We start from the raw sequence: 72089 nt of genomic DNA, 5'->3' as shown, positions 1-72089 counted from the left end.
TTCAGCTATTCTAGCCTCATTCTACGTTCCAGTCTCGTTCCAATATGAAAATAGTGCGTTATGTAAAATTCATAAGGTGTCCAATCTGGCTTCACCTTCGAGGTACGAGAACGCAACCCCTAATTTGTGTTGGGTGTTCTGTGCATTATTGGGTGTCTTGTGCAATTAATAAGGGAGGTCTTTTTGAGATTGCATTTTCGTCGTCGACACACATTTACCTCGCTTTGAGGCGCTTGCTTACGTTTTGCCTCACTTTGACGCGCTAGCTCACGTGGTGATTCTTGTGTCCTCGGCGTTCATCTTTCAAAGGTTTGCTGAGGTCTGATATTCTGTCTTCGTAAAGCGTTCATCTTTTTAAAAAGTTTGCTGAATCTTCGTAAAGCGTACATCGATCTGTGTTTGCTGAATCGTCCAAAGCGTTCATCTTTCAGAAGTTTGCTGTTAAATTTTACTTTGGATTAAGCCTTCGTATTTTTCAGCATGGTTCGTCACTGTCTTTGCAAAATGTCTGCGACTCCCGGTGCATGCATCAAACCGAGTTTAGTTCGGCGGCCGTTGTGCCACGAAGTAAATCTACCGAGATGTGAAGCTCGGCGGCGCCATTTGATCATGACTTGTGATATTTTCGGCACCGGACAAACGAACGAACACTTTAACTCTATGTTATTTATTAGGAAAAACTTATAAAACAGCCCACAGTAGCGCCACTCTCGAGTCACTGAAATCAACACGCTCGACCAAATTACTGGAAAAGTTAGTAGTTATAGAAATGGTCTTTCTGAGCCAGCTTAATAGGACAAATAGTATTAACAAAATTCCTGAGTATGCGCAACAATATAAAAAAGAGTGGTTGTACATACATGGAATAAATAAGAGTATAGAATCATTTATTAAAAGAAAACATGATTATTTTCCTGAAGGAAAAAAATTTAGTAGTTTATCCGCAAATCAAATAAAGAAATATTTTGATAGTTTTTTAAGAGGTCAAAAAAATGGGAGATTACAACAAGATATGTCATTTACATTTAAAAGAAACAGATGTTAATTTTATATATAGATTAGAAGAAGATTTAGAAATTTACTCAGATGTGTTTTACGCGTATTATGAAGATAATATTCCAGTTTTTGATTTTGATCCGAATGATAAAATTAAGTATGATGAATTTTGTGAAAGTTTTGAAAAGTTTAAGTCACAGTTAAAACCTGATTATCCTACTTATTTTGAAATGTACAATAGGTTTATTAATAGTGATGATAGTGATTATTATTTATATGATAGTGATACAGATAGTGATTAGTCTTCTAACAATGTTGTTACAAGACTTTTAATATAATCATCTAATAAAATATGGAACCGAGATCAAGAGAAACTACTCCTACTCAAGAGGATTTGGATTTTATAGTTGATGATGGTTATAAACATGACGAGGATCCAGATTATGTTCCAGATGATAAAAAATATCTAGTTAGTGGAAATGATTTCAAAAAGTTAACTCGGAGTGCTAAAAAACTAGGTGCTGAATCGCTTGATTATTCAACACGAAAAAATAACAAATATATGGCAACACTTCAAAGCGGAAAGAAAGTTCATTTTGGATCGCCAAAATATCCAGATTATCTTATTCATAAAGACAAAGAAAAAAGAGATAAATATCTAGCTAGAGCGACAAAGATTAAAAATAAACAAGGTGAGTTAACTTATAACAATCCGGAATCAGCCAACTATTGGTCAACACGACTTCTCTGGCCAAAAAAGTGATTTAAAGATTATATAAAAATAAAATTGAAAATAAATTAAGGCTTAAGGATTAAATTATTATAATAAAAAATGCAGTTATCAGCTTACGAAAATCTTACTCCAGAGAATATTATTTTTAATGATCCTAAAGAGTACAAAGTAAAAGATAGCAAAATCAAATACAAACGTATTCCAATTGAAGTTAGTTATTCAAATAACAAAAAAGGCCCACTCGTAATAGAAACTCCAGTTCTTTTCTCTTTTGGAGTAAGTGAGAAGAAAAACCAAGAAACAAATAAGTTAGTAGGCTACTCTATGCCAGTATGTCTTTGGGCTAAAGATAGTGAGCCGTCTACTAAAGAGCGTGCATTTTTTGATGTTATTAATAATATAACAACTGCCTCTCAGCAATATTTAGAGAATGAATACGGTGTAGATTTAGCATCAACTTTATCTTCACCATTTTATTTCAAACAAGAAGAATATACAGATAAGAAAGGAAAGAAGAAAACAAGAATAGATAATTCATCAGCACCAGTTCTTTACGCAAAACTTATTTACTCGGAAAAATCTAAGAAAATTATTGCACTATTTAAAACAAAAGGAAAGAAGGATTTAAATCCTTTCAAATATATTAATCAGTACTGCAATGTTAAAATGGCACTAATAATCGAAGGAATCTTTATTAGTAAGACTGTAACATCTTTACAAATAAAAGTACATGAGTGCTATGTCAAACCATTAAAACCTAGGGAGTCTTTACTAACAATTGAAGAGGAAGAGAGTGAGGGTGAAGAGATAACTGATCAAGTAGTTGAAGACTTACTTTCATCTGATAAAGAAGAAAATGAGTAAATAATAGGATTTTATTTTTTAATACAATATTTGTATTAAAAATCAACCAAATCTTTAGAACTCACCCACGAGTTAAATTTATCAGGATATCCACTCCATTTTACTAGTGCAATTTTCTTTTTATTATCCCTTCTGATAACTTTTTCTATTCTAAATGTCTGTTGTTTTGCTTTCTGTAATTCTTGTTCATAAAAAGAACCCTTGATCTCTTCTCCCATCAAATCAACAATGTTATACGTAACAGGTTTTGTTGTAATAACTTTATCAATTACAAATATCTCCTCTGTCCAGTTTGGTGTGTAACCTTTATCAAATACTTTTCTCTTATATTTCGAAATTCTAACTTTATCTCCAATAGAAAACTTTGGTTTACCAGGTTTCAAGTAGATTAAATCACTGTATAAATTAGTCCAAACTTTATTTTCATTTTTCTTTTTACTAGCTTCAACAGGAGACATTTTAATGCTAGAGTGTCTCGCATTATTGTAGTCATTAACCAGTTTATTTATCTTATCCCAATAAACACTGTTGTTATTCATAGTAAACATCTTCCACATTCTGTTTTTTATTGTTTTATTCCATCGCTCAACAACACTAGATTTTTCTTCATTTTCAGTGTGATACAGTTTAATTCCCTCTCTTTTCAGAAAATCTTTGAAATGTTTACTTATAAACTCAGAACCTTTATCTGTCCATAACATCTGTGGTTTACGTTTACTTTTAAATATATCATCAAATGCTTTACTAACAGTTTCGGTTTTTTTATCTTTCAATCCCCTAATCCATCCATACTTGCTAAACACATCAATAACCATCATCAAATATTTAATTCCTTTATTCCACTTACTAAACTTTTGCATTTCAACCAAATCAGCAGCCCAGATATCATCAATTCCGTTTGAGACTACTGATCTCTTTTGAAAGTTTCTTGTGATTGGTTTGTGAAGTTCATCGGCTAATTGTTGAGACCAATCACTACTCAACGCCGCTTTACGTTTTTTGATCCCATTCCAAGTTTTTGTTTAGTATTAATTATTGTTCTAGCTAAAGTATGTCCCCATTGTCTTTCTTTCCAAGGAATTGCATCTAACGATTTAACCATCTTTCTGTCAGCTTTATTTTTACACTTTCGGTCATTACCACAAACACTATAATCAACATCATGTTGCATGGCCACGGCATCAGTTGGTCCAGTTGGTTGATCGTAAATTTCTAATATTTCACCAGTTTCCGGATTGTATCTTACTTGGTTTTCGAGATCATTATAAGGACCTGTATATTTATGCCCTGGTAAGGTCCATCCACCTTTTGGTTTTGGTAATTTACCAATCTGCTTGTGAATATCTATTCCTCTTCCATCCAACTCTGGTCTATCAGTTTTATATTTATTTTTTGGTCTCACTTTTGTTGATAACTGGTCCATGGCTGTTCCAACAGAATCTTGAATAAATGGAGTGAGTTTACTGATTCCATAATTTACAGCTTTCTTCTGAAGATTTTTATTTCTCATTAATTCGCTTGCTCCATATCGTCCCATTTCAACTGCTTTTTTACCCATCCAAGGTAAACCGTAATGAACAAATCCATCAACTGCAGTACCAACAACAGTATCAAAGACGCCCGCCCCTTCAGACGGGCTTATTAGTTTTTTGACTTTCGTTTTCTCTTTTTTCCACTTCCACTTTGAGAAGCTGTTCCAGTTTTTACGTATCTAACTTTTTTAATTCCACAAACCGCACAATGACAGAAAAATTGAGTTCTACCTCTTTTATCTGTTTGGTAACCACTTGGCTCTACGCAAGGAGTTACTCTTTTATCTTTAATACAATAAGATTCTTTCATTTAGTATAATGATTATATAAACATGTCTAATAGATCTAATTTTTTGAAAAGTGAACTTCAAAAGATATATGATAACATAAAAATGAGTTATGAATATGCTGATTTTGCTAGATTGGAAAACGACATTAAATTTATAAAAGTATTTGAGTTGCTTATGGAAATAAGTGAAAAATCAAATACACTCAACAAAGTTGTAAAAGGAAATTATCTAATTATATAAAATTTAATAGATTAAATAAAAATATTTTATTTAATCTTAAAAAAATTAAGAGAAATAAGCTTTTATAAAATCACTGTTGTCATCATCAAAATGAGGGTTATGTATTACATCTAGAATACTATTACCCCGCTGTCTCTCAAACAGATAGTATAAACACCAATAACCACATAGAACAGTATTGCGATTTTGTATTTCATCTGTTGAGTAAACTATGCGCTTTTTAGCTGTATTAAAATACTCCAGTACTTCATTTGGCATTATTAGTCCAAATGGATCAAAGTACTCAACTACATTGTCTATATTTCTATAACAAACCCAGTGTGTTCCAGGACCTGTTATATCATCTAGATTGATTATTCCACATTCTTTTTTTATCTTATAAGGTAGTCCATCGCGACTAAATATTCCTCTGAAATGTTTAATACCAAGTCTTTTTATCCATTCCATGAGGTCAAAGTTGGATAGAGGTTTAATTACAAAATTGTTCCGAGAATTGGAATTGAGTTGAATGGGCTGTTTTTTCCTAGTAGTAGTCCTTTCCCTTTGGACTTTTTTTTTTAACTCCCATTCCAATTGGGTTTTCCCATGTACCGATAAAGGGTGGTGGGTAATAAGGATAACCTTCACCATGTGTTGGTGGTGGAGGAGGATGTGGAACGGATACATTTGCTGTATTAGATGATCCTCGTCTATCAACCTGCAGTCCAGATTCAAACATCTTAGATACCAAACTAATTGCCATTGGAATACCAATAGAAGCAAGAGTACCTAAAAATCCTCCTTCTATCTGTTTACGAGTTGGTTTAATAACCACTTGTCCTCCTGTTTGATAAGCTTTGTTAATTTGATTTATTTGTGATTTGGTAAATTCTCTTACAAGAGGTGGTAACATTGGGAAAAATTGTGGGGGAATTGTGACTCCTTTTCCAAATATTTTATTTAGACCAATTTCTCCAAGTGCAGTAGCAGCACCAGTAGCCAATGCAGGAACAGCTTTCGAAATTCCTTTTATTGCCTATGGTAGTACTCGCGCTCCAAGAGAAGCAAGTGAAGAAAATAAGTTTCCTCCATGTTTTACAGAACGTCTAATCTGTGTTTTACTTATTTTTATATCTGATCCTGTTCCATTTGAAATAGATTTTTTTATTTTAGAAATTTGTCTTTGAGTAAGCATTAACTCATCAGAACCTCTAAGATGAGAATGTTTTAACCGAAGAGTTAGTGGTGATTTATTTAATATTGCAGAAGCCAGTTTTGACTTTTGTCCATCTGTAAGTGTTACTCCGTATTCAAAATAAGTAGTCATTTTATTTTAATATTTAGATTATATTAAATATGTTCATTATATTTTTTTAAAGTATTTTTAATAATTGTATCTTGTTTGTTTTTCAAATACTTTAATTTTTTTGCTTTCTTAGCATTTTCTGTTTTTAAAATCTCAAGTTGGTCTTTATATCGTTGCTTTATCAAAGAATGATTTAAACTAGTAACATAAGGCAAAGTTTTTTTAAACTGAGTTTTACTGAATTTTAAATCAACTTTTCTATTAAGTTTTTTTGCAACTTCTACTTTTTTGATTTGGATATTTGTAAGAAAAACTTTAAAAGGTTCTTTATTAGATGTAAAGTCTAAAGTTATAATATTGTTTTTTCCAAATTCTTTTATTTGTGATGGAGTTAAGTTTATAACATATTCAAAGTATTTATTTTCTTTTAAAAAAGGATATTTTTCTAAAGTTACTGGTGGATATATATCAAAAGGATTTACCATTTTTATTTTATTTTTAGATTATTTAAGCACGTAGCAATAGTTTTCCTCCTTGCTGTTCGATTTCTGCTTATCGTTCGTGAAGTATTAAAGCGTAGATATTATAATCAGCGTTTGGATTAGCAGATAGTTCGTAATGAAAAGATAATTTTGTAACTCCATCTTTTATATCCAATTTTTGTTTTGTTAAGTCAAAGTAAACAAACGGGAACAAAGAACCAAAATTTGTTCTATTAAGTAGTGTTCCACCTTGAAAGTCATTATTTGCGTAAACATAACCCATTACTTCTCTGAAAACTCTTGCTGGATCTGTAGCTGGTTTAAAGTGAATATCAGGGTACTCATTTCCATTTCCAACTTCGAGATAACAGCGAGATATATTAGCATTGTTTGGTAGATTAAAAGTATTGTATAAAAATGGATTTGCTGTTTGTGATTCAATATTGGCTGTATTAATTCCAAAAACAAATACATGGCGAGGTTTTGAGATTGCATTTGTAATTCTAAAATGACCTGTTTGCTGTTGAGAGTTATTTGATCGCTCTACTACTTCATTAAGATACACCCATTTGTATGGTTTGAGATAATTTTCCATGTATAGTTTTTGTCCTTCTGAGTTAAATGTTAATCTTGGAACAAATAGTTGAAATCTTGTTAGTACAACTCTACAAGCATTACCTTCAGTTCGCCAGATAAGATTGTTATCCGATTCTAGTTCTACATTAAGCTCAATTTTTGTATTTGGAAGAAGTTTGTCCTCTAGAGATTCAAAGAAAGAATATCTGTTGAGGGGAATTTCACAACTAACTGTTACTGAGTTTCCTATTATAGTTCTTCTTATTGAAAAACCTTTGTTATAATTAGCTTCTCTACCTTTTACAACATTAGCTCCTCCAGTAACACCTGTGTTATTGATTGTAAATTCAGTAGAATGAGCATTTCTTGATGTATCAAGATAATAAAACTCATTTGTGGCAACCCTCTCAACATAAGAGGGATTATACTCAAGCAAATTCTTAATATTTACTACATGATTAGCATAGTTGCAACTGTAAACATCTCGCCCATTTGCTAGGATAGATAATTTTTCAATTAAACTATTTGAACCATTTACTATTCCCGATTGTGCGTTATTATTATTAAAATCATTTCCATCTAAAAGTTGAACTTTGAAATCTACTGAAAATCGCGCGTTATACCAATCAAAAGGAGTAGCTTCTCCTGTGTTATCAGCAACAAATCTATGACCTGTTTTAATTTGATGAGCATTATTTCCAGGCGTGGCTAAAGCCTGTTCAAGGTCAAAAACAACATCTTCATATCTTTCTAAATATTTTGGATTTCTAAAAGACTTCATTTTATTTTAATAATTATATAATTTTCTCTTACGTGTTGAACCTCCACTAAGAATGGCATTCACTCTTTGATTTATCTCTTCTTGAGTGTTTGGAATTGTTTCAACATTTTTATTTAAAGTAACTTTTTTTGTACTAGTATGTTTTTTGGGTGTTACCCCCTCTTTTGATAACAATTGCACTATCTTATCACCAGCCTTTTTACCTACACGTTCACCAGTTTTTGTTGCAGCTGCTGTCATCGCTTTTTTGGCACCTCTTTTAGCAGCTTTTTTCATTGTCTCTCCAAATATTTTTTTACCAACCGATTTAAACACATCCATCATTCCTTCTCCATAAATATGTTGTCTTGTATATCTACCCAATTCAAGTCTCATTTTAAACTCTGATTGTCTCATCATTTTATTTTAATAGTTATATTACATCGAGTGAAGTATCAAAGTCATAAACCAATCTATACCATTAAAATTTACTGGTCTTCCAAGTGAGTCTGTCACATATATTCTCATTTCATCAATGTGAAATGTTGATACAGGACAATACAAAGGTCTTTTAGGTTCAAACGTAAATGGATAAGACCTTGTAAGATTATCAGTTGGTACCACAGCAATAGTATTTGTATTTATTCCATTTACAATGCTATCAGTTATTGCGCTTGTGTTGATATTTAACACATCAATCGAATTTGTGATATTTGGTAGTTTTGTTCCATACTCTGTTTTTGTAATAAGTTTCTTTTCAAATCCAATTAGGTCTCCAAATTCTGTTCCTCTCAGATCAAGTTGATAATCACCATCAAGTGATATGAGAACTCGATATGTGGAAAGAATAAAAGTTAGATTGATTGAATAAACTTTTTTCCACTTGAATCTGTTGAGTGATGATTTTTTTGATTCATATATTGATGAATGTAATCATTAATATCTGAGTAGGAATACATTCCATCTGTAAAAGTAATTGTTTGCCAGGTGGATCCATCGTGAGTATATTTGATTTTGTTATTATCATAATCACTTCTAATATTGTACCAAGAGTAAGTCATGGACAGCCGATCAAGAGCAAGTTCATGTTTCTTATCAGGGTCAAGTTTCAGAGATGGATTAAACTTGATAGTAAAATCACCAGGTCTGCTTGTTCCTCTTTTTTCTCTATTAATTGAGGATATGTGAATAGCTCGTTCTTCCATTTTTATATAATTGGTATATAACTTTTTAGTAAATCATTTAGTTGTTTTTTTGATATTACTTTCATTTGGTTGAGAAGATGTGCGATTTGAGAAAACTCATTTATCACTCCATTATTCCCAGCTAGAATTGATCCACCAAGTAATTCAAGTCTTTCTAGAAGTTGATGTGGGTTGTTAAAGTAAATCATTCCAGAGCCAGATTTTTCTTTGTAATACTTAAGTTTACTTAAATTTGATGCAAATATGCTTAATGTGTTATATTTTTTTATAAAATTTATTGTGTTTTCACGTGGATTTTTATTTATTGATTTAGCTATAGCATAGCCGTTTGGGTCACGTACAAAAATTGCGGTATTTTTTATTGCTTTACTAGTATCTTCTAAATCTTCGTTAACATCTTCGATTACTTTATCAATAGTAGAAACATCCTCTTCAAAATACTCAGAAGGGAGTTTGTGGTATTCATTAACTTTGAGTATATCTTGTGCTTCTTTATTCATTAAATTTCTATCGAGGTCTTCAGGTGTAAATTTTGCTATTTTTGGTCCTTCCTCTGATGTAGAGGGTAAAACTCCATCATCTTCTTTAGACTCTTCAATCGCCTCAAAACCAGGTAATTGAACCAAATCCCATTTTTTTACTTCGTCAAGTTTATCAAATCCTTCAGTTATAGCAAGTCTGTTTTGATTAAGACCTTGTGTAAGAGCAAGTTGATTAGCTTGAAGTTGTGCTATAGTTGCGTTTTGCTGCTCATCAATACTTTTTTTAATGCTATCTTGAGATTTAATAAGTGGTTTAAATGTCTCTTTAAAACCCTCTCTCATATCTTGTTTTTGCCATTTTGTTGTTTTTATATCATCTCTCACCTGTTTAGTCAAAGTTTCAGCTTCAATTTTATTTTTTGCAAGTTTTTTGTATTCTTCAACATCCATTTTATTTAATGTACATATTAGATAAATGGAAATACCAAACTATGATAGTGGTGACAATCCAGATAAAAAATATAAACAGTTATTTCCTTACATGCCAAAAGAAACATTCCGGATGTTAATCTGTGGAAATAGTGGAAGTGGTAAAACTAATTTGTTGTACCACATGTTAATCAAACCACTGTTGTATTACGATGAGATTTATCTTTACGCGCGTAATCTAGAACAAGATAAGTATCAAAAGTTAATTCAAAAAATGAAGGAGTTAAGTCATAAATTAGGATATGAAATACTTCATGTAAGTAATGATGAAATAACTCCAGTGTCAGAAATGGATTACGAAGACAATCAAAAACTTGTGATATTTGATGACTACGTTTGCGATAAAAACCAGAGACAACTGATTGATTATTTCATTCAAGGACGACATAAGAATTGTTCGGTGGTGTACCTCAGTCAATCGTTTTATAAAACTCCAAAGGATATACGGCTAAATTGTTCTCACTACTGTCTGTATGAATTTCCATCATCGAGGGAAGCCAACAGAATATCATCTGAGTTAGGAGTTAGTAAAGAAGATTATAAAGCAGCAACAAAAAAACCCTTTTCATTTCTATACGTTGATAAACCAAGAAAAATTATTGCTAAAAACTTTACAGATTATCTAAACAATAAATAAAATGGATCAACCTGTAACGAAGAATTATGTTTATGATCTTTGCGATTACTTACAGAAAGATGGAACAGTTCGTATGATAGGAGATATTAATCTTGGTGGTAATAAGATACATAATCTTAAAGAACCACCTTCAAGCTTCGACACAGTAAATAAAGAATATGTCGATAGACTCTTTAGTCGTCTTAATGATAGAATAGATGAATTATGTAAACAATAATTAAAATGGGTATATTTAACGAACAATCTTTTGATCATCCTTTTGCTAAAGGAATTCAGGGTGCTCCAGGAGTTGGATTTAGTCTAACCGCAAATGGTAATTATGATATTAATAAAAAAAGACTCACAAATGTTGGAGCACCTAGTGATAATACTGATGCTGCTACAAAAGAGTATGTTGATGATAATTCTAGTGGATCACCCAAAACATCACAGCTAACAGTTGATTCAGACATTGATATGAAGGATAATTACAGAATTAAAAATCTTAAAACACCACTGGATTCTAAAGATCCAGCAACAAAATATTACGTAGACAACACATTTCTTGACAGAGATGGATCTTACCCAATGAAAGGAAATCTAGATATGAATAATAACAGAATATATAATATACCAGCTCCAAATGGACTCAAACAACCAACACCACTAGCTTTCACAGATTTAAAATATCTTCATGTTACTGGAACAAATAGTATGTGTAATAATTTAAACATGAATAACAAAAAAATAAATCACTTAGCTTTACCAACAAGCTTAAATGATGCTGCAAACAAAAAATATGTAGATGATACGCTTTTATTAAATAATGTGGCTATGAGTAATTATTTGAAAAAAGATGGTACTGTTGCAATGACTGGTAACTTAAATCTTAACAACAATAAAATAGTTGGTCTCGCTACTCCAACATCAAATATAGATGCTGCAACCAAAAAATATGTGGATGATAATAGTGGAAGTCCAGATTTAAGTGATTACTTGGAAAAAGATGGTACCGTCACTATGACTGGTAACCTTAATCTTGGTAATAATAAAATAGTTAACCTCAGTGACCCCACCACAGATCAACAAGCTGCTAATCGCGGATGGGTTCGTAAACAAATAGAAAGGTTTGATCATCATTCTGGAGATGGAACAAGTGGTGTATTTACTATAACAAATCCAGCTGCGTCAACGACTTTATATCTACAATATATCTCAGGTTCATCATTTGATGATTTTGTTTTTACAACATCAGCACCTGGTCAACCTCTTGTAGGGTGGACACCAACTGCTAACACATACATTAACAAAATAGAATTTCAATTTGGTTCGCGAAATATAAACGTTGACTTTTTGTGGTTTATTCCCAGAGATGACTCCCATTCCAACTCTAATTTTTGGGTAAGTGGAAATCGAACTGGCACTTGGTCATTAAATATTCACAAGTCTTGGAATTATAATATGTCAGGAGTAAAACTAAGAACCCATAACAATTCAAATCACACAGCTATCACTTGTCGGCTATTCACTGATCTACCCAAAGCGATAACCAAACCACTTAAGAGAATAGAAATTAACACACCTAAAATTGTAATAAGTGGGGTTGTAAAAGCTGATGTCAACCTTGGTGGTAATAAAATAGAGAATCTGGGTGTACCAACCCAAGACAATGAAGCAGTAACCAAAGGTTATGTCGACAATCTAGTTCATCTTACTGCAGTTCAACCAAGTCATTACAAAAATGAGTTTGCTTATCTCATGTCAAGTGGGTCTCAATGGACTGATGAAATAGATGGAGGAGTTAGTTTTGTTATAAGAAGTATAGGAAACTTAACTCCTTCTAAAGGTAATTTTCATGACTATAACCACAAAGTTATTTACATGTCTATAATCAAAAATTCTCAAGGTAAATATATTTATAAGATGGGAATGAATTTTTTCAGACTAGCTGCAAATACTGATTACACGTTGTGTTTGGAAATACTCAACACTGATTATAATCTTTGGAATAATACTCAAATAAGTGTTGACAAAGGAACTTCAAAAGGATTATCAATTGGAAATTTAGGCGTAAAAAAACTATCCCATAGGTATACTGATTTAACAGGGAAAACACAAACTATGTACTACCACAGAATAATAGTTAATTTCCGAAAGTTGTTAACTGGGAATAAGTTCTTTCTTCACATTTTGGTTGATATTCTTCGTGGTGGATATAACTTGAATACATATCCGAGACAGTTTTTAGGGGTTTATATGATTGCTTATGGTATTATGGGTACATTTAGCAATATCGATCCAGATAAAGTTTACGACTATCACACCGCATTTGATATTAAACCAACAGAAGTTAAGTATAATGTTGACATTAACACAAATAATAAAAAAATACTAAATATTGCTCTCGATAGAAACAGTAACAATAGCGCTGCCACAGTTGCTATGGTGAATGAGTTAGTTAATTATACAACAAATATTATTTACAGAAAATATTTTAGTGATTTTTTTGACTTTACTGATGCAAATAGTTATGTATTAAATAAACAAGCATCTGGAGTTGTTTTTAATGCTTTATCCTCAGTTACAGGTAATTCTGCAAGAAATCTTACTTTTCCAAATAAAACAGTTGACATTATAAAAAAAGATGGATTGAATGTTAATGGTTATACTATTTCTTACTCATCTGATACTGGGCAAACAAGTTACACATTATGTTTAGTTTTTACTCATTGGAGAAATAGGAATTTTAGCATAACTAAAAAAGATATAAATAATAATCAAACTTTATTTTATTTATATTATCTTAATGTAAATGATACACTAAATATACATATCAGTAATACAAGAAAAAGTATATCAACTCCAAGTAGTCTTAATGGAAAAAAAGTAGTTTTATGGATAACAGAAAGTATTAGAACAAGTACTACAAAAGTTAATATAAGTAACTACTCCGCAGAAATAGTTTGTCCAGTTGTTAGTTATTCATCTAATCAAAAATTTGAGTTTTTAAATCAAGATGGAGTAATAGAAAAGTTTATGTATTCACCAAACTTTTACGACACTGACTCTGTAGAATATCACAAAATAATTCTTCAAAAAAAGTTAAATGGAACTTATGTATTATAGTGGAAGCTACTGCTCAATAATGTAAACAAAAGAATAAATGAAAAGAAATAGTAGTAAAAGAAAGAGTATTTTTGAATTTAATCATATTGATAAAGATTTATCAGAGGAACAATATAACACTATTACTAATCTCTATAAACATTATCATAAAAAACATTGGTGTTATAAAAAATCTTATAAAAGCTATAAATTTCTAGATAATTTTTTTACTATTACTAGTTTATCTCTTATTTCTGTTGGCACTATAATAGGAGGACTAACACTCAATCCTATTATTCTTGGAGTAATAAACGGAGCAGGAGTAATTGTAGCTGGAATTACAAAAAAGAAAGATTTTAAGAAGAAGATAGAAACAACAAAGCTGGCTTATACTACTTATGAAAAAGTATTAGTAGAACTTCGATCAGCACTCAGAGGAGATGAGTGGAATAAACAAGAATTTATAAATCGTATTAAAATATTAGATGAAATGATAATTGATCAATGTCCATCAAGTGTGGATAACTTTGCGGAAAAATATAAAAAAAAATTTAATATATAAAAGGCTTAAAGAATAGACTTCTAATAAGTATATAAGATTCTTTGTAACCAAGTATTTGAGCTACTTCTTTTGTTTGAAACCATACTCTACATTTTTGATATTAATATTAATATCAAACATTAATCTAAGTATCTAAATGTATATTTGTGTTTATCTTTTTTGGAATTTGCTGTTTTAAAATACTTTCTTTTTCTACAAATATTTGAAATAAGAGAAGATTTAATATCCAATTCAATCGCAGCTTTTTTAATAGATATAAATCTTCTTTCCTCTCCATTTTCAATATTTACAGAAATTATTGCCTTGTTTTTACTTTTTTCAACATTTTGCTTATGAGTAAGTAATTGCAAATTTTTTAACCTATTATCAGATTTAATATTGTTCTGATGATCAATCTCAAAGCATTGTGGTATTGGTCCTCTAAAAACCTCATATACAAATCTATGTTGGTAGTATTTCTTTGGTTTTTCAAATTTTTTATCACAAATTTTAAAAAATAAATATCCTATTCCATTATTTAACATCTTTAATTTTTTTTTATTTTTTAAACTTAAGATATCTCCATTTTTACTTGCAGCATATCTACTAAAAACTGGATGTTTGTAGTATTTTACCCCATCAATTATAACTCTTTGTTTTAATTTAGATTTAAAAATTTTAAAATAACCATATTTACGAATTGATGGGAGTACTTTGGAAAAAACCCATTCTCTAAAAAAAATAGCAGTTGGAAGTTTAGATTTAAAAACAAGTTCATAGAAACCTGCTTCGTTGATTATTATACAATTTTGTTCTCCTCCAAGGGGGCCCTGAATTGGGGCCTCCTTTTTATATTTTTGACTTACATGTTTTTCTATTGCATTACGTGTCTTTTTGTATCCTAATATTTGAGCAACTTCTTTGGCTTGAAACCAAACATTGCAGTCTTCATCAATGTATGAGTTAAATTTTATTCCAAGATTTCTGTTTATAAAAACTTTTTCAATCATCATTTATTTATATTATTTATTTCTTTAAGCTATAATTAATTTTCTTTTTATATCTAAACATAATATAGAAGATGATTAGTACAATTGTAGAATATGTTAATCTTTACTTTCCAACTTATAAAACACAATCTTATCCGGATAACTTTATTAAAGCTTGTCTAATTTATCAGTTTCTCTATGCAAAGTATTTTTCACAAAAACTAAACATAGATCAAATTATTTACAAACTGACAGAAGCAAGACACTACCTAAATTCAGATTCAAATATCATTACCAACCATCTAATATTCAGTCTCGCTTTTCGCGCTTTCTGGAAACATTATCGTATTGGAAGAGGATGTGTATATGCAATCAACTCACCTTTCAAAGAATGTGAAGTACTTGGGTATCTAACTGGGATAATTTACTGGATTTTTCATAAAGGATTAATATAATAATTTATATAAAAATGAGTACTCTACTGATTATTCAAAAATATATTGATCGTATTTCAAGAGAAGTTTTAAATAATACTTTTAAATTTATGTGTGAAGATTATAATTTTGAAGAAAATGGAACTGAGAGTGAAGAAATGAAAGAAATACTTGCAAAAATGGTAGAATCAAGAAATAGTTTTTTAGAAAGTACTAAAGATATAGAACAAAATGGTATTGAAGGATTAGTTACAAACAATCTTGAAACAAAACTAATCTATGATATACTAAAAAAAGTTTATATATTCTTTGAAGTTGATGAAGATTTATTTTATGATATTAAAGATTTTCTAGAAATTTATAAAACATTTTACACAAAAGATTATTATGAAGAATAATATAATCCTTTAATAAAATGACTGCTGTTATTATAGATAAGAGAGATGTAGATATAATTGCAAAAGAACTACTAAAAGAAATCTTTGATTATTTTAATAATGAAGAAGCAATTGAAGATTATAGAGAAAAGGAAAAGTTGGAAAAAACAAGAAAAGAGTTTTTTCATAAAATTTGTTTAAATTATATCTTCCATATAAGAATTAAAAATAATTTTAAATGTGATCGAATTGATAAAAAAATAGTAGATAAAATAATACTAGAAGAAAGTTATGATTTAAATATTGTAAATGAAGCAATAAAGTTGATGCCATCGACACAAGAGCTATATATGATACTGTTAAATTTATTTATATTAGTGATAATTTAAACGAAGATTTAAATAGTAAAAGAAAAGCATTAAAAAATTTTATGAAATATTAGTAGAGGATTATGTATGGTTAGAATAAATTTTATACTTATTAAGTATAAAATTATTTTTTTAAATTAATGTAACTTTCCCACCACTTCTCATAATACTCTAAAGTTTTAGATGATATCTTTAAATAAATTTGACTACTCTTTTCACAATCCATTTCTTCCAAAAGTTTCTTGATAATATAAAAAATGTTTATCATTCTCTTACGAATAAAATCTTTATTTATTTTTTTTATAACGTTGTTATCTATATTCATAAGACGATTATACAATTCATGTTTTTGATCATCATTCAAATTTAGTCTATTAGAAATTTGATTGACCTTTTTCTCATAATGGTATCTTCTTTGATAAATACTCTTTTTTCTATAATGAAATCTATTGTACTCCTTTAGATCCCAATACCCAAGAACATGACCATTAAACATTCTACACTCTTCACAAATATAATGCCCATATTTAATAAAAAAATTTATACTTTGGCAATTGCGACATTTATTTCTATTATCTATATTCTGTGGCGGGTGAGTAAAAGAATGTAATATATTCAGATATTCTTTTATTTGATCCTCTGTGTACATTTATTATTTATTATAAATTTATCTTAAAGTTAATTTACCTAAGAGCCAGCGTATTTACCTTATTATCTAGTACTATCCTTTTGTCATCTTCACTACTTAACGCTATTTTGTTAACTTCTTTTGAATAAATTTGATGAGCTTCACTTCTTATAATTTTCATACTTCTCATTTGCTTTTCACCATTAAATAAACACTCAAAATAATGCTCAAAATCTATTTCCTTTGACACAACACTCTTTTTTACACCTTTACACTTTTTGGATGTATAACCATCATCTATTTTAAAACTATAAAGTTTCGGACGGAGACCAATAAAATGAGTAATTTGACGACCAGCTACTTCATCTTTAAACATGCCTTTTACTTTTTTGTTTACACCTGTTGGTATACCAGATGGATGTGATGGTGGATAATCAGATGTATCAAACTTATGTAATATATCATAAGAAATATCATGATAAAAATCATCTGTATGAATTTGATGTAAAAGTGAGTCAGTATCTGTAAACATTAACTCAGCTTTGTTTCGATATTTCTTTTTGATATAATTATAATGAAAATCAAACATTAATGTTTTTGATAAATCTAGTATTGCTTGACCAACATATACTGGTTTATTAAAATACACTTCTGTCTTTTTCATGTGAACAGCAATAAGATTTTTATCAAATATTGTTGCTCTATCAAAATTTGGTTTACTTGTAAGTTTAGCAGCTTTTTTACGATCATCAATAAGAATTATATTCTGTCTTTTCCTTATGTTTTCTATTGTCTTTCCAAAAACGCTATTATTCATTAGTTTGAAAAAGTCTTTCTCAAAACTGTTAGCTGCTACTTTTCGTAATTCTGTATTTTTTCTTATATATGGCTCCATCACAAGAAGATTGGTTAAATGATATTCCTCTATGAACAGCAGTAAGCCTCATTCCCATCTCAAGATATTGTCTAAGATTACGATAATGTACAACATAGTTTTTTCGGGGTTTAAAATGACATATAAGTTTTTCATCACCATTAACAATCATCTTTTCAGGTGCAAGAGGATAGTCATTATGTGATTTCCATAGCTCTTTAGGATATTCCAAATCTACTTCAAATATATATCCTTTTCTTCCACGATTTGACATACTATGATTTGCCTTATCTAGGATATCCATTACTTTTTCTTTTCTTATATTTTTCATCCAACTAAATCCATGTGTAGGAAGTTGTTGTGACATTGCCCAACCATATAAATTATTTGCATCAAGATATTGAATATAAGTAGACTCCACATCAGGATTATAATCTTTCATATATTTGTTATTTGCTTCTGCATATCTCTTTGATATGTGAGATATTCCTCCACGAATACCTTGCTCAAACATCATTAACTTATCATAATCATGTAATAACTGTAAATGCTGACCTGTCTCTTTAAGGCATGCATCCCAAGCTAATCCAGGAGATGTGTAATAATGTGCTGGATCTAAGTTGTAATGTTTGAGGCAAGTTTTCCTAAAGTTTTCAAATACATCTGCTAGCAATAGTACATCAGACTTAAGGTAAAGATTGTGGTAATCTCTAATTGTTTTACACTCAAAAGTATTCCAAACATTAATAGCGTGTTGGTAATCATCATCTGATATATCTTCATCATTTAGTTTTGAATAAAATTCCTCTTTTGGAGGTAATTGTGTTTCGGATAGTTTTTCGATTGATGAAACATAATCATAAGGATAAACTCCCTTACGAGTTAGTAGGTTAACATTTTTCTTAAATACTTGTTTTGTGTTACGGAAATCATCTGGTTGTAGATTTGAAACAAGATTGGCAAGTGATGTTTGAAGAAATTTAAATGAATCTATAAATCTTATTTCAAAATTTATTGGTAAAGTTAACCCAGTATATCTATCTTTGTACTCACCAACCTTAATATACTTTGAAAATGAAATATACTTTTCTTCTGTAGATGGAATACATTGCAAATCTCCTGGTAAACTAGCAAGCTGTTTTATAAACAAATGAGCATCATATCCTTGAAGATTGTGAAGTATAACTGGTAGTATTCTTGGTTTTTTACACATAAGATTACATTTGTTATGTGCTGCTCCACGATACTTTCCTGTAAAATGACAATGATCTCTAACTTTATCTTTTTTTAATTCTGTACTACAAATATGACAAGTTGACGCTTAATCAAATGATTTTTGTTCAGCTGATGTTAGTCTAAGTGGTTTTGGACGGCGATAAAAATCATTATATATACTTTTTGTTACTTCTGCAAGTTTGTTAACAAATACTTCAGCTACATTATCACTATCATTAGTCTTTGTGTAAATAACTGGTTTAAATGACTTAACTAGTCCTTTAATGTAAAAACAAAATCCTGATGGTTCATGTTTTTGATAATTGCAACTATAAGATTTTTCTGGATTAGGACTACAAGTATTTAATGGTTTAGTAAAGCATTCAAAATCTGCATAAACTACAAATGGTATAGGAAGTTGTTTTTCATAATTTTTGAAATATAGCATTGTACCTTCTTCTGGCATTTTTACAAAAGCTACTGCATTATTTGAACAGTATTTTATATGTTTTTGTAATAATTCATCTTTAGTAAAATGTGTAAAACATCTTTTACAAATAAATATTGACCCATTATTACTCTTAGTTTTTTGAGACCTAATTAATCGATTAAAATTTTTGATTAGTGTGTAATGTGAAACACCATCTTCTTCATAAAAAAATAAATCTATGGTATTTAAACAATCTCTCTCTGCCATTTTAAGCGGATAAAAAATTTTGTCGTTAACTGAAAAAACATCAATACCTGGAAGTTCTGGATTAAGTTTTTCAAATTTTGTAATGTCTTTTAATTTCATAGGAAAACTAATTCCTTTAGTATTAAGTGAATACCCATACTCTTTTAAATCTGTAATTCTTTCTTCATGATTTTCTTTTGGATGTAGGTATCTAAGTACACACCAAACAAAACATTTATCATCTTTGTTTTGTATCTTAACAATTGCTTTTTTGTTTGATATCCAATCTGGAAGAGGAATGTAAGATGATCCTTTAGATGGGTTAAACTCAACAGTATGTATTTCAAATTGTACCACTTCTTTAAAATACCATCCACTACCCTTTTCTAAATAATTTTCTTGTTGTTCAATGTTTTCATCTGTAAACTTATTAATTAATTCATCAACATCTGTTGATTCAAGATTAGTATGAGTAAATGATGTAAAAAAAGCTTTATCTATTTCAAAATCTATAACTCCATCTTTACCAATTAATTGTTGCTCCATTAAACAAACCAAAACAGTTCTAAATTTTATATTCTTATGAAATAAAAAAAACTTTTTTAGTTTATTTTTAATTTTAACAAAATATTGATTTGGTGTAAGTCCTTCTTCACCTTTAATAACATATTTATTAGCAAATTTTTCAAGAGATGATTTCTCTCTTACAATTTCTTCTTCATGTTCTATAATAGCTCGCTCTAAAGCTTTACGAAAATAAAGAGGAGTATCTGATGGAATTTGTTTATTCTTTATACACTCATTAAAATACTCCTCAAAAGTTTTTATTCTTTTCTTTTCTTTCTTCTTTTTATACTCTTTTTTGATATCTATACCTTCTTGTCTTACTTTCTCTCTAGCTTTTTGTAATCTCTTGAATCTTTTTATTAATCTCTTTCTCTCATCTATCTCATTATAATCTTTTTTGAGAGCTTCTTCTTCTTGTTTTATAATATGCCTAATTTGATCCAATGACATATTTTGAAATTCCTTATCTTGTATAAAGGGTACTGAACCCTGAAAACCGTTTTCTTGGTTAGACATGATGTCTTATAATACTAAGCTTATATTATAAGACATAAGTTTTTAAGTTTTAATTAAAATCACTATCAGATAAAACATACTCGTCACTCTCATAATCATTAAGATATATAATACTATTATTCATCTCAAAATAAGTAGGATAATCAGGTTTTAACTGTGACTTAAACTTTTCAAAACTTTCACAAAATTCATCATACTTAATTTTATCATTCGGATCAAAATCAAAAACTGGAATATTATCTTCATAATACGCGTAAAACACATCTGAGTAAATTTCTAAATCTTCTTCTAATCTATATATAAAATTAACATCTGTTTCTTTTAAATGTAAATGACTTATATCTTGTTGTAATCTCCCATTTTTTTGACCTCTTAAAAAACTATCAAAATATTTCTTTATTTGATTTGCGGATAAACTACTAAATTTTTTTCCTTCAGGAAAATAATCATGTTTTCTTTTAATAAATGATTCTATACTCTTATTTATTCCATGTATGTACAACTACTCCTTTTTATATTGTTGCGCATACTCAGGAATTTTGTTAATACTATTTGTCCTATTAAGCTGGCTCAGAAAGACCATTTCTATAACTACTAAAGTTATTGACGTGAGCTGCACACACATTCCGTTGGAGGCTTTGACAGGGTTAGTGTGAAGTTTGAATTCAGATGTGAAAGCTTTTAAAACAGTAAATTCAATTTAATTCATTTTGTCAACAAGTTGATGATTGGATGCTCTTAAACTAAAAACAGAGAAAATTATCCGAAGAAATGTTTTTGAGGAAAGAAAAAGAATCCCGGGTTAAGCACTAATCGGCCTTTGAGCAACTACGCCCTGTAATCGCGCCAGTAAAACAAAATGTCCTATTTACACGCCCGACGCACTCTGGCCAATGTCTCCTCCGATTACAAGCACTTGACACCGAACCATACGATATCTTTTCAAAACCTTCTTATGATAATACACAGTTTAAATAGAGGTTTTGCTGTACGCAACCCTTACGTTCAATATAAGCCATAATCATATTTATCTATATTGCAACCACCCTTCCCCCTCAACTGCTACCTGTACGCCTAACAAACATACCGAACGCACTCTTCTAAGCTCCGATTACTCCTAGTCTAATGCTAACCTTCACTGGAAGCTTCGTCTTGTCAGTCAGGAAACCGCTGTCTTCGCGCCATACTTGGTCATTCGCATCACAGTTACAGCGTTTTTTTTTGCTGCGCGTGAGTTGTTCATCCCGCATGCACATTTATCACTGCCAGGTGACGCTCCATCCCAACATGTCATCTTAGAAGAATCGCTCGACACCCACCATCCGCATGGATTGTCAAACCCAAAGCCCGAGTGGTAGCACTCGTACTTGATGAACTGTTCACAGTGTGAAAAGACTTTGGTGAGACTGACCAGCTAGGACAGACTCGCTCCTTTGTATTAAACGTCACGTTTGTAACTGCCTCTATCTTCATCTCCTCTTACATATGTCCTGCTCTCATCATCGTGACTGATGACTGTCATGCCAACACCCTTCTTGTCTGTCATGTCACAGTCATTCTCGTCCCCAGAGCCACTCGGCTTAATTTGTAACCGTCCAGTGGCTCTGGACGCAACGGAAAATACGATTTTTTTCATTCATGTTAGGTCGTGCCCTCTCGACCTGCAAACATGAAATCAGTGTCTGAGTTTCGTTGATTGCGACAATCGTGTTTTGTTTATATGCAACAGCAGTGAAGAAGAGAATTGCAGGTAAAGTTTAAGAAGTTTCTACGAAGACAACGAGCCTTGACAAAGAAAGTATTGCCTTCGTTGTGCGCTAAACGTTTGCCCCTGTCTCGACCTTCGCATCTCCTGGGAAACTGGAGAAAGGAAAGGAAAGCGGCGCAACTAAAAGCACGCGAAACTGCTTTTACATCTGCCGGTAAACATGAGCCCGTGATTTTCTCATTTCCTACCTATGACCCTTGCAGGTACACATCATTGCACATATGATGGTGATGCACAGTGCACATAATGAGAGGAAGCAGGAAACTATAGCAAAAATTTTACTAGAAAATTAAGGTACAAGTAAAAAAAAATAACACTGAGTCTGCACGGTCTGCACAGTCTGCAGTCTGCATAGTCTGCGTTTCAACATGACCAGAAACTGAAAGGAGGACTAATGGTTAGTTAGCTCTTGCTGTTGCTCCTTGCTCGTTAAAAATCAAGCGATTGATACTGTACTTGTATGGCGTTATTAATTAGTCTAATCAGTTTCTGTAATTCCTCTGGAAAGTCGTCGGTACTAGAGTAGGAAAGGAAATCAAGCTCCGACTGCTTTACAGAAATGATGTGTACGTTAAGTTTATGACAGTGTGCCTTTAATTTATCGTATTTTCTGCTGAAAGAACATCTCCTTTGCTATACTAAGGTCAAGATAATATTTTGTTGTATGCCTTTATTTCATTAGACCACTGATGGCAGTGCACAAAGCCAGAACTGAATTGCTTACGAATCATTTTGGGCTGCATGCAAAAGGCAATTTTTTAATTGTGTATAGATGATAGAGCGAGTACTCTTTCCAATCTACGTTTTCGTCCACTTAATTAGTGCTTAAATCATGCTTAGATAATTCGGAGGCCTTCTTTTAATTTTTATTTTAACGGTAAGAATTGGGCTGTGAAAGGAAAGGCTATGTGGCCGACTTGTTACAAATGTTTTGCAAGAAGATATTCTCATCCTAACAGTCCTTGCTTGGCTTCCAGTCGTGTAGCATTTAGTCAAAGATAAACAAGGGGCTCTGGGGTTATTTATAACTGATGAACAGTTATCAAAGAAGCAGCTTTGGCACAATTTTTCTTGATAAATAATTATGTTATCTGATCACTACATAGGGTAGCACAATGTTCTCAAACTTTTTGGTTTAAGAATTCTACAATACAAGAAAACTTAACTGTTTATAATTAGGCATACATTATGTGGAAACTGGTCTAGATTTTTTTACGATGTTAGGGACAACTGAGGTGTTAATAAATATAATGATAAAAGAATAACAGCCTAGAGTAGTCTATTTTGCATCATACTAGGGTGAGTGGTTGTTGATGATAACATCTGGATTTTACAGTATGTCACCTTTGATAGGGTGGATAACATTATAGCTTGATCAACAGTAATATCATAGTTTACTCGCCAATCCTAACCACACCTGTTCTCCACTCCTCCTGGAGCTTGGGCATTGCATTGGCTTACTGAAGCATAGGGCATCTTAGTTTACTTGGTTATTGACAAATAATGATGAGCCAAATTGAACTTGCTTCCACTGGTCAATGATTCAGTTCTGGTTAAACTTTTTTCCTAGTTGGAGGCCTCATGTTATAACACAAAATAATGAATTTTAAGGGAACTAAAAAATTATGCATATTCATCAAAACCTGTGATCAGACATTGTACTTTAACTCTATAAAGGACCACATTCAGTTTCAATACAACTGCAGAGGGTGGGGATTGGGGGTAGGGCCACTATCCCCCAAAAATCAGTTCAGATTCACCCCACAGTATGCTTCTTGCCTTGCCAAATTTTGACCAAACTATGTGATTTTCACTATCCTATTTCAGGCCTGATCCAAAGTTCTATCCCCAATTTCAAACCTTGCAGGTCTTGCTCTCTAGTCTCAAAACATGATGAGAGCAGCTACCCAAGAAAATGCTTTTGGGTTGTGTGTTACTTAAAGTGTACTTCTTAACGGGGGGATCTCTTAAAGCATATAGTCTATATACAGACTGACGGACTCCTTCTTTGAGGAAGTTTCTGAAGGAGATACACTAATTCCAGCCGAGGAGTATCAAGGGGAAACAACTCAAAATACGGCCTTCGAGCAGTTTCTTTACAGAGATGTCACAGAAATTATTTCTGAAAACGATCAGCTAGAACTCTTTAGGAAACATCACAATAAGGATTTCTTAATCGCCCACTTGAACATTAACAGCATCCAAAATAAATTTGAAGAACTGACCGAAGTAATCAAGAAAATCAACGCCCACATAATGTTCGCAAGTGAGACCAAGATCGACGCGAGCTATCCCAACGCTCAGTTCAAAGTTCCGAACTACTCCCTCTACCGGAATGATAGGAAAAAGGGCGGCGGCTGTCCTCAGGGTTCCGCGCTTGGCCCGTTGTTATGGAATGTTTTCCAGAATGACCTATCCTACTGCCTAACAGCGAACTTGTCTATGTATGCTGACGACCATCAAATTTACCACGCAGGAGCAGACCAGGCAGCTGTGACTTCCCAGTTAAAGGATAGTGCCAACTTAGCAACAACGTGGTATGATTCTAACTTATTGGCGGGAAACCTGAAAAAGTTCCAAGTTTTGAACTTGGGCTTCACTCAAAATGACAGGAACATTTGTGTGAATGATGTTGTAATTGAAACTAAAGATAATATCATACTTCTAGGAGTAGTGTTAGATTCTAAGCTAAATTTCTCTGAGCATATAATATCTATCTGTAAAAAAGCCAGCCAGAGAATTGGTGTTCTAATGAGACTACGTAATCTAATTCCTATGAAATCTAAGTTAATATTATTCAAAAGCGCGATATTACCATTCCTCACCTACTGTCACCTAGTGTGGCATTTTTGCAAAGCGAGTGACACTCGAAAGCTTGAAAGACTACCAGAAAGAGGACTTAGAGCGGTTTTCAAGGATAATAATTCTAGTTATGAACAACTATTAGAGAAGGCAGACCTGCCCACACTACTAAATAGTCGCTTACAGGATCTGTGCATCCTTATGTATAAAGTAAAGCATAAACTGTGCCCTGCATATATAAGTAACATCTTTAAAGAACCAAATAGTAATTACAATCTGAGGCAAGCAGATTTCTCTATACCTAGGTATGAGACAGTCACCTACGGCAAGCACTCTATTAGATATCTAGGGCCTAGGCTATGGACAAAACTACCCAAGAGTATTAGGGACGTCACAACCCTAATGTCGTTTAAAAGCAAGATACGCCAACTCAATATAAGTGAACTTTTAGATGATGGCTGCGCAGGCTGTAGCCTTTGTTCATTTTGACTTCTGTATATTTTTACAATAAATCTCGTAATTAGATAACTATAGATATTTTACCTACTACTGTATATAGTTTTTACTTTGTGTATTCTCCCCTAATTGGTGTCCCCAAATTAGTAAGGGATTCTTTTTTCCCTGGCTAGACGGCTTTGACACTTTAATAAAGTTTCTATCTATCTATACAGTGCATAAATCACTCTACATTTCACTGTTCCAGATAAGAAAGTACAGCTATATAGCTTATGATAGCCCGTTCTAGGCATGTAGAGCATTAAAAAAAGCAGGGTCTTTTTAGTTTTGTTCTCTTTGCACCTTCGCCAATACCTGAATGTCTGGCAGAGGCTACCATAAACTACTGCTTTTAAGCCTCCCCCCGCCCCCAACTTATAAGCCCCCCAGTCATAGGCCCATTTACCTGTAAACAAGAAAAAATGTCCCCCTGGCCCGGGTTGCTCGAAGCATGGTTAGTGCTAACCAGCGTTAAATACCATGGAAACCTATACATTTTGATACCTCTTAGCCAACGGTTAGCGCTAACCAGGATTCGAGCAACCGGCCCCTGGTTGTAAGCCCTCCCCTAAGAAAAAACCCCTTAAAACCCCTTACAAAGATGTGTAACCCGTGAGCTCATAAGTGGTACTTAAACAGGTTTCTGTGGATGCATTTGCATAATTACCATCACTTCCTACTAACCTAGTGTCCTGGGAAACACTTTTTATTAGTAACCGGTATTCAAAAGTACATATAACTGTTTATTTTCCAGCAATAGAGTTGACAAGAGCTCACCTATACTATGGAAGTTACAAAACCATGAATACCGCAAATATTAAGGAATGCTATTGCGTTGCAAAGAAAAAGCTAATAAGGGGTGAGAAAACAAAGCCTCAAACAGCAATGGTAATTACTTTGTGGTTTTGAGGTTTGGTCATGCATGTATACCGAACATTATGGTGACTGGTCACTACACAATCAAAATTTTTCAGGTATTAATGATTTTCTGAGTCTGACAGCAAAATTATTGAAAACTCTCTCTTTGAGGTACTGATGATGATTTTTAGTTAGGAGATGATACCTGAAATCTTTAAGAGGATAAACCCTTTTAGCAGAACCCTGAATGGCCCCCATAAACACGAAATGACCCAGAAGTTTTATGATTAGGGTTAGGAAACTGGGGTTCAAGTTTCAGTTAGGGTTGATAAAAATGACATAGCAACTTTATACATGCCTATATAAAGTTGCCATGCATGGAAGCACATGAAGGTGTATTAGACTGTCACTTTTGGACAAACCTTGTAATATATGTTTTTTACCCTGGGTAAAATGATTAATATTGATTTGTTTCGATCCTTCGGGTTGTCTAACACGTGTTGTACACAAAAGCTCATGGGCAAAATTAAAACCACGACATGCGACACCACAAAGGGAAATAAACATAGGAAAAAACACAACCAGATCGAGTGAAATGAAATATATTTTTACTCTCCTAACACAACGCATGAATGGTTTCGTTTCAAAAAGCGTTTTGAAGTAAGACAGCAGTTGCAGGACATGGAACAAGATACCTTTTAGATTGACTTTTTCCCGCATTATGTCGATCTTTCCCAGTGTTTGTTCGCCAAACGTATTGAAAAACACTCACATAACTCAGACGATAGTCTGCCGATTAATTGTCTCAGTTCTGCAAACTAACAGTGTGTTCTGCCGGTTTCTGTTACTGTCTTCTTCTTTTAACTCCAAATTATCAGTGAATCCAAGTTGAGTGAAGTGGTGCATTTTCAAAACATCCCAAAGAAGCCACTCTCTAGAGAGAGCCCAGGAAGTAAAATGTTTCTGCCAGTGGAGTGGTGAGGGAGAAAAATCCGTTATGAGCATGAGCAGTGATATTTGTAACTTCTGCACATGCCCGACCGGATGTCAGAAATTTTCTGACATGGTAACGGCTGCCTCCAGAGCCCCTCGTTTCCGGACCACGTGACCAAGAAACGACGGGCTCTGGGGACGAGAATGTGTCACAGTACACTGTGAATGGCGCCGGTCCTCCATCGCCATCTGGGTCAATCATATAGTATTTGCTGACACTGCTGATATATTTCTTGATCTCAGAACAGGATCTTCGGAATGGATAACGACAGTCAAATCCAATTCCAAGGTACCCAGTCCTACATTTACATGAATAGGATCCACCTTCATTGGAACATTTGGCAAGGGGATGACAAGAGTGGGTCTTTCTTTCGCATTCATTGAAATCTAATTACGTTGTAAGATTAGATGGTCCAAAATCATTGAAGATATCAAAAAAGAAGAGACATGACTGTAACAATGTCAGGAAATTTCAAAATGCGTAGAGTGACATAGTGTGGGATAATGTTATCCTTAATGGGAACATCGTTAATTACTCTAATTGCCTTATTCTGAAGTTTAACAACGTCATAAATAGGACTGTAATAATTCTCCACAGTATACTCCACAGTATAGAACCATACGTTAAATAAGGACATATGAAAGAGTAGTACACATTAATAAGGGTTGCTTTAGACAGGAATTTCTTTACTTTAGTCATAATGTTAATGCTTGTACTTATCTTGGAGCAAGTATACTCAATGTGGTAATGCCATGGGTTAAAGGCTTGACAATTTCTATAGCCTGCACAGCAGGCGTCGAAAGGGCCTGCCACGCAGGCTACAATTTCTAAAGCTCCTCCTGATCACAGAAACACCTCAACTTCACTCAGTTCACTAATTTGGTGAATTTAAACTTGTTCCTATACTTAGTTAAATATGATTTATTGTGGCGGTTGGATTTTGGCAGGGAAGTTGCTAAATCAGAAGCAACATTGCAGAAATAATTGTTCAAGGCATTAGCGATTGAGGAGGGTTGACGATACTGCTTATCATTTACGGATATTTCGTCAATGTGAGAGTTAAGTCGTTTCTTGTTTATAATGTAGTTAGTTAATGTAGTCATTACACTAGAGCCTAAATAAGCTAAGAAATATTTCAAGACAAGTAAATTTTAAATTCTTCAAGTAAAAAAAAAAAGCTTCACACACAACCTATCTTTTTTGCTTCAGGTTTGCTTAAGCCTGTTTTCTCACGCGACATAATTAAGACTGATTGACATGCTTCACCTTTCGCAATGCTTAGAAACCGCTAGTTCGCTAATTCGGTTTTAAGGATGGTTTTCAAGTAATAGATAAAAAACGAGTGCGAGGTTTTCATCAGGGGTTCCAAACACCGAGAAATGGATGAAAGCACGACGCAAAGGCGGAGTGTTTTTATTGTTTCGAGGTGTTTGGAACCCCCTGATGAAAAACGAAGCACAAGTTTTTGAGCTGGCTTCTCAAACTAGTGTGAGAATTTAGTGGAATCATTTCCGAAGAATAGGTAATTAGAAGACGTGCTCAATAGGCTATTGTTTGTTTCTTATTCGTGGTAAATGAAATGAATATTTAATATGCGGCCATGCTGGCGGGTTTTTAGTAGATTAACATTACGGCGCGTGATGGAGGTCGAGTCCGGATCAGAACGATTTCGTGTTCCTAAAACTTCGTTTCAAGAAAATGTTCTGGTGAATGACGCCGTTCCAGCTTCAACTAAGTATAAAAACAAGTGGGCTGTAAGCATTTTTGCCGAATGACAGAGGTTAAGAGAGATTCAAGTTCCGGTATTAGATTGTGGTGGCTCTTCAAGGACTACGATTTACACAAGGTTACCGCTCTGAGCGCAGATATCGCCGGAATGGATGCTCTGTCGCTGAACTATTGGTTGTCAAAATTCGTGATGGACCCAAGACTGTTTATGGCATCATTTGTGCGCTCAAGCGTTATTTGGAGGAGAAAAATGGATCCGAAGCTTTGAATCCTCTGGAGGCCAGTGACAAAAGGTAATTGACAACTTTTAGACCGCATTGTTCAGAATTTTAAAATGCACTGTTTTGGGAATTGAATTTGGTGTGTTGTTTTTCGAAGGTTTGTCCTGTTCCGACGTTGCTTAGATGCCGAGATGAAGGATGGCGTTCGAGAAGGCCTTCACATTAGGTGCAAGAAGGGGGAGAAGGAGTTTGTGAGCGAGTAAGAAGAAGCAACATTCCGGAAGAAGAAATTGCTGGGAAGTACATCAGCTAAGTCGTTATTGAACACGATCTATTTCAACAACGGAAAAGTTGAAAGGATATGTTGCCCTATTGTTGTTGTAAGTAATGATTGAAGTGGCAAATATACTGTATTTAGTATTAAGACTGATTAAAATTCAAGTTTCTTGACCAGTGTCTTGATCAGTTTTTGAACTTACCGAATGTGTCTTGATCGGTATGTTCATTGGGTATCAAAATACATGCACCTGACTCAATTGATGCAAGCTGATTGGGTCATCAGCATATGAATAATTAATGAGTTTGAGAATTCACTTGAAACTTTCTTGAATAGCTTCAACTTTCCGACTTTAATAAGATGCAAAGTAAAGATACTTGAGATTTTACTTAGGCCTTCACACACTCATGTTTGGCTAAGTAAAACTTACCAGCTCTTAAGTCTTACTTAACAGCCTAGTGTAAAGACAACCAATGTTATCCCAGATTTTTTTAAGAATTGTTAGAGTTAGTTAAAACTGAATTATAATAAAGCTGTTGATAGTACTTATTTATACAAACCGTTTTGTTCCGATATAATTTGTATTTGTTAGACCATGTTAAATCGTGCGTTAAGAGCCACTTTTAATAAAACTTATTACTCGTTTACACAGAGGTTTTTAAGCCAGACGTTATCCAAGGCTTAGAGGACTTATTTCTAATATTCAAATTTTTTTAAGGTGCATATTTGTTACTTACTCTATTGTATATGAAGGAATCTGGAGAGGCTCTCATTACAATCATTATTGTTAAAAACTAACTCCCAATTTTTCTTCTTAAGATCGGCCCTAAAGGCATTATAGCAGTATTTTTTTAAGTTTTTATATGATTGTATTCAATGCTCTCAGGGAAAGGAGTTATAGCTGGATCATGTACAGTGCATGCTCACATGCATGCGTCGGGCTTAGATCAATTTCCTGCAGATGTGCATGTTGTTTCCACTTACGCCGCCCCACGGCCACCTGTTGGAGTTTTGTTTCCGTCGGTGAAGTGAAGTGATCTGAGTGAAATAGGACCGAAAATGTGAAATTTGTTGAGCGGCGGTAAAAATCGCATTGACTCACGTTTTCATGCACATGTCGTGTTCACCCATTTCATATATTTCATATTCCCCATTAATTTGGTCAGTTTAAGATCATTTAGTAGACGGTCTTGTTAAGCCCGATTATCCTCGCATTGATCTTTTTATGGATATTTCTGAAATTTATAACTGGGACAGGATTTTTGCAAAATTTGAACTGGGAAAAATGATTTGTACCCCCTCGCCCTTTTTTTTCTTTTTGGTTTATGAATTAGCCCCGTGTCGCAGGACCCTCAAAGTTTAAAAGGGAGTGTAAGAAATTCAAGTTTGAATTTTTATTTCTTCTGATTACTTGTTTATTCAAAATGCTTAAGATGGAATCCACCAGGAAATGAGTAATTTTAATTTTTAGTGGACAAACACCTTCTCCCAGAATAATTTAAAGAATACTGCAATCTTTTTAAATTTTTTAAGGGCTATAGATTTAATTAGTTATCTGTAATAACACCAAAGAAAATTCTTATGGGGGCCCGAGAAAATAAATGGCAAATTTTACAAGAATTGTGAAAACCCAAGTAAAACTCTGAAAATTTCATGTGTAAGATGTCATTTTGTGAAGTTTGACATTTATTTTCTGGGGCTCCCAAAAGAAATTTCCTTTGGTGTTATTACTGAGCGAGGGGGGACGTCTGCAGACAGACTAATTACATCTTTAGCCCTTAAAAAATGTAAAAAAGAATGCAATATGTTTTAAGTTATTCTGTTACAAGGTTTTTTCCACTGACTAATTAATATTACTCGATTTCTTGATGGATTAGATTTACTTCTTAAGTTGGTACAAATGAGAATTCAAAACGATCAAACTACACACAGTACAGCGGCTGCCGTTGACTCAGTCTTTCTTCTAGCTGCGAAATTTTCCTGCAAGAAAAAAATGTCATTGGTCAGCTTATTTTCTACATTTTTTCATCAGAATAGATTTGGACCTGGCGAAAAGTACACGATGCCTTTCTAAATATTACCGTGTGTTCTGTCGTAATTTGTAATACTGAGAGCTATAATGGAATAGCTCTTGGTTCTACCTATCGCAATTTGTCAGAACTTTGTCGTAATTTGTAACAACAATCTGTCACAATTTTTAATAAGGAAAGCTGACCTAATTTGTAATAACTTTGTCGTGATTTGTAAAAATAAGCATTGTTGATACTTTTCATTCAAAGGCTTTTTTTTGGAGTGGTTTTTGATCTTCAAGGGGACAGTACAAGGTTGATCTGAAAGGAAATAACGATATCAGCTCTTTCTTAGGAACAATCTGTCTTGAAATAAAAACTTGCATGAAAAATGATTTAGGGTAATCTGAGCGAACGATCAGGCGGACTCCTGTGAAGAGTTTCAAATTTTAGTGCGAGTCACTTTACAAAAATGATCAGTCATTCGGACCACCTTTCAAGTTGTAGTATGGCCTGCTGTGGTAGAAAACAGTGATTAAAAATTTTTACGACAAGGTTAACGACAGTTATCGTAATAATAACAACAATGATGATGAACACGGGACTAAATAAATCCCCAATTTGTCTTTTATGCTGTTTTGCGTCTTATCCCGCTACTATGATGGAGAGGTGGAACAATGTTGGACCAACTCCCCTCCTTCTGTCGGTGTTTGTCCCTTATAATTTACCTGTCTAAATTGCGTTCATTTAGACATTCAAACCGGGGGGAAGGGGTGTGCTATTGCAGAGATTGCCAAGTCCTTAGTGCTAAAGGCTTGAAAGTCACCGAACCTAAATGCATAAGTGAAACCATAACAAAACATTGTTAAACTTCATTGTTTTCAGCAGATAAGGCCTTAAAAAGTGAGACAATTTACTTAAACTACTAAAAGTTGGACAGTTGTATCCAATTTCATAGGAACTGTTTTTCAGAGTGACCAAATTTTCTCGAAACAAAATACTGAAACAACGGAATGATAGTACTTGCAAAAAAAGCTAATAAACATTCACCACAACCATGTAGATGTAATACATTATTAATTAAGAGGCAAATAAAAGATTGATTGATTGATTCCTGTGACAACTAAACAAATTCCAACTAATTAACTTCAATAGGACATGGCAGATTTTTTGAAATTAATTCAAACCAGTCAAACCTGTTCCGACTGTAAAAATGACAATATACTAAATAGACTTTTAATAAACAATTCTATTTTCTGCACACAACACATAACGTACGAGGTAAAACTGAATAAAAAAAATTGGGAACATTTTTACAAGTCTCATCTTCCGATTGAAGTTTATTACAAATCACGACAAAGTTATAACAAATTGCGACGAAGTGTTGTTCAAAATATTACATCTTTTTTATGATAAATTATGACAAAGTTCTTACAAATCGCGCCAGGTATTACAAATTACAACAAACCTCTCACAAATTAAGACAGCTGTTACAAATTACGAGAATTATTACAAATTACGACAGAACATCGTGCCTTTTAATTTAGCTCTTTTTATATTAAAGACGAATGATTCGTCGCCAAATTCCTATTTGGCCTTATTTATCTGAGATGAGCCATCCTTTGTCATTATGTTTTCTTTGCTTGTTTGTCTTTTTTTCAGAGCTCACTATGATATAAGCAGCCACTAATTATAAACAATTATTGGATGAGGTTGAGCATGATATCATGAATTATCAAAACCGAGGTCTGTGTTATCTGCCGACGCCGAAGGCTGAGGTAGATAATACAGACACGAGGTTTTGATAATTCATGACATCATGCGAATACCGAATTCAATAATTGTTTTATTATACATTTTGTAAACAATAGGCAAAAGAAGACGCCCAGCCATTCTGTTTCTGGGGAGAACACTCCAAGGGGCTTGGTAACCAGGCAGACGTTGAACTTGACATGATAAATGCAATATCTGCAGTAGATATTGCATTTATCATGTCAAGTTCACAAACTATTGTGAATTGATTGAATGCTCTCGACCAATCAGATTTTTCATAGTGAGTCTGATGTATAATAATAGCCACTAACTGTGGCAGTTATCATGGCCATACTATGGTTCTTGGATTCGTGTTAACGGGCAAATAGAGTACACCATTTCACTGTCAGAACAAGTACCTACTGCCAGTGAGTGTGTTTATTGTGTTGTTGTTTTTGTTATCCATCAGAAGCAGAAAAACTATTTATTTGAAATGGTTGATCGTATGTGACGGAAAATTCGTGTATCGTAAACATTCGCCGGCCACTGAGTAGAGTTTGCGCTGATTTGCACCTAGTCGCCCGATTTATCCGTTTATGAAAATATAGGCGAACTAGCACCAGGATGAAGTAGACGGTCTGGGATTTCTCGCGACCCTAGATCGACCTTCACAATCAATGTTCTCTTACATAAACTACTTGAGCGACTGAGCATGGGTCGAGAGTTTTGAAGCACGCAACAAGCTGCGCATGAACAGCCCAGGATATTATGAAGCAGAACACATTCAATGTGCTGCATTAATTAGCAGGCGTGATTATTTGAATGCATGGAGATTATTTGTAAGGAAGAAAGGGAATTGAATGCTCATCCACAAGATCTGCGAGTACGTTCAATGTACGAAATAATTTCCAAGGATCTTTGACTCGACGTTTTAGTCGGACATTCATGTTTTTACAATAGCTGAGTGATTTCTCGCGCGCTGATTGGTCGAGAGCTATGTTCGATAAGAGTGCAGACCAATGACGTCATGATGGCGCAATTTGTTTTCTCTTTCTCTCGTGCGCGATTTTCCCAGAGACCTCAACAGAAGTGGACGACAAAACTGTCAATGTTATTTTGAAAAGCAAATCGACAACAATTTTGCATGGTCTGCACTCTTATCGACATAGAAGTGACGTCAAAATGTTCAAAACTTTGCAGTGAAACCGCTTGCCTACGACCCGTTGTTCCACTTGCTTTTTGACCATTTTGACGTCATTGGCTACGGTCAATAACAGTACAGACTATAGAAGATTGTTGTCGATTTTTTTAATTCAGTGACACTTATGCTTTTATCCAATTGTGTATTTTATTTTAAAATGTAAAGAATTCGAACTTTTGGTCTTTTTTTTTTTTTCAGTGTTATACCTGGTAAGTCTATATCTACATTAAGTTCATAAGGGTATCACATTAACAGATACATTTAAGTTTTGAATAACGTGTGTTTAAGGAACAAAGGCTCACATTACTAACCTGATGTCAGCCGAATCAATGGCAGCAATCTTTTACGTACGTTTCCCTCGAAATTTCGGCCTACAATAAAATTGATTATAGTTATTGCTGACTCAAGTGTATATTCATATGAATAATCTATAAGATCATTTAGAACAAGCCACTTTTCTGGGAAACTCAGTAAACGTATCTTTCCGGTCTACAGTTTTATTTCAGGGTCGATCAGGGGAACTCTGGAACTTTGACGCCCGGCTATGCAACATCATTTTCATGGAGTCCAGAAACAACGCAGGGTTGTTTGAAAAATCAACGTGAATGTAAACTGTAGCAGAAGAGTTTTCTCTGTAGTTGAAGTTAAGCTAGTAGTCAGTGTTAATACTTTTAAGCGTTTGGGGGCTGATTTTTATGGAGCGCCGAAAAACCGCTTTTTTACCAGAGCCTCGCGTTTTTCGCTAGTTAGCATGAAATATCTACAAAGCTAAAAATGAGATTTGCAACATAAAGGGGCATATTTTCCCTCTAACTGGATATTTAACAATTAATGAATGAGGCTGAGTATCTTATGAAGAATTATGGAGATCGAGGAGGGTGTTATCCGTCGAGGCCGTAGGCCTAGGCGGATAACAGCCTCCGAGATCTCCATAATTCTTCATATGGTACGAAAGCCGAATTCAATAATTGTTATATTATTCATTCAAAAAATTCCTAGTTTAAAAACATGGCTAAAACATGCTTAACTCCATCGATCCATCAATGTTAAGTTCATCTTCGATAGTGCACTTTTAGGGTTGTTCAGCTCCGCAAATATTCTCCAAATAGCAGATGTCGCCCTTCGAGTTATCTTCTTGCTGTTCTTGCCATGTTTTTAGCTATTTTTTCGCCTAGTTCTTACTCTTGAAACGAGTGAAATGTCCGCCATTGTTCAAGTTCACAACCAAAACAACTCAACCTCGTCCCCAGGTCTTCTCGGTTTACGGTGCATTAACCCACAACAACGCTGCATTTTTGACGTCATTTCCTCGTTAAACACAAAATTCTTCCAAATTTGGTCATCATTAACTGATTATGGTGAATTAAACGTGTGGTTTTAGCCAATCAGAATCGGGGAAATATTTTGAATGAATAATAATAATAATTAAGCTAATGGCGCGCACGCATATTAAGCCATTTTTTAATTTTTTGTCAATTTTTTTATTTTTTTATTTTGCTTTTTCCCGTCGCTAGGGGTTAATACCGTTAACAAATTAACACTTGGACGGAAAAAATTGTTTGACTACATCATTACGTTCCTCGGGAGCGGAAGTTTTTGCTCTGTTTTTTTTTTTTATTATTATTATTATTATTAAACGCTGAACTTTGAGTAAGTCGGAGCACGCTACATAAAAGCAGAGACATTAGCGAGAGACGAGCTACTTATGCGAGAAATTAAATATGACTCGAGCGATAAATAAACTCCCAATTATAATCCTCCCTCCCATTTATAGGCCCAGCTACCTGTAAACAAAAAAAAATATACGGTTATTAGTCCCCCTCTAGTAAAAAAGTGATCAAATTCAAAAAGTATTTTGATCAGCACTACTGTGTAGCTTGCTTTATGTACTGTTTGGTGCTGTTTTTATATGTATATTTTTATCTCAGAGTGGAAGCGATCTGAAGTTCATACCTGGATTTGCTTAAATAAAAAAATTCGTCCATTAGTAATGTTTAATGGACTTTATTAGGGAGCTTAAACAACAACGACGGCGACGGCTACGGAAACGTCACTTAAAAAGTGAATTCTCGCTGTTTCAAACTTTATCGCACTTATTCCATCTCGTTTAATTTGCCATATGCGGGGAAATTTTTTTGGAGTTGAATTCTGAAGGAGTGTTTCAAAGTTGAGGAAAAGAAAAAGAAAGTTGTTGTCTTGTGTTCGCGTCCTTGACAAAACGTGAAATTAGGCAGTTTCACGTCGTAGTCGTGCAGTGACGGCAAAGAAATGTACAAAAAAGCGTGATGCACGTGCAAAATTGTTGTTTTGCTAATCTAACCTATTGCATTTTTGCCGTTCCCGTTGCCGTCGCCGTCGTCGTTGCTTAAGCTCCCTATTACCGGGCAGGGAGGGGGAGCGCGAACAAAGAGCAAGGTGAGAAATCTTGCATCGTCCCTCATAACAGTTTTATTTTCATCGACAAGTTTATATCCCATAGGCTATTTGCGCTAACAGGTCTTGTGACATCATTTTTATGAAAGTGAAAGTTATATGATTTTGCCTTCGCAAAACGATTAGTGGGTCATATCTTAAACAAAATAATAGTGATTCGGTTTTCAAACCCACACCAGTTTCTTAAAATGAGTAAGCCCGTAGCTGGTCATGTGACCAAAATGTGATTTTTAAAATTATGAATTACCTTTTTCTGAACACAAATTTTGCACTTAAACTTCCAGGAAAATGTTGAAAAGATAATGTGGTAACATTTACAGTACATCTGAGCTTAACTATCAAACGTTTAACAAGATGCAAGCAAAAAGTAGTTTTGGCCGCCATACTGGAGGGCAAGAATATGCCCTCCAACATGGCGGCTAATACAAATCATACTACTTTGTTGAAAAATCAAAGTGCCATAAAATATCTCCCTTAAATGCGTTTCCTCTCAAATTTCGGGTGTAAGATAATTTTTATGTGCTCTGTCAATTTTTGTCATCAGCAAGATTCCAACTCATTGTTTAAAGGAAGCATCGGCCATGTGACCTCTTAGTGCAAGTGGCCTATCCCTCGCGTATACCCGCGTACTAAGTTTACACGAAGATCTGCATACACATAGAACACACTGCATGCAAATTTTTTTAAAGACACGCTTTCAGTTTCCGCACTGGGTTGTGAAAAATGTTTTGTTTCCAAAGGCTATCACAATATACAAACTTATTTACCTTTTCTGGTTTAAAATTGAACAAACTCTTCCTAGATTTGGCGTTACTCGCTTCACGTCGGCTTACGCTTCGGCATGTTTTCTCAGCCGGCCGTTTCCCGGGAGTTGTGCTACTTGGCTGAGACGATCTCTTCATTCCAAGACACTTTCAACGTCTCAAAACGGGAAAACTAACAGGGAAGACCCCAAAATTTTTTCAAAGAAGAAAGGCTGAAGTAACAAGTTGACCAAAATAATACGATAAAACCGCTAACAGTAATCAGCAATAAATCCAGGAAGAACGGTGAAAGTAACACTCAAATCATCATGGCGGCTTGCACACGACTGAGCAATTCAAACTTGTCACAAACGGTCAAGAAAGCAAAATATTTAAAAGCAACGCAACTTCTATCAAGATATAGTGTTCCAAAAAACTTTCTACGGCGGTATAGTGTCGAAGTTACCAACTTAAGCTTAGAATAAAGCGAAAATTTCACCATATACAGTCGTCTCTTCAGATGTTCCCTTCCAGACAGAAATTCAAGCTTTGTACATCGAAAGTGCGTAAAACTGCGCTTTGTTTATGTTGTCGTGATTGCTCCCTGCCAAACGATTTGATGTAATCGACCATTATTGATGAAGAACGTAGAAAAGCGAAATAATACAGCTCTATCCTCCACGTTATACTGTATCTTAGTCACGTGCTAACTGGTCCGGAGGCGGGGAGAGGGCGGGTCTGGGAAACAATGGAAATTAGACTGAAGAGGAATTCTGGGAGAAGCAAAATGGCGGATAGAAATGAGCTCTTGTTGTTGTCAATTGTACGTTGCGTTTTCGTTTGAAGATCTCCTTTTAAATGGAAATTTCTGAGATAATAATGAAAACGTTTACACTTGGTACTACTATCGCTTTAAACATGACGCATAATGCTTCCTTTTGTGCTGAGAGCGTAAACGCTGCAGCGTGGAACAGAGCGAGGTTGGTTGAATTGAAGCTAAGCTTAATTTTTTTCTGCTGGTGCATAAAAGCACTTATGAAATCAACCCGACTGGAAAGTTTCCAAACAGAACATGGATAAGAGTACGGTTCACTAGCGAAGCAAGTATTTGGAAGCGTTTTGTTTGACTGAGACAGAAAAGGAGCAACATGTACGGAGAGAACTACCAACTTTGTATTTTGAATCCAATTGGAAAAATACTCTCCTTGCCAAACGTGTGAGGACAAACGTTAGCAGAGCAGTTGCCAAGACATACAATGGGGATCGTCATTTCCATAATGTGCGATATCGATAAGTGATTTTAGATGTTTTAAATTAATTACTTAAATGTTTGTTGTCAAATTATGAAAAAAGACACTTCAATATAAAGTTTTTGCTACAAACCAGCTTACAGTATTTTACAGAGATGTATTGAAATACTGTACTTTTAGGGTTTTATTTTTTGGAAAAAGAAATGCAGGAACCATTGATTTTTTGTCCCTTATATTATAAAATAATGCATTTAAAGGCCAAGAGAAAATTTACCCTTTTGGTTGCTTCTAACTCAGATTTTGTCTCTGTTAATGTAATACTAAATCAACACCCTTGATATTAGCCTGTGCCACAGATGGAACTAACGTTGGGGTTAAGTCCATCTGCAAAACAGCGGCAAAATCCTAGTTCTGGGACCCCTGTGTGTGTATCAGGATTTGAGTACATGCCAGGACTAGACTGTTAAAAATGCCATTGTCCATTTGCCAATCATGTTAAAGGGAAACTCAAAATGCCGGTAATTTGTTGAGTACGTCAGGGCCCAGAACAAGGATATTAGTGCTGCTTCACAAATGTTAACCAGGGTTAAAATACACCTGCAACACAAGCTACCTTGATATTTAATATTCAAAATATTTGGTAGCTGAGATTGTTGAAAATTTGGAAGACTAATGTAGATGTCTTCAACACTGAATTAACTTATGCTATGATATTGTGTTCCTAGAGAGGTAGTGTTTGATTTTGTATATGTTGTAGTTAATTTTTATTTCAGTTAATTTTTATTTTTCCATTGTTTCTGGGTATGGTTATGTATGCTAATGAATTAAACACAAAGGAAAACCAAAAATTAACTAAAATAAAAAATTAACTGCAACATATCCACTAACATGTAATTCACCTAAATGTCACCTTTTTCTCCTTAAGTCGCCTAAAGTCGCCTTAAATCGCCTTAAGTCGCACAACATTTTGACCAAATTTTCCTAAAGTCGCCTTAAATCGCCTTAAGTCGCACAACATTTTGACCAAATTTTCCTAAAGTCGCCTTAAATCGCCTTAAGTCGCCTAAAATTACGGCGACTAAAGGTCCCAGAGTAGGCCTGAAAACGGTATTTTCCAAGCGCGAAAATCACTCTTAGACTACAAATAACGCATTTTGATTGGTCGAATTTCGTGACGCACACCGCCTGCTTGTCTACTACACTGCAGTTTTCTGTGTCGTCACGCAACTCTTCCCCCCCCTTCCGAAGACACTAAAAAGGGTTTGTGTAGCAGACTTACAACAAGTTGTCTATGTGAGAACTGACTGAATGTGGATCACATTGCCGACAATAGTACTAACTGCTTTCAGTAACTCTGGGGTGGTATATAACGCACAGATCAGTATTTTTGCACTATGGTCGTAACCATTTTAGAAGTACCCAAAGCTTTTTCTTCTCTTTAATTCAGGGTCTCTCAAGGGGACGTATTCAAAACCCATGGACCCCCAGACCATGGACCATCCCCGTGGACTTAGTGTACGGACCCCTTCGTGGACCCGGTCCATGGAATACCCCCGTGGACCACCGCAAATTTTTTAAGATCACTTTAAACAGAGGTCTATCAGGGTTATAGGCTCCTGATATTTTACACTTGTTCATTTTTTTTTTTAAATTCCATACCCGTCCAATGTATAATGGGTTCGTTTTAGTCTGGTGAAGGAGTAACCATATTTGAAGGGGACGGGAGGAGAGGTAGGAAGAAAGTAGTCTCCTACGCATCTCTTTTTTTATATCATCGCGTTGCTTGAAAATCGAAACAAAAATGGCTGCATACGAGACTAGGGAGGTAGCTTAAAAAGGGAATGTTTCTTAGAACAAAAATCTCGACTTCAATGAATTGCAATTTACATGAACCAACCTATAAATGTCCGCAAAGCTGTCAGAGGTCTAACCAACTGCATTGTTTGATAATATGCATGTCATTTTGTGTTTGATTCGTGAGCAGGATTCAATGACTTCAATATGTTTGCCGACCAATAAACTTTCCAAAGGCTATCAATGGAAGGGAAAGCTGGGGAGGGTACTCAATCATCATGTATTTCCTCCTTTTCCCTAGACTCCTACGCAGCCGTCTTCACGCAATGCGACGACAACATACACAAAAAAGCTACGTATGTACGTGAATATCTCCTTCCTATCTCTTCTCCTGGCACCTTCAAATATTGTTACTCCATCACCAGACTAAACCAAACCCATGTATCGCGAGGAAAATTTGAGCAAGTCGTAAAATATGAAGAGCCCTTAATCCTGATAATTTAAATTGACACAGTTTTAAATTTGTGCATTGAAGGTTTCTAAAATTCATTAAGACCTCTGATAAAAATTAATCGTCAAAATAAGGGGTGGTCCACAGGGGTAGTCCATGGACCGGGTCCACAAAAGGGTCCATGGTCTAGGTCCACAGGGGGAGTTCATCGACTGGGGGTTCATGTTTTGTATACATGCCTCTCAAGCGGTTTGCAAAAAAACGAACTGATTTGCCAAAGCGTTAAAAATTTGCCGCCATTTTGCTAAAATATACAATTTTGAAAATCGTGCAGGAAAAAAAAATCGCCATTTCTTGAAACAAGAGAAAATAGTCTCATCCGTCTCTTCGTTGAAATCATAAAATGTTTCCTCAGAAGCTATGATAGTTAGATTCAAGCGAGAGGGTAAAACCAAGAGGGAATAGTTTATTCTTTTTTGGTAAAAAAAAAATAGCTTGGGATACTTCATGTCAAAAGTTGAATTACTTGAGACAGACATTTTTCTTAAAAGATCTCTCAAGAGCTTCGCTTAAATTGGCCTTGGCAAAATCGATATATTGCTAGATTAGTACTCACACGTGAATGATCGCTGAAGCCACCGGGGTGCATGTTTTCATCCATTTCTTCCGTATTGCACCCTTCTCTACAGCATTCCTCGTACACACTGACTCTACTAGTCAGCAATCCAACTATCGCTATACTCGCTGCCCCATTTTCACGTATTTTCTCCGCATAGGCTTGTCTATGTTCACAGTAGTGGTTCCTTTTGTGAAGTAGAAAGTTTTTGGCACGATTGCCATCCAAAAGAAAGTGATCTGGATCTGTGTAGACACAAGCACGTTTATCAATGAACTAAGCAGAAAGCTTAAAGCAAGGAAGACAAAAAACAGAGAGATCTGCATGTGGTAGATTCAAAATGCTGTGAGCATGTGGGCTTGGGGTTGTGAGGAAGAAAGGTACAAACGGCCAGTGTGGTTTCTCGGGAGGTCCTTTCCGCTTAAGACAAAAACATATAACATTTTGTATCCATAAAAATGCTCTTTCGCAGGGTTTATGTGTGCAAAACCGAAGGCGTAAATGAGTTTTTTTAATCACGTTTCATTTTTTAATAGACAATCTAAAGACCTTTGAAAAGCGTGTCATAAACCCTATGGTGGGCCGGGGAGAGGGGGACTCGCCCCGTGTGAGGTACGGTAATCAGAATTCTACAATCAGAGAATATTTAACTCTTGTAATCCGGAAATATTTGGGAACATTCGGAATTCAGAATCCGGAATCCCGCTAACGATTGGAATTCAGAATCAAAGTTCCATTGACACAGAATCCGAAATTTAATACCCTGAACAAGATAAGATGAGACCATAGGGAACCCACGCTCTCTTATTTGTAAACTGCAAATGGTAATTAAATAAGCGGGAAAATCTTACCTGTTTTGTTCTATTCTTGAATCTGCTGTGGTGCGAAGTGAAATGGAAGTTGTTTTACGGTGCGAAATTTATGTTCAAGTCGACGCTTTAACCGTTGTTGATTTCACAATGCTTTATGTGGTTTGGCTCTCATTTCACTTTTGGTGTCACGCGCCGGTTGTTATTATCGTCTCGAGTTTCATTGTTGGTTATTAATTTATTAACAATTCGAGAGAGAGTAAGAGAAAAGAGACAAGGGATGAAATTAATTTGAGGACCGATTTATTTTCAAGCCGTACTCAAGTATTGCCGGCGTTTTTTTCACGAAATTCATTCCAACAACAGTTTAAGGGATAAAATGTACGGGAGCCACTTTTTCCTATTTAAAATAAAAATCTTCGTCTTAAAAATGGTCACAAATTGATTTCTGACTTTCGATTACTTGACTGGACCGGAAGTTAACTTTGCGTTTGATGTCTGAAAGCTTCTTGAGCTTTCTGCTTGGTTCTGAGATTGTTTCAAGTTCGATTGCATATACATCCAGATATTGTCTTGTTGTTTTCGTTTTAACGGAATGGTCATCGTGGAATGTTACCTCGCGTGGCATTGTTTGTAAACTGGTCCAGTCAACTGGAGCCATTGATTGTACGAGAGCAGCTATCGAGTTTCGACCCTTGTCATTATTTATTACCGTTAATTCAAATAGCTAATAAATTAATAACCAGCGATGAAACGCGAGACGATAATAACAACCGGCGCGTGACCACATAAAACATTGTGAAATCTACAACCACAGCGGATTCAAGAATAGAACAAAACAGGTAAGATTTTCTCTATTTAATATTTAATTTCCATTTGCAGTTTACAAATGAGAGCGTGGGTTCCCTATAATTCAACTAACGAGAAAAATAATTAAAAATTAAGGTATTGTCCTTAATATTAAAATATTAATATCAAAAGATCCCTTAATCTTTTGGGAATTTGATAGCATTTTTCATAGTTCTAATTTGAAGGATTTCAAAGTCTTCTTAATTCATAGGGTTTGGGTTAAGCTAGTCCAGTCCTTAGCAGTTCTCACTGCAAAGGTGCGTCCCTCCTCTGAGATTTTTTTGTGGAGGGGGGACAGTAGATTTAAATTACAATTCCTTGTGATTCCTTGAGTGGTTATCTGAGTTTTTTCTTAAGGATTTGATTAAATAGTTAGAGAATGTTCTTTTGAAGGCAAGCGCACAGCGATTGATATATGCTCAATTGTAAAAAGGGAGCCAGCTTAAATTGTTAAACAATAGGGCCATTTATACGAGGAAAAATAAGACGCGTCTTACATAAGACGCGAACTGTACCATTTATACGAGCATGTCTTATCTAAGATGAGAACAGCTCGTATAGATCGTTTTCACTGTCACGCAACAAAAAAATAAATTGGAAACCGTCCAGTAGAAGAAGCCAAGAAAATGAAATGTTATAAAAGACTAATATATAAAAAATTCGTCCAAGTCTCAGGTCTTTGTGGCCCGCATGTTTCTGAGTTATTTGCCGAAACGTTTTACGCACCTTTGTAGAGCTTTGTATGGAGACGCCATATTGGTGCACCGTTTTGGTGCACCAATATGGCCGCCGGAAATCAACAAAAACCTCTGGAATTCAATATTTCTATACAAGCTCTTTCTTTTCACTCGAGAACTAGCATACGTACGCATAAACATATCTTCTAATACTTGAAATAGTTATACTGCTGAAAATCAAGAGGAGAGACTTTTTTCAACGAGACAGCATTTCTATTTTGGTGTCACGCACTGTAAAAACTCGGAAGTTCAAATTGCTGTATTTTCGAAATGAAACATGCTACGGGAATGGAAACTTGTACAAAGATTTACTTTTTGTTTAAATTCAACCTAGTGTAAATGAGAATTCGTACAACCTCGCTATTTTGACTTTACAATTTGATGACGTCACGGTGAAAACCATCTATAAATGGTTCGTTTCTTATTTCTGTTCTTGACTCGTTTTCATGTGAATGTTGCCCGTAGCAACGGCAACCAACAAGGCGCGAAAACTTTCCCGCCAAAAATTAACGCATGCGTACCATGGTCGTTTATACGAAGTTTTTCTCGTCTTAGCTAAGACGCGTCTTATCTAAGAACAGGTGTTAAGGGCTGTTCTAAAATAAGACGCGTCTTAGCTAAGTCGCGTCTTGTTTTAGACGAAATGTGCCGTTTATACGGAAAGTTCGCGTCTTATTTGAGACGCGTCTTATGTAAGACGCGTCTTATTTTTCCTCGTATAAATGGCCCTATTGTCACTGTTGGACTAGTGCGAGGGGCACTCAGAATAATGCGTGCCGCCTGTTTTTACATTCGGAGAACTGTCTCAAGCAGCATTTTATCGCACGATGTCCCGTACTATGAGCTTGCATACATCGTGAGTGGTTTTATGACCGCGTTAAAGTAAATGATTCTCTGATTTTATTTCAAGTATAGGCTGATATTAGAAGACCTAGACGCTTGGAGAGCTTGTTGCAGAGTTCATCAGATAATAATAAGTTTAGTGATAGAATGGTTTTCCTATTTGGACTTGAAGACAAGATGGAATCGTCTAGTGCATAAATGTCCATAGTTGACTTGTGAACATGAAAAGGGATATCGTTGACGAATGAATCCACAATCAAACCACAGTGAGGAGTCCAGAATTAAGGGGCAAGGGAAGGAAAAGAAGGTCACTGACTTGTTATCGTTATGTCTGTTATGGCTAATAAAAGTTTACGCTCGATAACAGTTGTTAAAAATTGGGAAATCTAGGTTTCTGATGAACAAGATTGACTTAAATAAGCTTTCTTACTTCCCTCAAATATTTTTTCTGCTTACCTTTAAATTTCTTGCCAGCCCAGCAGCAATAGAATAACCCCAAAATTACAAATATTAGGAAAGTAGGCTTCATTTCCGATTCAGTTGTCGTCCCTTAGTAAAGAGAGAAAAGGTAATATAGTGAATAAGTTTTTTGTTCAGTCATGTCCTAAGACATTTTTCTGACTGCATTGTCACAGGTAGCCGACAGAGAATATAGCGGAGCTCCACGCGCGCGCTTGGGCGGAGCCCCATAGCAAAGTTTATACTACCACATGCAAAATTTCTGCAATTTTATTGGCTTAGAGCAGTGGTATTTCAGCTTAATCTGAAATACCTACATGTGAAAATTGCAAACCTTTCGCTGGTAGTAGTATAAACAAATGGTAGCATGATTTGTACTGTGATATTTCAAAATTGTCTTAAATTTCACTCGTCTAACGGCTCGTGAAATTACGTATAACAATTTCGAAATATCACGCAAGGTATTTACGCCAAATATCACTACAAATCATGCTATTACCTATACAAATCTACCCATGCCAGAAAATTTGGTAATCACGTGACCGTACCAGACCGCCCGAACGACCGTCCGTCCGCACCACAGGACAACCAATGTTTAATCTCACACTTTCTAACTAGTTTGGGAGCCCAGGTGAAAACTGATTTTACACATCCATGTTGTGATCAATTGACAGCTGTCAAAAAAGGGTATCCGCTGACCAATATCACCTGACCGTATCGCGGGTTCAGGTTTCGACCCATCGAGGTCGAGTATTTTTTGAAGTTATCCGCTGACAAGTTACTAGTTTTCAAATGATCGCGGGCTCAAGTTATTTTTTAAAAATTCATATGAAATATGCTGTGTTCATGTCAGTATGGCTCCGCACTATTATGATTTTGATTTCAGCCAGTTATTTAGCAAATTCCACGAGCGCGCGTTAGATATAAGGTGGTAAATAGCCGACGAGGCGCGTAGCGCCAAGTTGGCTTTAACTATCTCATATCCAACAATCGCGAATGGAATAATTGTTTAATTGCCAACGAGCCATTCGAGCGAAGACGCTCGGATGGCGAGGTGGCAACAAATAGAGCCGCGCAAGACTGGGCAATAGGCAGAAAAATTCTCGATCGAGCCGAAAAAAGCGTAACCTGATGTAATGTAGATTCCCCTGAGACCAAGTGGTCAGTTGTGTGAACCAATCAAAAGGCAGTACCTGGCGCACGGGCTCAAGTTGAATGTGGTAGCTTTTTAAGAAAATTTGACACAATTCCCGTCGTTGCGACTTCCTGTGTTTATTTACCTAAATTTATTCGTCAAACCTGGCCACTGCAGTCAAGAAACATGAGCACTTGATATATTCTATTAATTTTACGGGCCATAATGTTAAGTTTTAAGGAAGAGAAGTTTGTAAAACAGCAAAAGTGTTCCATGCGCAACAAGCAATATTCTCACCGCTAAAAAGGATCAGATTACACGAGGAGATAAGGAAAGCTTGACACAAAGAATACAGTCGCTTCTGTTGAAAAATCTGGTGTTGGGGAAAAAATCTTACCAGGAAACAAAAAATAATGAGAACAAAAAGGAATTACAAGCCTAAAGCGAACAACAAAGGAAAAGAAAACAACGCCATTTTTCTCGAAACCTGGCCGAGTTCAGTATAAGAAAAATGAACTAAAATACCGACGTGCCGTACACTGCATGTCCTAGGAAACATTTCAGATGGCCCAGCGAATCATTCTAAGTTTCGATCGGATAACAAAAAGCCTCCGGAAATTTGAAAGGAGGTTTAAATGATTAAACTGTGCAAATATTTATCTACAATGTGAAACCGAACCGACAGTAGATTTGTAGCTTCACTTATAATAATAATATTCCCGATCCCTTCCTCTGCAAAGCTGATTTTATTTTGATTTGTCTTTTCCACTGGATGTACAAACGGAAATACAGCTGCTATGAGGAGACTTCTCAGTGTTATTCAATGACTGGTTTGTTTATTGGGTTTTTGGTTGAGAAATGCGTCGCTTTCGGATGGCATCGTTTTCGTTTTTCACCTTGCTTGATGCGTAAGAGGGTTCAAAAGTCTCAAGCGATCCTGGCCTTACTTGATAGCTTTCAGGCCTGTATCAAAAACGAGTGCGATGGTTTCATAAGGGGTTCCAAACACCGAGGAAAAGATGAAAGCGCAAGGCCGGCTGGAGTAGTTTTTGGTATCCGACGCTATTATGGTTAATTATATCAAATAATATTCAGGTCATTTTTGGAATTGTTGTTAACGATGCATTAATTATTGAAAAATGTTCATTAAAATGCAAGTGTTTGATCTGAGATCAAAACCCATAAGATTTTCATCTGAGTGTTCATTGGGTATCAAGGTTCATGCATGTGACCCAAATATGCCTCATTTATTGGCTGTTGCCCTCATGAATAATTAATGAGTTTGAGAAGAGCTGCATCTCGAATGGTAAGCCTGAGTAATTATTGTATTTGTATGTCTTTTATGTGGAAAATTTCACGAAGTCGAGCACATTTTATGGGGCAAGTATATGCACGTTTGTAAGGTTTGAGACAATGATCTGACCCAGTATCAGGTTTGATGTAGGCTTACCGAACTTTATAAAGCCTTTAGATATATTTTCTCACGGTAAATAGAAAAGAAACGTTCCGAAGAATATTTAATGATAAAATTGGCTGTAGAAAGAAAATTTTGGGCGATTTTCTTGCCACGAGTTTATCTTTGAAAAAAAAAAAAAAAAACACGCGCTGCGCGTTTTGCAAACTTCGAAGGAATTTTGGGTTTTTCTGTTGAGTGTAGCTAAATGTCGTGGGTAGAGGTCGTGGGTCGTGGGTGTGGGTCGTGGGTGTGGGTAAATGTCGTGGGTAAAAAAATGCCTTCCAAAAAAAATAAAAATTAAAAAATTAAAAAGCAAAAAGTTGTAAAATTCATGAAACGAAAATCTCGGAGTACAAACCAGTCCTATTCCCCTTCGCCGAGGTCAGCAAAGCAAATAAGCGAATCCTCTAGTACAAACGGGCACTAAAAAGGCATTTAGGTGAAAAATAAATTGAAGAAACTCTGTACACTATGTACACCTGGAGCAGGCTAGAGAAAAGCTGGAGACTGAACTGCTTTTTCTCAAAGATGTCAACATTCGTGACTGAAACGTCCTTTCAGCTTAAGGAATGATTTTTCGAATCGTTACAGCAAAGATTTTGTACACAAAACAAAAAATAGAATCTCGAAAATTGTCTTTCCGTACGGCAATAAAATTTACATACAGTCTCGCCTTAACTTGAAATGTTGGGGATGAAGGTGTTTCCTTCGTAAGGTAAGAGACTTAAAACTTCTTTAAGAAAGAATTCTATCCAAAACATGATATGAATTACCTCAAAATTGTCCTTTTTCCCTCCCCTTTCTCACGGTGATCGCATTTCATCGTGTTAAAAAATCTCCGCTGATCATGGGAATTGTAGATCGAATAAAGATGAATAGTGAGCAGCCACCTCCATTCAGCGAGTCAGAGCTGTCCCATACTTTCTGCCAATTGCAGGTATAATTTACGTCTGTTTCGTTTATTTCGCTGCGACCTCTCAGGTATGGATCGGCAACATGTCTTTTATACAGTGATGTTGTGAAAGGGGTGCCAAGTCCCACGTAGCTTAGGAAATATCAGGAAGAGAACGAAGAAGAGGCCTTGACGAAAAAGGCAATCAAGGAGCTAGAGATTTTCGTTTCATAAATATTTTACAACTTGTTTCTATTTATTTCTTTTTTTCAATTATTTTACTTTGTCATTTTTTTTCTATACGTTTTTACCCACGACATTTACCCACACCCACACACACGACCCGCGACCCACACCCACGACCCACGACCTCTACCCACTACCCACGACCCACGACATTTAGCTACACTCTTTTCTGTTCCGTCAATCATCTTAGCGGACCTCTTAGGAAACAATGTCTACTTGCACGAGTTCAAAAGGTCATGGTTTGTGATTCGTGATTGGTGGATTTCGATCCGTTTTGTTTGTTTCGTGTTTCAAGATTCGTTGCTTTGTGATCGTCCTGTTTAGGGCAATAATCGACTAGTTGAGTTTTTTTCGCAGATTTTTCTGATTTTTCTTTTTCTTGTCACTTGCAAGAATAAAGCAACCTCTGCCTGCTTCCTTCGACAAAAAATCCACTCACCTTCGAAATTTCCCACGCTATTCTTGAGCAGTCTAGAGTCATTCTCAGTCAAGCTGGGCGAGCACGTTACATTGTGATTTGCATTAACCCCGCCTTCACTAAAATGATTGACGGAACAGAAAAACCCACGTTTGCAATACGTGCAGCGCGATTAACAGGCAACATAAAATATATAGAAGGTTTGTTTACACGCCCCCCAGATTTGATTTTGTAAAGTAAACATGTCGAACGCAAAAAATTTGGCCTGATTTGCTTTCCAAGAATTTATTTCCCAGGCCTAATCTACTGTGATCAAGAGCCATTATGGCTCTTGAATGTGATCGAAAATGATTGCTATTTGGGTGTACACTAGTGACATGAGGCTATCAACTCGATGTAAGATGTTCAGCTGGATGTTTCACTTAGCCTTTCCCTCAAAAGTCACATGAATGTGCCCTTAATTAAGTTAACTGATTTGTGGATTACAAGTTTATTGTTTGATTTAAATTATAAATTTATTAATGGGAGCTTCGCTTTTAGCCCTGGCTAAATCTATATCTTATGGATTTCAGAAATTAATGCTCTTGCCAATAACTACAGACTCTATTAACGAGTCGAAACCTCCAGCTCGCGCTCTGTTAATCGGGGAGGAAAAAATACCCGGAAGAACTGACTCAACTAAGACCAGCTAACAGTCTCTTCCTGCTGCTTGCTATTCAACCAGCAGATAGAAAAAGTCAAAGATCAGTTGCTAAAAATCAGTTCTTTAGAAATTAGTAACATGTAGGGTTTAACACGGCTTGACAGTTGTCACATCATCTGCAATTGTAGCGTCAGAGTCCAGTTGCGGATGCACGACTTAGTCAACCATTTGTCGTTGGCCATTGGAATGAAAACTGATCCAAATGGCCATCCTAAGCTGATTAAAATTGATAGGGATTGGCGTGAATTTCGATCACTGTTTTGTACCTTTGAGATAGTTGAAAACCGTTCTTCTAGGACTGCTTTATTCCTTCCTGCCAATGCGTTTTTAAGAAAATGTGCGAGGAAAAGCTGAGAAAAATGCCAAGAATCAGTCAGTAGAGATTTAATTACTTCGGCGGAGCGCGAAGCAAAAGGATTCGCGACGCTCAGGAATGTCCCAAAGTTACTGTTTTTGGGACAAGATTGGGCGTGCAAAGTCTGTAGGTTTTCGGTTTTATTCGGCTATTGGAAGAAATGAGAGCCGAATTAGTTCGAGATATCTCGAGATCACTTCGATTTCTTTGATTTGTTCTTTCACTTACTCGAGGAACAAAGAGTTATTATCATTCGTTGCAAATTTTTCTTCCTTTTCATTGGCCGAGAGCCCACTACATGACCTACAAATAATGGTCTGCTCAAGCACAATGTCATTCAACCTTGTTTGGCTGCAAATAATATTCTGCTCATGCGTAAATGAAACCGCGCTTTTCTCCTTTTTGCGATCGCTCTTGCCTGAAAATGGCAGATCGCTTTGCTTCCAGGAGATATTCCTTCAAAAAGCAAAAAAAACAAACAAACAAACTCGGTGATTGAATGATAAAACAATCACTGAACTCGATTATCGCAAAATATCGTGATTTGTCAGTGTCTCGTAGATCAATTATTTGTCTTAGCCCTCGGCTTCGGCAAATAATTGATCTGCTCTCCACTCACAAATCACGATATTTTGCTCAACCTCGTCTAATAATTGGTAATTAATTTGGCTTGCCCGGGGTTTGAGCCAACTCAACTGTGAGGCCCGTCAGATCAGAGGAGACTCTAAGTTGATAGATTAGCCGATTGCACCACTACGATCCAAGGTAGTTTCAATATGAAAAATAACTATGAAATTATGCACTAGTTTCAGGACAAGATTGGGCAAGCAAGTTCGTAACTTTTCGGCTTGTTACTTCGGGGAAGCGCGAAGTAAAGGATTCGCGACGCTCCAGAATGTTTCAAAGTTGCTTCCAAATGTCCAGGAGTTGCTTTGGAATTAGTTCCAGATATCTTCGAGTTATTTGATTTGTTCTCATTCTTATTTATTATCGTGCCTAGAAATATTGACTGCAAAAGTATTTTAAAGAAAACATGATGCAATTTCGGTTGCTGATATAAAGAGAAAGAGGCCAGAATTGTGTTAACGTCACTTTTGTGTTTACGATAGCATTAAGGGGCCGTATTATCATGCTGTAACAGTTCAGTCATTTTGTTAATTTTGCCAATAACACGTCCTTATGTACTATGGGACTTAACTTGCAAACGGCAAGTCACTGCCTCTTGCCCAACAGATATAATTCCCAAATTACATCATACAAAACGTTACAAACAACAAAATAGAACTTTAAAAACTGTAAGGTTTTTATAACGAAATTTCAATAACCTACAATTTCAATCGGTTATAATCTACTTAAAGTTTGTCCATCTAGGAGCACTTTTGTTTTTGCTGTGTTATCGAAAACATCTTTAATTTTTTGGAGTGATCCTTTATGTTTCACTCAATTTGTTGGCAGTTTCCAGGAGTACTGTTAGATTTCATGACACACCTCTGCTCTCAAATGGGCGAATCCCACAGAAGGGAAGGAGGCCCCGTAGGCGCGGCTCTTAGTTAAATCATTGAAATGCTCCAGCGAGTAGACAAGCAAATCGCTTTATGAGTTTGATTTCAAAACAGGAAACATCTTTTATTTGGTGGTCCGTTTTGCATGGCTTGCAAGCAAATACGATCTTTCGAGATAAGTTTAAATATTAGGTTCAGTGATTTTCAAAGCATCGAACTCTCGCCCCAGGGCGGGGCATCAATTGTAGGAAGATGTTTTCCGAAGTATCAATAGCCATTAACAAAGAGAAGAAGATCGTTTTCTATGACCAAGCCAAAATGCCTTAGGATATTTCTATCTTTAGCATTCTCATTATCTTCTAAGTTCCTTAGTTAAGTTACGATCACGTTTACTTAGCTTTTTAATGGCTCTTTTCAACAAGAGATAAACATCTTCGTTGGAAGCTAGTTATGTGCTAGTTGAGCATTATACTACTGTGACTTTGATGTTCTTCGACATTCTCTTATGTTAATAAGCAAGAACCATACGATGTTCTTGCATGCAGTTAGGAGCCTGCGTTTGCTTGGGCACAGACGACGCTAAAAAATAAAAAATTCGTCAAGAACCGTACAAGATGACCCTATCGCCTCTCTTTTTATGTCAAACCACTATACAAACTGCAGAACAGCTGCCAGTATAGGGCATTATGTAATTTGACTAAAATTCTTTTTAATGAATGGTTTTTTTCTCACTGATCACGGACAAAGGAAATTTGCAAACCCGTTTATGCCGCCAAAGTGATCAGCTGAGCATTACTATGGCTTTGACATCTCTTTCATGTGATTCATTATAACCGTCCAAACCTTAAAATTGTTAAAGTTTTAGCAATCGATTGGAAACTTACATGAGAAAAGAATGAGTCACTGACCGTTTCTTCATTTTGTCGCTCTTACCGTAACACGGTAACAGACATTACTCAAAGTAAAAAATGCATGAAAATGTCAAGGTGTACTCTGGTGCGTGCGGACAAGGGTAGGGTCGCCTCGCTCTAATCACGAAACCCCCCTCATAACAATTTTATTTTCATCGACAATTTTATATCATTTTGCAAACAATGACTGTTTGTAATCCTTATAAGCAAATAAATCCTCTATAGGCAAGGGAAAAACAGACCAAAAGTAGCGCCCGAACAGCTACAGCACAATACGAATTTCACCGAAGCTACGGCGCAGAAATAACCCACAATCTGATTTGCATACACATAGCACTCACTGCATGCGAATTATTTTAAAGACACGCTTTCAGTTTCTGCACTGGGTTAAAATGTTTTGTTTCCAAAGGTTATCACAACATTCAATCTTATTTACCTTTTCTGGTTTAAAATGAAACAAACTCTTCCTGGATTTTGAGTTACTCGCTTCATGTCGGCTTTCGTTTCGGCAAGTTTCTCAGCTCGTTCCCGGGAGTTGTACTACTTGGCTGAGACAATTTCTTCATTCCAAGATACTTTCAACGTCTCATAACGGGCAAACTAACAGGCGTAGACCCGGGTAGACGCCAAAATTTACGAAGAAGAAAGGTTGAAGTAACAAGTTAACGGAAATAGTCCTATAAAACCGCTAACAGTAACGAGCAATGAATCCAAGAAGAACGGCGAAAATAACACTCAAATCATCATGGCGGCTTGCACATGACCGAGCAATTCAAACTTGTCACAAACGCTCAAGAAAGCAACATATTTAAAACTAATGCCTCTGCTGTCAAGATAAACTGTTCCAACAACTTTCCACGGCGGTATAGAGTCGAAATTACCTAAACAAGGTTGGAATAAAGCGAAAATTTTACCACATATACCTCTAAAAAAGGCTCTTTCTAAACACGAAAATCACTCTACAAATGACGCATTCTGATTGGTCGAATCTCGTGAAAAGATAATGAATGTGGTTCTTAATCGATCTATTCTTACAAAATAGACTGAGAGCAGTTTTTGCGGCTACTGTTTAGCTCCATCCGATTACAACAAAGGATGCTAAGACATGAGTGTCAAAAAATTATCAGTTTGATAGATCTCCTATAAATGACCATATAATTCTAGGATACTATAGGTCATTATAACCTTTGTTCGAAGTTCGATTAGCCTCTGAACACTGTATGGCGACAAAGCCAAAGACAGACCAATAATGTCTTTGTCGTTTTTTCTCTATTCATCAATTGGGTACCTTTTGAAGAGCAAGGAAAGCAAGTCACCGAGAATAGAACTCAGCATTGAAGATTAGGATGATTTAATTGTTTTAATGGCTTCTTGCTTGCTCACTTAAAAGAGGAAAAAAATAGAGGTCATTGAAGCCTCCGACTTACCTTTCATGGGATGAAGTGGCTTCTGCAAGATCACGCGAACAAAATGATTTGCTCCGTACATTACTTGTCTTAATAATCCTCTCGCTTGAAAGATTCATATCCAGCATGCTCCAGCGAGTACAGACGCAAATCGCTTAATGGGTTTGATTTCAAAACACGAAAGATCTTTTGTTTGGTGTTCAGTTTTGCATGGCTTGCAAGCAAATATGATCTTTCGAGATTAGTTTAAATATTGGGTTCAGTGATTTTCAAAGCATCGAACTCTCGCCCCAGGGCGGGGCATCAATTGTAGGAAGATGTTTTCCGAAGTATCAATAGTCATTAACAAAGAGAAGAAGACCTTTTTCTATGACCAAGCCAAAATGCCTTAGGATATTTCTATCTTTAGCATTCTCATTATCTTCTAAGTTCCTTGGTTAAGTTACGATCACGTTTACTTAGCTTTTTAATGACTCTTTTAGACAAGAGATAAACTTTTTCGTTGGAAGCTAGTTATTAAATTCAGTTGAGCATTATACTACTGTGACTTTGATGTTCTTCGACATTCTCTTATGTTAATAAGCAAGAACCATACGATGTTCTTGCATGCAGTTAGGAGCCTGCGTTTGTTTGGGCACAGACGACGCTAAAAAATAAAAAATTCGTCAAGAACCGTACACAATGACCCTATCGCCTCTCTTTTTATGTCAAACCACTATACAAACTGCAGAACAGCTGCCAGTATAGGGCATTATGTAATTTGACTAAAATTCTCTCTAATGAATGGTTTTATCTCACTGATCACGGACAAAGGAAATTTGCAAACCTGTTTATGCCGCCAAAGTGATCAGCTGAGCATTACTGTGGCTTTGACATCTCTTTCATGTGATTCATTATAACCGTCCAAACCTTAAAATTGTTAAAGTATTACCCATTGATAGGAAACTTTTATGAGAAAAGAATGAGTCACTGACCGTTTCTTCGTTTTGCCGCTCTTACCGTAACACGGTAACTGACATTACTCAAAGTAAAAAATGCATGCAAAATGTCAGTGTGCACTCTGGTGCCGTGCGGACAAGGGTAGGGTCGCCTGGCTCTAATCACGAAATCACAAAGTTCGCATATTAATGCACTTCATGGTTTTAAAATCTACCCAATTATTTTCTTATTGAACTTTACTTATTCTCTCCAAGTAGTTTGCGAGTTATTACAGAGAGTGAGTGGAAATTCCTATACTTAAATATTCATGAGAAACAGACTGAAAATATTTCTATCTTTAGCATTCTCATTATCTTCTAAGTTCTTCATTTAAGTTACAATCACGTTAGCTTTTTAATGGCTCTTTTCAACAAGAGAGAAACATCTTCGTTGGAAGCTAGTTATTAAATTCAGTTGAGCATTATACTACTGTGACTTTGATATTCTTCGACATTCCCTTATGTGAATAAGCAACAACCATACGATGTTCTTGCATGCAGTTAGGAGCCTGCGTTTGTTTGGGTACAGACGAGGCTAAAAAATAAAAAATTCGTCAAGAACCGTACACAATGACCCTATCGCCTCTCTTTTTATGTCAAACCACTATACAAACTGCAGAACAGCTGCCAGTATAGGGCATTATGTAATTTGACTAAAATTCTCTCTAATGAATGGTTTTTTCTCACTGATCACGGACAAAGGAAATTTGCAAACCCGTTTTTGCCGCCAAAGTGATCAGCTGAGCATTACTTTGGCTTTGACATCTCTTTCATGTGATTCATTATAACCGTCCAAACCTTAAAATTGTTGAAGTATTAGCCATCGATAGGAAGCTTACATGAGAAAAGAATGAGTCACTGACCGTTTCTTCATTTTGCCGCTCTTACCGTTACACGGTAACTGACATTACTCAAAGTAATAAATGCATGAAAATGTCAAGGTGTACTCTGGTGCGTGCGGACAAGGGTAGGGTCGCCTCGCTCTAATCACGAAACCCCCCTCATAACAATTTTATTTTCATCGACAATTTTATATCATTTTGCAAACAATGACTGTTTGTAATCCTTATAAGCAAATAAATCCTCTATAGGCAAGGGAAAAACAGACCAAAAGTAGCGCCCGAACAGCTACAGCACAATACGAATTTCACCGAAGCTACGGCGCAGAAATAACCCACAATCTGATTTGCATACACATAGCACTCACTGCATGCGAATTATTTTAAAGACACGCTTTCAGTTTCTGCACTGGGTTAAAATGTTTTGTTTCCAAAGGTTATCACAACATTCAATCTTATTTACCTTTTCTGGTTTAAAATGAAACAAACTCTTCCTGGATTTTGAGTTACTCGCTTCATGTCGGCTTTCGTTTCGGCAAGTTTCTCAGCTCGTTCCCGGGAGTTGTACTACTTGGCTGAGACAATTTCTTCATTCCAAGATACTTTCAACGTCTCATAACGGGCAAACTAACAGGCGTAGACCCGGGTAGACGCCAAAATTTACGAAGAAGAAAGGTTGAAGTAACAAGTTGACGGAAATAGTCCTATAAAACCGCTAACAGTAACGAGCAATGAATCCAAGAAGAACGGCGAAAATAACACTCAAATCATCATGGCGGCTTGCACATGACCGAGCAATTCAAACTTGTCACAAACGCTCAAGAAAGCAACATATTTAAAACTAATGCCTCTGCTGTCAAGATAAACTGTTCCAACAACTTTCCACGGCGGTATAGAGTCGAAATTACCTAAACAAGGTTGGAATAAAGCGAAAATTTTACCACATATACCTCTAAAAAAGGCTCTTTCTAAACACGAAAATCACTCTACAAATGACGCATTCTGATTGGTCGAATCTCGTGAAAAGATAATGAATGTGGTTCTTAATCGATCTATTCTTACAAAATAGACTGAGAGCAGTTTTTGCGGCTACTGTTTAGCTCCATCCGATTACAACAAAGGATGCTAAGACATGAGTGTCAAAAAATTATCAGTTTGATAGATCTCCTATAAATGACCATATAATTCTAGGATACTATAGGTCATTATAACCTTTGTTCGAAGTTCGATTAGCCTCTGAACACTGTATAGCGACAAAGCCAAAGACAGACCAATAATGTCTTTGTCGTTTTTTCTCTATTCATCAATTGGGTACCTTTTGAAGAGCAAGGAAAGCAAGTCACCGAGAATAGAACTCAGCATTGAAGATTAGGATGATTTAATTGTTTTAATGGCTTCTCGCTTGCTCACTTAAAAGAGGAAAAAAATAGAGGTCATTGAAGCCTCCGACTTACCTTTCATGGGATGAAGTGGCTTCTGCAAGATCACGCGAACAAAATGATTTGCTTCGTACATTACTTGTCTTAATAATCCTCTCGCTTGAAAGATTCATATCCAGCATGCTCCAGCGAGTACAGACGCAAATCGCTTAATGAGATTGATTTCAAAACACGAAAGATCTTTTGTTTGGTGTTCAGTTTTGCATGGCTTGCAAGCAAATATGATCTTTCGAGATTAGTTTAAATATTGGGTTCAGTGATTTTCAAAGCATCGAACTCTCGCCCCAGGGCGGGGCATCAATTGTAGGAAGATGTTTTCCGAAGTATCAATAGCCATTAACAAAGAGAAGAAGACCGTTTTCTATGACCAAGCCAAAATGCCTTAGGATATTTCTATCTTTAGCATTCTCATTATCTTCTAAGTTCCTTAGTTAAGTTACGATCACGTTTACTTAGCTTTTTAATGGCTCTTTTAGACAAGAGATAAACTTTTTCGTTGGAAGCTAGTTATTAAATTCAGTTGAGCATTATACTACTGTGACTTTGATATTCTTCGACATTCTCTTATGTTAATAAGCAAGAACCATACGATGTTCTTGCATGCAGTTAGGAGCCTGCGTTTGCTTGGGCACAGACGACGCTAAAAAATAAAAAATTCGTCAAGAACCGTACACAATGACCCTATCGCCTCTCTTTTTATGTCAAACCACTATACAAACTGCAGAACAGCTGCCAGTATAGGGCATTATGTAATTTGACTAAAATTCTCTCTAATGAATGGTTTTATCTCACTGATCACGGACAAAGGAAATTTGCAAACCCGTTTATGCCGCCAAAGTGATCAGCTGAGCATTACTGTGGCTTTGACATCTCTTTCATGTGATTCATTATAACCGTCCAAACCTTAAAATTGTTAAAGTATTACCCATTGATAGGAAACTTTTATGAGAAAAGAATGAGTCACTGACCGTTTCTTCGTTTTGCCGCTCTTACCGTAACACGGTAACTGACATTACTCAAAATAAAAAATGCATGCAAAATGTCAGTGTGCACTCTGGTGCCGTGCGGACAAGGGTAGGGTCGCCTGGCTCTAATCACGAAACCACAAAGTTCGCATATTAATGCACTTCATGGTTTTAAAATCTACCCAATTATTTTCTTATTGAACTTTACTTATTCTCTCCAAGTAGTTTGCGAGTTATTACAGAGAGTGAGTGGAAATTCCTATACTTAAATATTCATGAGAAACAGACTGAAAATATTTCTATCTTTAGCATTCTCATTATCTTCTAAGTTCCTCATTTAAGTTACAATCACGTTAGCTTTTTAATGGCTCTTTTCAACAAGAGAGAAACATCTTCGTTGGAAGCTAGTTATTAAATTCAGTTGAGCATTATACTACTGTGACTTTGATATTCTTCGACATTCCCTTATGTGAATAAGCAACAACCATACGATGTTCTTGCATGCAGTTAGGAGCCTGCGTTTGTTTGGGTACAGACGAGGCTAAAAAATAAAAAATTCGTCAAGAACCGTACACGATGACCCTATCGCCTCTCTTTTTATGTCAAACCACTATTCAAACTGCAGAACAGCTGCCAGTATAGGGCATCATGTAATTTGACTAAAATACTTTTTAATGAATGGTTTTTTCTCACTGATCACGGACAAAGGAAATTTGCAAACCCGTTTTTGCCGCCAAAGTGATCAGCTGAGCATTACTTTGGCTTTGACATCTCTTTCATGTGATTCATTATAAGCGTCCAAACCTTAAAATTGTTGAAGTATTAGCCATCGATAGGAAGCTTACATGAGAAAAGAATGAGTCACTGACCGTTTCTTCATTTTGCTCCTCTTACTGTTACACGGTAACTGACATTACTCAAAGTAATAAATGCATGAAAATGTCAGTGTGCACTCTGGTGCGTGCGGACAAGGGTAGGGTCGCCTGGCTCTAATCACGAAACCACAAAGTTCGCATATTAATGCACTTCATGGTTTTAAAATCTACCCAATTATTTTCTTATTGAACTTTACTTATTCTCTACAAGTAGTTTGCCAGTTATTACAGAGAGTGCGTGGAAATCCCTATACTTAAATATTCATATTAAACGGACTGAAAAGATGATAAGTGTTCTCGTGTTGAAAAAAAAAAATTCACTCGTTTGCGCTATTTTTCAACAATCAAAGAAAAATGCCTTAGGATATTTCTATCTTTAGCATTCCCATTATCTTCTAAGTTCCTCAGTTAAGTTACAATCACGTTAGCTGCTTAATGGCTCTTTTCAACAAGAGAGAAACATCTTCGTTGGAAGCTAGTTATTACGCGGAATGACGTAGTCAGCCAGCGTCTTAAATTCGGGAGCGCATTCCTTTCGTCGTCTTGGGAGTCAAAAATGCCTTGTTTTTTAACTTTCCCGTATCCCGTGCCCGTCCCGAAAAATTGTGTGATTTTTATTGGCTGCAACTTCAAATCACGTGCAAGTCAGGTTGGATTGCACAAGGAGAATAAAGATACTGCGTCAGCAAAGAAGGGAAAAGTAAGCTTACAGCGTAGAGGAGGATGAAGACTCAAGGCTGTGCTCTGGATCTAACGGCGCAGGACTTGGCCTCGGGCGACTGAAAATATTGTCTAGGCGCCCCAGCCGGGCGACTTGCTGGTGTTGGTTTCTTGATTCTGTTGATTTACAGTCAAAAAGCTAAGAATGCCTAGAATTTATTACTTGCGAAATCGTAGCTGGCTCGGTGGCTTCGCGGCCTAAAAAAGAACGCTCCGCTCGCTAAGAAACTCTTGAGGTCGACTTGTAAGTAGCAATATGTAGCATGTCTATCAAAAAGCTTTAAGAAAATGTTAAATCGGGCAGCGGGCACGCGTTGATGTTCAAAGGTCGTTTCACGTGAATTCACATGTAACATAATACTTGACTTAATAATGAACGCGACAAGCTGCACAGTTTTCGATAGTAACAGTTTTTCATAATAACATTGAAATTTTTTCTTCAAATTAGGATGGTTCATTAGTTAGTTTTTCTAAACAAATTGTTACGTTTGCCCTGACAGGCGTAAACTACGGTCGGCGACGCAAAACAACAGTTTTGTATTTTGAAAAATCGCTGAATAAACACGGGTGTCGCTCTTTTATGTTAATTAAGATATTTTTACCTTTTTTTTACTGCTGTGTCTGCGAGGCTAGACTATAACTAAGACCCTGTTTACATGGAGTGGGGGACCCCGGTCTATTGGGGTAAGTTTCTTTTGTTTTGTGTCCCCCAGAGCGTGAAAACAAAAGAAACTTACCCCACTAGACCGGGGTCCCCCACTCCATGTAAACAGGCCCTTAGATTGTTGTTCCAGTAAAATACGACCTATAAAAAAGAAAAGGGACGACTATTATTGTGATTGTTTCAGAATCGGGTATAAATCTATAAAATCCCGCATTGTCCTTCGTGTCGTGACAAGGCATTACGTTTCACGTACTAAAAATAAATACGCAAAAGCTAACCGGATCCACAAAAGCTCATTTGTCCTGAGCATTTCACCGATAATATGAAAAGAAAATACTTCCGTTCTGCGCTTAAAGGACGACTTTTACAACAAGATGATCTATTCAAAAGAGATAATAGTTTTGGGGCGGCCTTGTGGGGGGGGGGGGGGGGGGGGGGGCACTTCCGTATAAGAGGCTAATGGGCATGTGCCGCTGGATGGGGTTGCATTTTCACGACTGGATTGACTATAATGGGGTTGCATTTTCAAAAGAGTTACTAGAATGGGGTCGCACATTTTCGGGTTTTGGGTTAAGACAGTTGTTCATATTTACGGTTAGCAAGATACCAGGATATTTGTACTGTAGGTGAAAAGTAAAGTGTTCTTCATTCAATGGGGCAATTCATTTTTTGATGACCTATTTAAAGGATTGATAAGGTAGATACATAAATAGAAAGTGACTAAGTTGGGATCTCAAAAATTACATATTTTAGTGACTAATAATTGGCCACAGAATAGACTATAATGGGGTAGGGGCTCTGAGAGGCCAGCGGCACATACCTAGCAAAAGTTAACCCAAGTAACCCCTAGGGGGGCGCCGCGGTTTCGTTGAAATCATAACAGTTTTCCTGGAAAGCTCCACGAGATCTCAGTCAATCTTAATAAGCAAATTTTCTTTTCAACGTAAATCAAACTGATTAGTATAAAGAATAGTGCCCTTATTTTTGACCCCAATTTTTTTTTTTAGAAAATCAATAAACAGACCAGAATCTTACTTTCTCATTTAAAAAACATGAAATATTCGGCGACGTTGCCCATGTTTCTCATATGGCGCGGAAACTTACTTTCATATGACAACGTGCGGGTATTTTTTTTCGCACGCTCTGGAGGTCAAAGGGATCTGATTTTCCATGAAAAAAATATTCACAAAATTCTGCTTGTCTTGTTAAGAAAACAATTTGTTTAATTTTTAAGAGTCAATGTCAGTAAGAATCGGAGATAATCCCAAAATCACGGACACAGCTCAAAATTCGTTTTCGCTGATACTTTTTAGATTGATAGAGTATTGTATCGTAGTTAACAAAATAGGGTTAGTTTTGTCTAATTTTTGCGTTCATAAGGGGAATTAAATAAAATCGGTTGGGTCCGTTTTGCACCAAAATGACCTCTTTGATGAACCGAAATTTTACTATATTCGTGACTCTTTCAAGTTTGCGGGGTAAAGCCTATAAATGATTTCTTACTATGAATAAATAGCTTGTCCCTTGGTCAATTAAATATTGTCTATAATGACTGATAATTTATTTTATATGACTCGTAGAGAGCTTTTCGTTGAAGGCACTTCGTTGCCTTTTCTGAATCGCTCTAAAGTGACATAAAAGACTTGCCTAAAAATCCGGTCGGTACGCCAAAATATATCCTCAGACTAAGCTTTCTCTACAGTTTAAGGATAGATGTTTTATATTTCATTTTCATTTCTTTGGGATCTTTTTCAGTTTTTCGATACGACTGCCCCGAAGATTGCTAATTTGCAAGATTTTTCGATGACCGCCATATTGAAACTGCAAGAAAGTACCGTACAAAAATCGTATTACTTTTGGATTAATTGAGTCTAAAATTATAAGTGCAAGTGAGATTTAGCTTGGTATATCACTAAGTCGCTGCCCTTACGTTATTTTTAAAGTTAACGGCAGTTTGGCAGTGGCTTATAGGATTGAGACTCCATGCATGATATCGTGACATTGATTTCCTACACGTCACGCACCGACCTTTGACACCGTTATTAGACTTCACATTACGTCGAACAACGTATCAGCGATTTCCGCTTTGAAATCCTCCGCTATATATTCCGTTTCCTTTAGAGGAAAGGAATTCACGAACTCTTTTTTTTTGGACCGCACGAAGCCATTATGCAAATACAGACTCCTGTGTAAATAGTACATCGCGACTTCGCGGTTGTCAACACGGCATTTAAACTGAAACAATAAAAAATCTATGGCTAAAGATCCCTTCAAAACTGAGAAAACTTTGATTTGGACTGGCGTAAAGTCCCTTAAAATGAAAATTGGGATTGAGACTGGCATAAACAAGATGCATCAAAAATATATTTACGTTTGCAGCACTTGATAATTGAATTACTTTGGCGTACTTACAACCAGTATTGTGTTATCATTGTTTCAGTCTACAAGTCTCTCTTCGAAAAACTAATTTTCACCGTAAATTTCTCAAGGAAGTAAAATAGCGCCGAGTTAATCGTTAAACGTAAACGTTGACTTACAATATTGAGCGATGGTGTGTACCTTCTCACTTTTGGTCGGTGGAGAATGCGGGGCTGATCCAAAGTCAAAGACTGCGTCGCGTAAAATCGTACCCTTGGTATCATGCTCAAAGAATATATCGAGCCCCAAAAACAGCTTCAATTCAGTGGCTGCGAAACGGAAATTGAGCTTATTCTAGCCCGCAGTGGTTGTTTCCAAACGCCAGAAAGTATCCACGACATGACTATCTGTCCGCTGCACCGCGTTAGTTTGGGTTTAGGGGGGGCGAAGGTCTAAGCGGGTATGCAGTGTTCCAGGCAAACTCTCTGGACACAGTGAAGAATCCAAGAAAAATGCCAAGCGGGGTTGTAGCTTGGCTCAGTCGAAGTACATGTTGGAAGCCACTGGTGAATTCATTCCAGTTGGTTCAGGTAAATATAATTCTTCTTCTTTTGTAATACTTGCGGGAGTAAAACATTTGTTTATAACGTATGACGTCATATAACACATCAAACATATCTCTGCCGTCGTTAAAACGGTGAGTCAGTTCAGTTAGCTAGGCTGGCCCGTTTTATTGGAATGGTTCGGCTAATACCTTGGTTCCCTTTAAAATTTCCGTTTTGTTAATATATGAAGCCGGACTGACCCACTTGCAGAAATCTCTCCTCAGGCAACCAGTATCTCGTCAGCCTGGTCTCTCATATAAACATAGCAAAAATTTTATAAGGACACAGGGTATAAGCCGAGCCAGCCGGATAAAGCGGGCAAGCTGGACTAATCGGGCTGGCTCACTTCACATAAACAGGCCTTTAACCCTATGTTCACACTATGCAAGATATCTTTGTTCCGGCAAGAAAACCAAGCTGCGCCTTACCGATTTCGAAGGGTAGCCTCGCATATAGTCTACGCAGAAAAGAGTGGGTTAACATTTTTGTAATTTTTTATATTTTTTTAGCGATTTGTACTAAGTGTCGAAAGAATCTGACGAAACAAACACATACCCCTGAAAGCAGTCTGCCACAATCAGATTTTGACGAACTTACAGAGCATCTAGGTGAGCTTACTCTGGTAAGTATGACATTCTGTGATTTACGTCTACAAACTACAAAGATCTTTCCTTGTAATATTAGAAACCGTACGCAGCTAGTTTGAATCCAATTTTGAGTACGTTCAAACTGTTTTATGTTTGTACTGACAACAACGAAACTGGAAGAAGAAGTATTTTGGGGTCTTACTTCAGACTTTTTAATTTTTTTTTTAATTTTGTGAAATTTTAGGCAGAAACTGCAGCAGCCCAAGTAATTCATGTTGATGAAAGAAGAGAGAGTATATTCATCCCAGAATCGGATTTGGAAGATTCTGATTTTGAGAACACACCGCATAGAAGCCAAGTAGACACGGCAAAAGAGCCTTTAAAAAAGTTAAACGATTTTTTAGCCTCTCGTGATGTAAGCCCTGTTCGACATAAGTTGTCCGTTCCATGGGAAAGTGCTAACGAGCGCACAAAGAGAAGGTACAGCCGTAAAGCAAAACAAAGTGTTCTAGAGGTTCTTGAAGTAATTGCTCCAGGACAAAGTGATAAATTATTGACCACATTAGGTGAAAGCTTACCATCTGAGAGAACACGAGCCGAAGAAGAAATTTTACAAGCCTTAGCAGAAAGCTATTTAAACGCAACTCACTGGAGCACGAGAAGACAAATTTTGTCCCTCTTGGCAGATAAACTATCGCTTAAGGAACTGACGCATTACATTCCCGGGGTGACGCCTTACAGATTTAACATCGCGCGGCATCATAGACGGTTACATGGTAGAGGTGCGATCGTACCTACTGATATCACTAGGCGTATGAAGGTTGATTTCGCCAAAGTTGATCATTTTCTCGACTTTATTACAAGTTCTCATATTGTACAAGACATGCCATTTGGAGAAAAGATGCTGAAACTTTCAACAGGGGGGGTGATTAAAACACCTAATGTCGTACGGATGCTAATACCAGAACGGATAACACAACAGTATTTTCAGTTTTGTACCGAGACCAATTTCACTCCGATGAGCAAGCGCACACAGCTCCGAGTACTAGACGTTTGCTCTGCGTCAGTGCACACCTCTCTGCAGGGCTTGGATAACTTCTCTGCACAAGGCAGTAAGGCAATAGAAGATCTTAGCGAGATAGTAGACAAGATAGCAGATCAAGCAAAGTCACAAGCCTGGGCCAAGGAAATGAAACAAACACTTCGGTCTGCCAAACAATATCTGCGGTCTGATTACAAGGTAAGGCTATCTTAATATTTGGTTATTCTTTTAGTAGATTGTTAACTTTGTACTTTGGCTGGATTTATGCTAAATTTAACCGAATTGGTCATAAACATGAAAGTCAACTTTCTCTGGCTGCATTGTACTAACTAGTATTGAGGCTAAACCTCGAAACATTGATTAAGCGGAAGCTATCTTCAATTTGCGCCCTTTAAGCGGTTTGGACAAGCTTTAATAAGTTTCAAACTTCTTTTACTACTTTTAAAAGATTTTACCCTAAAGCAGCTGATATTAATAACGAAAAATCATAGTAAAAATTATGATGATTGTGATAACTATGATGATGACGACGATAATAATCTTTCACATTTTAGGTGCACGTTACAATGGAATCAGAAGTTGCCGATCACTGTTTAACGCACAAGCGCGCGCTAGAAAAAGAAACACTGTTTGACAAAGCCAGAAAAGGATACGCTGCGAGAATAACTGGAGAGCAAACGAAAGTTCCAACTTTTTGTTTCTACGCGGCATCAAAAATCTCAGTTGATAAACTACATTCCACACTTGAGATGGGATGGGCTCTTAAAACAACAAGGAGTAGAACCCAGTTTACAGAAGAACAAAGAAAGTTCCTCACAGAACAGTTTCTCATCGGGGAGGAGTGTGGTAAAAAGGCAGATCCACAACAGGTATCGCAAGAAATGCGAAGAGTGAGGGACGAAAAGGCTGCTCGTATTTTCAGTGGAAAGGATATTCTTTCGCCACAGCAGGTGGCAGGATTCTTCTCAAGACTGGCAGCAAGGATTCGAAAAACGTCAGCAACATCGAACGAAGAAAGTGGAAGTGAAGACGAAGAGCAGTGTGCAGTCGAGGCAGAGGCCTTACATTCGCACCTAAAGGAAGTTGTCAGCGAAGAAATTGCTTTACGCCACCCCATTGTCGCCCTTTCCAGTAACACTTGCAGTTTGGTTCATACAAAGAAATTATCTACCTTAACAGTTGCAGTGCTAAGGGACATTTGTGAAGATATTGGCTTAAACGTGGATGATATCACGGAGAAACGAAAAAAGCCACTTATAAGTCGTATTACGCAGGTCGTTAAGGAGTGCTTTTGTGCTCGAGTGTAATCGACTAGAACAATCGAGCTAAGAAATTGTAAGCTTGTATCCTGTTATAACACCAACCTCGTTCCCAGGGTTCTCTCCTAGGAGAGAACCCTGGGAACGAGGTTGTTATAATACGTGATTATAACTTAAGTTTTCAGGGACCACGGGTCAGGCAAAATGCAATGCCCCAATGCATCAATCAATTCCAGCTGCACCTAGTCCCCCCCCCGCCTGAGGGCCACTGTGGGATATTTTCCCCCTTGTCGGTCCCGGGGGTAGGGCATTAGCAAATTTTGCCTTGCCCGGAGGTCGGCCATTGGCCAACCCCGGACCACCCAGGAGGTCAGCCCGCGGGGACTGTACGCAGCTGCAATTGATGCATAAGTTCACAGCTCAGATAAAGAGACTGTACTTTTAATGCCCACTCGTTTAACCGGAATTTCCTTGCTTCTGAACAATGAACAACAAGAAAAAATACAAGATAAGGCAAAGAATTGCGAACCAATTTTGTTTTTCAGCAGAGGCTTTGTACATATTAGCAGATTGCGTGGTTTTTGACCAGCCAAAAAAACTGATAGCAGCTCTGGTGACGAAAAAGAAGTTAGTTACCCTAACTTTTTCTTTTAACGAAGGATTGATATGTGAAAATCAGTAGATTTTCAAAGACATGCATTTTCGCCGTCATTTCTAAAAAAATGATGGTATTAGTTTCGGTTTGATATTTCTAGATATATGTGTGATTATAGTTAAAGTTGAGATCATTTAATTTACCCACATAAATTTAATTTAAAAATTGCAGCCTCTGATTTAGACCGTTTTAGTGAAGGATTCACTTTGTTAAGTCAGGAAAGTTTCTTAAAATGCCGAAAAGGAGTTTGAGGAGAATTTCATTTCCGGTTCATTTGTCACACATATTGCGTGACAAATGGAATATTGTTATACGAGATGCGGGATGGAGAGTTAAAAGTGCCCATGGAATGAGACTTATCAAAACTAAAATTGAAACGGATTGATTGAAAGCTCAAGCGAAGGGTACACAAGTGAGACTCAGTGAAGCGCGTCAAAGTCCAAACGTTGCCCGAGTCACAGCACGGAGTCACTTTTAGTTTTTGCAGACTACGATTGTAGACAGTATTCGCCGAAGTATGGTGCGTTTCTTGCTGCTTTTTCTTGACATTGGACTTGATTACAGGTACATTTGGTTGATCTTAAAGCTTATGGGAGATTCTTTAGTCAAAAGAAGTGAAAAAATATGTACCGTTCGATGCGGTAGCGGTGACTTCCGTTTCGCCTGTTTCGGTAATGTAAGACATTCCAAGATGGCGGAAGGAGGAATTGTGCTCACTTTAAGAAGTATTTGTCAAAAAAGTACGAAAGATCCCAAACATATAAGCTTGTAGATAGTTAAAACTATCCTTTTAAAGAATACCAAAAGGTTTTCTGGTGTGATTCGTTGCGTACCGCGGGCATTTCTGACATGTTGTTTTGACCAGCCATTGCACCAAATTCGAGAAGGATGTTGGTGTGCTTCTTTAAAAAATCATATATTTTTTGTGAGCAGCGTTAGCGAGCTGTTTTGGGAATCAGTGGACTGAAATAGCTTTAGATTAACTGGATATCCGTGAAGACACCTTAAAACAATCGACTAAATGACTCAATAACTTCGTGAAAGTTGGCAATTTTCAAGGTTATTACGACGAAAAATACCGTTTACAGTTAAAATCAAATTTCTTTGAAACGAAACAATATTTAGCCAAATAAACCTTGATTTCATATATATAGTACCTGGGCCTACCAATGTACAAAGTATAGGCGAAATCAAATTTTGAGCTCTGTCCGCCCGATCTTTGATCCTTACTGACATCAACTCTTAATAAGCTCACTGATTTATTAATTTGGGCGACCAACTTGGAGGCCCGGGCACCCCAGCTAAAATGCTTGGGGAGCCCGAAGGGCCCCCTGAAATTTTCCCTGCAGCCCTATTGTTGAGTGTGGAAGTACATTTTTTGTGGACATTAGTAAAGGAATGCAAATTTTAGTGAACTACCCCATACTCCTAACATATATGCATGGTGGTAATATTGATGTAAGTTTTGTTTTGAGTAGCAAAGGAACGCTTGTGTGTAACTCATCTTCTAGTGTATTATTCCTTAACAGAACATCTCCGTCTCTCCTGAACACATTTGTTGCATACACTACTCAACTTTCCATTGCCATTGAACACACCGGTAATTCTTTCTTACACCAACACATCCCGCGTAAAAGCCTTCGGGCGTCTTCTTGTTAAATTCACTTAAGCATTATACTATTGTGACTTTGATATTCTTCTTCTTTGATATTATCTTCTCTCGGCCATGTAATATCCTCTACGTTATAGCATGCTCTCTGTGAATGTCCAAAGAAATCTAGTAGATACGTTTCGTCAAGCTAAGTTCACTGTCGCCTCGTTTTTAGGACGAAACAACAAACTGAGACTTGACTGCTACTTGACTGAGACAATTTCTTCATTCCAAGACACTTTCAACTCCTCATAACGGGCAAACTAACATTGGTAGACCCGGGTAGACCCCAAAATTTACAAAGAAGAAAGGTTGAAGTAACAAGTTGACCGAAATAGTGCTATATAACCGCTAACAGTAACCAGCAATGAATCCAAGAAGAACGGCGAAAATAATACTCAAATCATCATGGTGGCTTGCACATGACCGAGCAATTCAAACTTGTCACAAACCCTCAAGAAAGCAACATATTTAAAACTAAGGCCACTGCTATCAAGATAAAGTGTTCCAACAGCTTTCCACGGCGGTATAGTGCCGAAATTACGTACACAAGCTTGGAATAAAGCGAAAATTTTACCACATATACCTCTGAAGACGGCTCTTTCCAAGCACGAAAATCACTCCTCAAATGACGGATTCTGATTGGTCGAATCTCGTGACGCGCACCGCCAGGCGGTGTGCGTGACGACCCACAAAGGTTCATGGGTAAAACTGTGTATGTGCCTTATTTCAATGGTGACACGGTCGAGTTCGCATCTCGTGAGAGAGATGAATCAAAACCCGGGATCAAAACACTGCTTCCTTTTCTGAAAATATTACGGAGGAGAGCGATTTGGAGAATTTTGAAGATCTCATACTGGCCTTAGATGCTTGCTATTTGCTTCATAACGTAATTTCAATAAGTTTATCGCTATTCGGAGACGATCGAAGGTGCGATTTTAGGCGGCGATTTCCTGCTTCTCTGAAGATTTTAAGTACTGTTTAGTGCTATGAGGAAAAATGTAACTCTTTCAAAGAAGCCACAGGGAGGTGACATATTCCTGCATATTCACCGGAGTTAAACACAGTTCCATTGGCAGAATATTGTATCAAGAAATCAAACGACAAGCAGATATAGGGTTTCCTATGAGATCAATCCATTCTGTACTTTATTTTCACGATAAATTCATGTATTAAATTGGTGGACAGGATGGCTGTGATGGGAGTTTGGGCATTTATTTTGTGTACCAGACACAGATGACATAAAACAAAAGAACAAGAATTCAAGAAAACATACCAAGCAGATTTTCCCTGAACAGAAAACAAAGAAGTCTTTTGTTTTACATCATCTGTGTCCAGTACACGAAGTTTTGACTGGAATTTGGAATACATTCATATCTGGACAAACTGTCAATTCATTTGGTCAGGGAAAGTGTACGTTTGACTGTCGGTCTGGGAATTTAAAAAACTATGCCTCTGGCAACCATGTCTCAACAAGCTCATGCATGTTGAGAATTGAAATACTGATCACTTTCAACGTTACTTGTATGTGGACATTTCATTCAAATTCACCCTTGCATGAGTATTTGTTTCTCATTCATGTACACAAATAACTATAAACACTTTCATAAATGATTTGGTATCTTTTACAGTGATAATTCAGTGCTAATGAGGGTACCGCATATTCAGTAATCATTAGTCATGATCGCTTTCATAGCTCTTCTCAACTGCATCCTTAATGACATAGCCTGGGACCAGGCTCCGCAGTGGGGGAAAAAGGAAAAAAACGGGGTCAAATAGGAAAAATATCACATTGCTAAATGTAATTTCTGTTTTAGTGTAAGTGATTATGTTTACACCTTACTGTTACAAAAAATTAGTTTTCAAGTGTGATTATGCACTACTACAAGTGCAAACACTCTCTTGCTGTAATTCACTTAACAATAAATATTTTTTCTCCAATTACCAGCATTTACTTGTTATTCATCTCCTACCATTTCATCCACTCACTACTAATGACACACTTCACAAGTAATTATTATTACACATTAAAGATAGCATGTGTTAGCTGCATATTCGCCTGCAGTTGTTAACTATCACACCCATTTTCTTTTACTATAATTACACATGCAGGAGGGTCAAATGGGGTGAACACGGAACCTATGAAACATTGGCTACCCTTCCTTAACAACACCAACCCCATTTAAATCCCAGAAAATCCTTTTTCTTAAAAGAGCATTGGGTTGAAATTTACTCCAACCAAAAGGCGATTAACTACATCTCACATTCCAATATTAGAACCAGTGTGGAAACTCGCCCTCCCAAGCTACACAATTTACTCCAATTCTCTCCCCCTCTCATCCCTGACATTTTATGCCCCCCCCCCAAGCTTCGCGAGGTTCTGCGATACACGTATTTCTAGTATGTATATTTCTATCTCAGAAAAGTGAAAGAGATCTGTAGCTCATGCCTGGATTTGCTTAAATAAAAAAATTGTCTATTTAATTGTAACGTTTGATGG

The 72089-nt window shown here is 36.1% G+C and overlaps 2 protein-coding genes across 4 annotated transcripts; both read right to left on the bottom strand.

The window, feature by feature from the left end:
• Positions 1-17837: 17837 nt before the first annotated feature.
• On the bottom strand, positions 17838-20840 carry LOC140925681 (uncharacterized). The gene is made up of 5 exons (XM_073375582.1): positions 20414-20840; positions 19826-20206; positions 19262-19360; positions 18920-19117; positions 17838-18799 (listed from the first exon to the last, which is right to left on the bottom strand). The coding sequence occupies exons 1-5, from the start codon at positions 20838-20840 to the stop codon at positions 17838-17840; spliced, it is 2067 nt and encodes a 688-aa protein (XP_073231683.1).
• A 10522-nt stretch (positions 20841-31362) lies between these two features.
• On the bottom strand, positions 31363-58296 carry LOC140926664 (uncharacterized). Of its 3 annotated transcripts, XR_012164455.1 has the most exons (6): positions 54975-55009; positions 51046-51129; positions 45927-46019; positions 42233-42477; positions 35257-35316; positions 31363-31963 (listed from the first exon to the last, which is right to left on the bottom strand). XR_012164455.1 is itself a non-coding variant. In XM_073376382.1 (5 exons), the coding sequence occupies exons 1-4, from the start codon at positions 58282-58284 to the stop codon at positions 35272-35274; spliced, it is 444 nt and encodes a 147-aa protein (XP_073232483.1). In that variant the 5' UTR covers positions 58285-58296; the 3' UTR covers positions 31363-31963; positions 35257-35271. The 3 variants fall into 3 exon arrangements, 2 of the variants coding, with proteins under 2 accessions (XP_073232483.1, XP_073232482.1); XM_073376382.1 differs by lacking the exons at positions 51046-51129; positions 54975-55009 and adding an exon at positions 58224-58296; XM_073376381.1 differs by lacking the exon at positions 51046-51129 and having other exon boundaries at positions 54975-55098.
• Between the last annotated feature and the right edge of the window lie 13793 nt (positions 58297-72089).

The sequence above is a fragment of the Porites lutea genome, chromosome 2, assembly GCF_958299795.1.
Source record: "Porites lutea chromosome 2, jaPorLute2.1, whole genome shotgun sequence".
NCBI classification, from domain to species: domain Eukaryota; kingdom Metazoa; phylum Cnidaria; class Anthozoa; order Scleractinia; family Poritidae; genus Porites; species Porites lutea.
Note: the sequence above shows the minus strand (reverse complement) of the source record. Positions and strands in the feature narration are given on the sequence as shown.

Bases quoted from the DNA above. Each gene is read 5' to 3' on its own strand.
- LOC140925681 (XM_073375582.1), bottom strand. From the start codon at position 20,840: ATGTCTAACCAAGAAAACGGTTTTCAGGGTTCAGTACCCTTTATACAA. The intron at 19,118-19,261 runs GTATATATAATG...GTCATTTTACAG, and splicing joins ACTTGCAGAAGTAACAAAAA to GAAAGTATCGTGGAGCAGCA. The intron at 18,800-18,919 runs GTGAGTACAAAG...ATCTACAACCAG, and splicing joins TTCAAAGTATATTAAGGTTG to ATGATTTCCGTAACACAAAA.
- LOC140926664 (XM_073376382.1), bottom strand. From the start codon at position 58,284: ATGTACGAAGCAAATCATTTTGTTCGCGTGATCTTGCAGAAGCCACTT. The intron at 42,478-45,926 runs GTAAGCAGAAAA...GTGTCTACACAG, and splicing joins GGCTGGCAAGAAATTTAAAG to ATCCAGATCACTTTCTTTTG. The intron at 35,317-42,232 runs GTGAGTACTAAT...ATTTTATTGTAG, and splicing joins GCTTCAGCGATCATTCACGT to GCCGAAATTTCGAGGGAAAC.